A 72,089-nucleotide genomic window follows, 5' to 3' on the forward strand; every position below is an offset into this window, starting at 1 on the left:
TCCCCTTCCCTTTCCCCTTCCCCTTCCCCTTCCCCTTCCCCTTCCCCTTCCCCTTCCCCTTCCCCTTCCCCTTCCCCTTCCCCTTCCCCTTCCCCTTCCCCTTCCCCTTCCCCTTCCCCTTCCCCTTCCCCTTCCCCTTCCCCTTTCCCCTTTCCCCTTTCCCCTTTCCCCTTTCCCCTTTCCCCTTTCCCCCTTTTTTTTCAGCTGGAAGTGAATAATGTGCTTAGAGTTCAAGCCTGTGCCTCAAGGCATGCACACAGTTAAACATCATGGACACTTAACAGTCCAGTGCTCAGAGTAAAACCTTCTCCTCAGACCAACTCCAAATGGCACTTCTAGTGCTCTAAAAGGGTGCCATTTGAGAGGCTAATCTTGGGAAACATCAGCCTCTTCTGGTTCTATTTCTATAATCTTTCCAAAGCATCCACTATTGGCAGGACACTTAGCTGGATGAACTGTGGCCTTGTTGAATGCACCCATTCTTATGTTTGTTAAGTTGCCCCTCATGTAGGAACCCTGCTAGAAAGCCTTGTTCTGACACTGAATGAAAGAACTGACTCCAACTGTGCAGCAGCAATTTCCTACTTTCTAGGACCACACTCGTTGTACTGTTACAAACGAATCTGGCAGCTGGCTGAGGTCTTTTGTTCCTGCCCACATCTTTTCTTTGGTTGAATTTCTAGGGCATCCCTGCATGGCAGGAAAAGAAAAAGCCTTTGGAGAGCACAGCATCAGCATTAATGAAGTATAATTCATAACTATTCATGATCGCAGCCTACTTTGCATCTAAAAAGTGAGCCTTCTACACAGGGCATATTGTGTTTCTATACTTTGCTGGGATATATGAGAAAATGTCATGTTCCTCCAGCCATGACCTTAACACACATGCTTTTTAACTAATGTTGTTTTAATGTTTGACCCTTGTGCTCCATCTTCCCTGGAGGCCTGAATCATTACCAAGCTGAATGCTGCGGCTAAGTGTTTTGAACAGGCTTTGTGCGGGGCTGGTTCAATCTGCTTACAGCAGCCAGCCCGTTCTCTGTAAACAGTGCAGAAGGTAATTATGTCCTGTTACCAAATAGACATTCCTCTTTTCTTCTAAACAGCCTTAATAGGAAATAGGCACAGAAAAGGATGGAGGGGAAGAGGGATGTGGATCCTCCAGGTCACTTTATCTGACTCTACCAGTATCTCTCCATGGCTGTGAATCTCTAGGTACTTTCATTTATATTCTTCATTGGGTTATCCTGTTGACATAAATGATGCCTAGAAAATGCAGCTGTTTCACCATGACAACAAGGTTGCAAACACCTACCTAATGTTTGTAAAGCTCAGGTAAATCTATATAAGAAAGCACAGTACAGAAACATAGTGTGTTGCAGATTTTACTAAGGATGAAAGACCTTACATGCTATGGGATAATTTACCGTGTCTTCCAGGGCTCCAATCCCAGCAGATACATCATAAGTGGCTAGAGCACTAGTAAGAGCTTTGCCACGGCTGCTTGGATCACTATGGAGTTACACCATCAGGAGCTCCCAGTGCACAGAAGTTGTGACTGTGATGATTTTGGAGATGTTGATATTAATGCCCTGGACCATTTCAAGTTTCTCACAAAAAAAAAAAAAAAAAAAAAAAAAAAAGACAAGGGGAGCCTCACTTACTAATTTTCTTTCTCTTCCTCCTTCTATCAGGAAGTGGGCTAGGCTGGCACTGTACCCTGGAAACAGGCACAGTAGAGTTGTGCTAATGGGAAAAAACAAACAAACAAACAAACAAACAACAACAACAACAAAAAACACTTTATTTTTAGTGATGTTTGCCCTCTGAACTGAACCTATGAGAGGAAGTTTTTTTTTGTTTTTTGTTTTTTAGAGCAGATGTTGTAACACAGGCAAATACTGGAAATTCCTGTGAAATCTTCAGAACACTAGCTGCAACCATAGAAGGAAAAACATATATGTGCTCCTCCCCATTCTCCTAAAATTATGTTAGCAGCTTGCATTCACCTTACTGAGTAAAACAGCATTATAGGGCTAAAAATGAGGTGAAAAGATCCACTCTTCTACATCTCTTAGCTGTTACAACATCTGTGGGACCCGCTCCAGGAGGACCTTGCTTATTCACATAGCTTAGAGCTCTCCCACTGGCTTTTCATGCAATGATGTGAGATGGAAAGGATGACATGGGATTCTTATGAGGGTCTTCCCAAAGGACTGTCCCAGGGAATGTCACTTATTGAAAAGGTAAATGTAAGCTGACTACAAGAAATTAACAAATGTTAATATGGTGTTTTACCAAGGTAATTAAAGGCATCTTTTTACTGCCTGTTTTTCTCCTACCTGTTTCAGACCTTTTACTTGAAATGTTTTACAAGCATTTGCAATGCTTTTTTTCTAACAGTGAAAAAAACATACAGCACCTCACTTGTCTCATTACAAAAACTTGTGACTTAGCACCTCCAGGATAGAGCATTGGTTTCACTATGCAGAAACACAATAAAAGAAAAGACTTTCTCACTGAGTCATTACAATGCAGATATCAGTTTATAGGAAAACACTACCCTTGGTGCTGTAGAACAAGAGGTATCTAAAGCCATAGTCATAACTAAGTTACAGACATTTGCTGTTAGAACAGAGCAGTAGAAATATAGCAATGATTAACCCAGACAATTTTTAAAACACACACACAGTTCCTTTGAGATAGCAAAGATTTTCTTCAGGAGAGAAGTTACGTGGGTCTATCTGCTCTTCATGACAGGAAGAAAATATTGTGGCAGCCTTTAAATACTTTCCCTTGATCTCCCCAGCCTTGCTATAGGGAATAGATGGAAAACTTGACATCAAATATTGGAAAAATGTCACCCTGACTGCTTGCTTCAACTTTCATAAGCCTTGGTGTGATAGTTCACACATCCTCCCTCACACAAAACTACAGAAAAGACATAAGTCAGACACCTTTTGGGAAATATTAGCAGCTGATGTTGTGGTTGATATATTTAAACTATGAAATGCTATATTTTTCCTAGATATTGTTTTTGAAGCTATAGTTTTGAGCTCTCGGATATTCAAGATCTCTCAATATCTCTCAAGATATTGTCTTTTGAGAATTCATGATGGATCCATCCAAAGAAATGTATTTTTAAGTACTGAAAATAATGCTGGAATATAATTCATCCACTCTTTAAGTATTTTTATGGACTTACCACCATTTAACATTAAATTAACTTGGCAGTTAATATTGCTACACAATAAGAACATTTAAGTGAACAGACAAATTTACTGTGGGATTAGGGGACCCTTCAAAGACACAGAATAAATTTATGTCAGGTAAAAACAAATCCAGAGTACTGCTCTTTCCTGGTTTTCTGGCCTTAGCCAGCATATAACAGTCTTTCCTTTCAATCTGTATACTTCCAAGGTTATCTTTTTTTCTTTTTTTCCTTTTTTTTTCTTTTTTTCAATATAAGCACCAGTGAAAGAACATTTTATTTCAAATAAGAGAACTATAAAAACAACCATTACCTAGTGTTGATATGTGTTCTTGCTCTCTTCAAAGAGAACTGCCAGTTTTAATAATGGTCTGGAGAAACAGATTACCATCTTTAAGCTAATATCAGGGAATCCATCATGGCCATGATAATGTTGTACATGATTGGACCAAAAAATTTCGTAAGTGGAAGATATTTTCTTCAATTTGGGAAGCTGCTTCCAGCTTATAGTGAATGATAAGTTCATTTATTGTGAATTCTCAAGTCTTCCATGAGTATCACATGGGACTTTGAGGAGAAGAGATTTGTCAAGGATGTTCAGGAGCTCTAGGCTCTAGTAACAGTTGTATTCCCACCAAAACACACTTTCTGTAAATTGTTAAACTTTTATCAATGAATATAAGGATTGCTATGATGATGTAAATTTCTACTGATGTGAGGATAGAATGAGGATTTCTTTCTTCGCTGTGCTGAGCACAGTGACCTATATCTAGAAAAACACTAGAACTTGTAAATGGACTAAGAATTAGTCTGACAATAGCTGAACTATTCATGTACTTACTGTTAAGTTTGTTAAATCAGACTGTTCTATTCAGAATTCAGAACTATCTGAATTTAATCTAGCCTCAGAAATCAGTAAAGTTACACCAGATGCAAACAAGTGGAGCTGAAATCAAAATCTTATTTTTCCCACTGTTTCTGTTGGTGGACATTGGCACACATTATTCTATTGAAATTGGGCTTTGTCTGCAGCAAGGAATAGAAAATTCAAGGGAAGAGCAAGACAATGAGAAAGCAGCATGACTTAAGAATGAGGATAGGGCTGGTGTTTGGACAGGAGTTTGGACATTGTCTTACTGTCCGGCTGCAAATACTCTGTGGATGCTGAGGGCCATGTAGGCACTGCTGCTCCCCTAAAGCTCATGCAGGGGATTCTGGGCCGTGCAGTCTTACAGGCTCTGTGGTCAGAAGACAACATCTTGACCTGGCTCTTCTCCACCCTGCTGCCCTTAGCTACCATGCAAACAACAAACACCCAAAAAAAAAAAATCATAGAAGCCTCAAAAATATGGCATATATTTAAATATATTTTTCAGAGAAGACATTTGATATCTTTATTTCAAAGACTTCACCTTACAACCTTCATTATCTGCCTCTGTAAACTGTTCTACATGCCTAATTAATCCTCAAAGACATGCCAGGAATTTTCCTTTTATTTCAAAGTTGAATTTGTCCAACTTTATTTTTTGGCACTGACTTTTGTTATGATTGTTAGTAAGTCTGAAAATATCCTGATGGACAAACCTCTTCCTTATATAAGTGCCTGCCTGCTCAGGCACAATATCCAAGTCACCTATTTGCCTTTGCTTTGATAAATGATTTTATGATTCTATAGGTTTTTGTTGCTGTTGTTTTGGTTTTTGTTTTGTTTCATTTTGGTTTTGTAAGTTTGGTTGCTTTGTTTGCTTTGTTGTTGTCTGTTTGTTTGTTTTAGTCTCATGTTATAGAGCTTGCTTGCAGCAACAGAAACACAGTTGTAAACACATTTGTGAGTTACTTTATCCTTAACAAGGACATTAAGCTTGGCCCTTCTAAGTCCTAGAAATATTTATTTGAGCTACAAGGACTTCACAGATTTAACAATTTCTCAGTAGAAAACTTTTCTATTTAAAATCATTTCATCTAAGGGAATATCTCTGACAATTCATCTATTATTTTCAGTACCAAAACCTATAAAATAATTTACATTTTCTGCTTAGATATGGACTTAAAATATGATGAGACTTGCAGTTACAAGCTGGGGGAAAATGGGAGGGGTCTGACCATCAATGGGGGGGGATTTTGACCATCTCTCTGACACCCTGCCTTGGTCTCTGGAGTCAATGACATCAGTCTCTGGGTCAGCATTTTAGATTTTGGTCCTTGTTTCACAAATATGCTCACAGCTTCTCTCTGGGAACAGTGACAGGACCCAAGGGAATGGCAGAAAAAACACATTTTTAAGAAGAAAATAAAAGAAAGAAGACAGAATACAGTTTTAAGTCAGGGTGTCCTTTTTTCTCCTGCACCATGTGAAGTCTCTTCAGTTGTGTGGCTGTGCACCTCTCTTCCCCCTCCTCACTTTAGAGCTATGTCTATTCCGGCCACAGTTTGTTCTGTATTTCCCTGGGTACAATGGACATTTGAGATAGCAGCTTGGCTTCCTTATCTATGGATTATAAATATGCACTGCATTAATAAAGTTCATTCCACTGATATAGAATGAGGAAGCAGACACTGAAATGAAAAGATATGAACTATTCATTTGAGCCTTTCCATGTGATTAGTTTTACTATAGCATTCTTCCGAGATGCTAGAACTTGTGACTCATAAGTAATTTCCTGTTCTGTGCCATTACGAATGAGATTTTTAGGTATGTTGACATAAAGGAGCTGATATTGCTACCTTTCATCCCTCTCAAATTTTGTAGCAACAATATAGAATGTTTCTTGCTTCTATTTTCCCCCATCATCAGAATATGCTTACAACAGGTCTGTGAGAAGAAACATTCCATGAGCATCAAGCACCAAATGGAACTGACTGGGAGGAGTTTTGTTCCTAATGCTCTGCTGCTGTATCCCAGGTTTGGCCTCCAATTTACTACCTACTGTAGAACTGGCTTCTCTGGAGAAAAGTGTGTTCTTCATGCCAAATGATATGATCATTTTCTAATGCTAAGAAATGTCCCACGGACTCCTGGGGCCTGAAAAATATTGCATGGTATTAAAGGGGGAATCTCACAGGAGACTTTTGACAGGACCTAGTGAAGCAGACTCCAAATTAATTTAATTTGTGACAAGAAGCAAAGTCTAGCTTCAGTCTCAAAAAGAACAATTCATTAAGCAGCTGAAATGTCTAACTCCTGTGTGGGAATAATTTTAATTCTTTGAAAATATCTTTTATTTTCTTTGACATATTTTCTCCATTATTCTCTATTATTAAGATAATTCTGTGTTCTATATCTACCTCAATAAATTTATGATCAAATATCTCAAAAGTAAATCTATTCATTTGATTGACTAAATAAAAGTGAGATGCCAGACAGCACAAAAATAACTTTAAACAGAACTGACTTTTCATATCATATTAGAAATGTTTGTTGTTTTTTTTTTTTTGTTGTTGTTGTTTTGTTTTCTTACAGATTTGTTAATTGAAGTTTTCTTAACCCTGCAGTCATCTTTATATCTCCCCACAATGCAGATGGATATTTCCATTTACAAAAAGCTAGTCTGAACTTTATTTGCAAGCAATTTCTAAATATTTGAAAAATATAGCCTGATCAGGTTATGTGATTATTAAAACCATGTTTTTATTAGGAATATGTGAGACAGTGAATGATATAAATTAAAATAAACATAACATATGAAACTAGGGATGCAGTATTAGAAAGAACTTGGAAGGAAAATTTCCATAAAACATAATCTATTGGAGGCAGCTTAGGAGACTTCATTTGAACATTTTTATTTTTATTTCATTTGGAGTGATAGTGATACAGAACATGCATTCAATCTAGCTGATTTGACTTAGAGAAGGGAAGAATAATTTTGGAAGAGTGAAGAATAAATGGTGTGTTCAGCCATTAAAAATAATAATAATAAAAAATAATGTTATGCAGACTTTAAGGCTCCTAACAGCAAGATTTATCTCACCTAAACATGGCTGTCTAAAAGAAGAGTCCAGGCTATTTGCCAAAACAAGATTTTGAAATAGGCACTTTCAGATGGAGAATCATTGATTAGCCTCAGTTCCCTTTAGACTTTCTGAAATTTCCCATTTTACATATGCGTGCTCTTGATCAGGCTTTCTGGATGCTTTTTGTACATGAGACCTTCCAAACATCTTGACTGGAAGGGTTATGCAACTTTCTAACAGGTTAAGAAACATTAAAAATAGTGTGGTCACTTTGAATCCAGCAGGAGATGCAAACACAGGGCATGTCAAATGACAGTAGTGTTACTGTGACAGCAACGAAGAGGGACAATGTAGTGGAATCACAGTTTCGTCCTTTAGCACAGTACATTATCAGAAGTTAATGTACTGTCTGCCTTAGTTGCAGAAGCTTTGCAGAATACATTTTTTTCATTTTCTCCTCACTGTTCTTCACCTGTTTAAGAAGCAAGAGATGCAACAGGAATGCTCACACAGAAATCAGTCATAATTAGACAACTGCCATATCTTCATCTCTCAGAAAAGCCACGTGATAGGGAGCAAAACTATAAATAGATAATTAAATAGATAAATAACTAGAATTAGGGGGTTACTAGCATCATACTGGTATCAGAAGTCCTATGAATTGATCTTGAGCTGGTCTGTTCCAGAAGGAGTGGAAACAGAACTTTACATCTTTGTCAGTGATGTAGACAGTGGGATTGAGGGATTGAGTGCATCCCTGGCAAGTTTGCCAATGACACCAAGCTGTGGTGTGGTTGACACACAGGAGGGAAGGGATGCCATCCAGAGGGATCTGGGCAGGGCTCCGAGGTGGGCCTGTGTGGAATGAAGTGGAAACTCATGAGGTTCAACAAGAACAAGCACAAGGTCCTGCACGTGTGCTGAGGCAATCCCAAGCACAAAGACAGGCTGGGAGGAAAACAGATTGAGAGCAGCTCTGAGGAGAAGCACTTGGGGGTACTGGTGAAAGAGAATCTTCACATGAGCCAGAAATGTGCACTTGCAGTCCAGAAAGCAACCATATCCTGGGTTGCATTAAAAGAAGTGTGGCAAGGGAAGTGATTCTACCCCTCTGTTCTGCTCTTGTGAGACCCAACCTGGAGTGCTGCATCCAGCTTTAGGGCCTCCAGCACAATAATGACATGGATCTATTAGAACCTCCTAGGACCTATTAGAACCTATTAGGATTGCCCAGACTAGAGGAGGGCTACAAAGACGATCAAGGAGCACTGAGTGGTTCCAGCAGCTGAATCAAATGCGTGGTAGCCATGCAAATTCATGGGCACTGTGTAATTATATTTTCCCATGCAGGGTGTTCCCTGCACCTTAGTCATTTTACTCCTTAATAGTCCACAGCTCACAGCTCACTTTTACCACTGAGCATAGCTGAGGGCTACAGTGGCTATATGTCACCTTGAGGAAAGTGGGTATCATTCTGCGCCAGGTAAAGTGGTCCAAGCTCATAAATCCTCAGCTCAGGGCAAAATATATCACTTTTTTTTTTTTTTCTATGTGTAAAATGCACTTCGGTCCTTGTGTGCACAACAGGAAGGCAAAACTATTCCTGAGGTTTTGGTCATCACAGACATGACTGATCTCCAGCCACTTCTTGAGGGGGCTATACTCTTACCAAATGAAGGAGTTGTTCCCAGTCACAACATTTATATTCTTCAACCCACATGGGTTTCAAAGACATTTTGAACCCTTTCATTTTTAGATTTTAATAAGGTGAAAATATAAATATATTTGCAATTAAAATATAAAAGTGCTCAAAATTTGAAACTGGACCCTTTTTCATATATATATATATATTTCCTTTAAGATTAAGAAACTGTTATCTTTACAACAAATATTTTATTATTAAAACCTCAACTTAAGTGTCTTTCTATGGAAAATCTGAGTGGGTAAGATGAGGATTTTGCCTATAATAGTACAGACGCCATCCTATGAGAGATCTGATTACATTAAGCAAATCCCTTCTTCATAAATTCTTTGTAACAGGAGAGATAAACAGTACAATTAGTTTCCATTGACTGGAAGTCTGGAGGAAGAAATATCTGTTCATTTTGGGAAGATAAAAGGTGTCTCTCTCTCTGTGCAGGAACACAATCCAATCCAAATGCATAGTTCAAAAATGTAGAACAGGTGAAGGTTTAGCTTTTCTTTTTAGTTAATTCATTCTCTGACATGTGACTTGAGATGAACATTTTGACATAAATTCAATGCAGCTTATCCTATAATTATACTTCCCACTATAACTCGGGGAAAAAAACAGCATGCTTTCTCAAGAGCTGCTGTAGTAGCATTCTTTAATGACAAACCGAGACTGTATCTGAAGGGAAAAGAATGAGTCAGGCTGGAGGCACATTTTCTCCAGTCAGAATCTCTAAAGGTTACTTGAGCAAAGCAAACTAATAATTTCTTTGAATGTAAATCTCCATTTCTTGCTCCTTTAAAAGAAGTCAAAATGACATCTTATAAAGTTAAGGGTGATGGTTCCCTGTCAATATTTTTCATGTATCTTAAGAAAGATTAGCTTTATAGTCTTCTGATGAATAAGCTCAGTGCAAACCTTGAGCAACAATGCTTGTCAAGATGCTAATGGTGGTCCTGGAGCCCACTGTACTAATGAAACACTTTTTCTTTTTCTTTTTTTTTTTTTAAATCACTTGTTTTCCTTGACAGGAGACCTGTTTAAACTGAGGCTTTACCCACAGGTTAACAGATTTAAAAGTCACCAAGGCTTTCTGCATATAACTGGCCAAGTAATTTCACTCTGTTTTCCTGTATGAAAGCAAAACTCTTAAAACCATAATTCAGGGCAGGATGTATCCTTTCCTGTTGATTACCTACTAAGAGGTGGTTTTAATGGTTGTGTATGCAGCAAAGAGACTTTTACTTTTTCAACTTAAGACAAACCATGAAATCTGATATCTGTAGCCACAGTTAAATAGAGATGAAATTACCAGATTTACCTAGGCTTTCCTCCTGGCCAAGGTAATTCACACCATGAAGAGTTTCATTAACAGATTAGACTACATAAGCACTGCACAGTGATCACTGATATCTGCCAGTACTTTTCATGGAAAGTACACTTTTTTTTCTTCTTCTTTTTTTTTTCTTTTTTCTTTTTTTCCCCTCTCCAGATGGGTTTCCACTCTCAGCAACATCCAAGATTTGTTAGGATTGTGAATATCAGTAAGTCTTACTCACATGGACTGTATCACCTCAAGGATCAGGGAACTTGCATAGGTACAATGCAAAAATGTAGCAAAAACGAAACCCAGGATACCACTTCCCAAAGCCTTCCTACAGATACAGTGAATTTAGGATTAGGCTCCAAGCTAAAGCTACAAACCAAGCTCCTTTTACTATTTTTTTATTTCTTTCTTTAGTTTTAGGCTTACCCTAGAGGCTGTACTAACCATTGAGGAAGTAGTTGTGTGGTGCTGTACTCTATGCATTGTCTGTGACAGTTTCCAGCTGACACACGCTGTGTCTTTGCTGGTACAATGTGGCTGGCTCAGTATCTGCCCTCCATGGTGTCACTACTCATGTAATTCCATGCTTTCCTTCTGTAAGGCATGTGGGGAAAGCTGTCTGTTGTGGATTACTGGTCTTGCAAAACTGATTTCCTGGCAGCAGGTCAGCTCATGTGTATTTACTTGCCCTGGCTGCAGCCAAGAGCTACTGCTTTTTATGAGGGCAGAATTTCTTTTTCATGACTCTGCACAAGCTGCTGCCATGAGATGTTGGCAGACATTTGCTTTAAATTCCCTGCTTTGAGGCCAGGGAAAATGGAGGTAAACATTCCCAGTCAGGAGCTATGACTGAGTGGGGGTGGAAGAGGGGAGGTATGGTTCACAAATTATGATCACAAAGTGAGACATGCCAGCACACATTGCTGGAAACCCACTGTACTGAATCACACAGAGAGCACTAATTGTCCTTGTGCACTTTAATAATGGATGGAATATGCAAAATAATAATTGAAATATTATGACTTTCTGAATATTTTTGTGAATATTATATTTATGTGAAACACTGATGACACTACATGAGGATCTTACCTCCCTGTCTTGACAGCAGAGCAGATGAGAGCACATGGATGTGACAACTAGTACCAAGTTGATAGTCTGCTGTTGGTGGAAGTGAGCAACCCCACAGCTTGTGACAATTATCTTGGGATTGGTGAGCCTCTCATTGGTGGGGTCACAACTATGAGGCAATGGATGCTATTCTGTCATCTATGAAAAACAAAGGATTTGCAGAGAACACCTTTCCAAGCTGGTAGGTGTGATCGCTAAGGCAAATTCCCATTCAGCCAGATGCAATTACCATTCAGCCACTTCACTGGAAACCACTATACAAAGCTTTTGGGTTGTTTGGTCTACTAATTCAAGACACTGTCATAATTAATTCTGCAAATTTGCCTTTTTTGGACATGGACAACCTGGTGAACACTGATATCCAATACAACCACTAATGGAATGTATCTTCCAATTTTTACTTAGCATTCTGCTGCAGTTGCTTTATCCTCATAGGCACCAGAAACATGAGAATCAGTTTAATATTTTTCAAACAGAACAGCTTACTGGTGAGTTGGGTTTACAATGTCTAAGATAAGTCACATCAAAGCACCACCTGTATGTGAGGTGAGAAGGCAATATACTGTTATGTATGTAAGGCAGTTTCCTTATATTTATATGCAATGTAAATAATGTTTAATACGTTTGTGCATGCAGCTAACAGTATTTTCCCCTCAGCTTTACTGAAGTTTGCTGATGCTGAAAAAGCAGTCAGCTGCTGAGTTAAAGTGACAAGTTCAAAGATTAAAGTTTTTTATCAGCCTTAACAATGATAACTATCCCTAGCTTTTTTTTTTTTTTTTTCTGATATATTTACTCAGGATTAGGATGATAGTGATGTTCTAACAGTCCACAGATCTCTTACTTTTCACCTTATCTCAGATATATGAAAATATGGGAATCATTCCACAGGACTCTATCTTATAGTCCAAGAACTGTATCTATCTGTCAGATGGATCTCTTTGATTTGCTTGGTCCACATCATCAGCCACATCTTCCCTATTCCCCAGTCTGATGAAGAAGATTCTGTCTCACTTATTCTATACGGATATAGTTGTGGCAGAGGAAACTGGTGTCTTTGTTTTGAGGTAATTTCTTCACATTTGATGTAGCTGTGTGAGCAGATAGACTATTTTTATTTAAACATGATTCCCTTTGCTTCTTCATTCAGGCACTAAAACTTCTGCCTGTTTACATTTTTTTTTTTTTCCTGCAGAATTCTTCTGAGGAAGAAAAGATCAGCCAAATATATTTGAAAATTTTGCAGGAGCAGGAATGGATGGGATATCAGTTATTAACTGTCAGGACAAAAATGATGTTATGTATCAGACTGCTGCAACTTTCAAAGACATAGTATTCCTATATATTCCAGAGCAACAGGAAAGATCACTGGCTACAAACAGTGGGAGAGACAACTCCTCTTAGTGTCGTGTGCACTGTGCGATTTTTTCAGACAAACATTATGGGGTGCTGTGGAGACAGCAGAAGGAAGCTAGCCCCTGAAGGGTATCTTGGACTTTGTCGCTGTTTCTAGATGTTAGATGCTACCACACCTGATGTACTTGTCATATTTGTCTGCCACTTTGAACATTAAGAAAACCTGAATAAGGTGTTAGAAAGAGATGAATATAATGATATTATATCCAAGGTCATACTTACAATTGCTTGAAGGAATCTATGCAAGTATTTAGTAATACCCTTTGTAATAACAGTAGCCATAATGAGTCATGCTCTGCTTCTTCCTCCTTGGCTACATGGAGAAGATTTTGTGGCTCACACATAGTTCTAAACATAAGCTCATACTTGATCCACAGATAAATTCAGCCTTTAATGGAGCTCACAGTAACTTAAATTAAAGTTTCATTAATTCATCAGAAGAACAGCAGCTGAGGAGAAGGAAACTCTGTCCCCAGCTTCACCCTTGCTTCTCTCTGCAGTGTTGTACAGCTTGTTTGACAATGCATTCTTTGCACAGCTGGTCAGAGTTCCCAGATGCGGTGCTCTGCTTTATATATATATATAATATATATGTATATGTGTATATACATGTGATAATGTATACTCTCCTTCCAGAGCTCAAACTTCTTTCCCTTTGGTTCGAAACTACCCCAAAGATCTGAGATGTTTGCACCACCAAACAGATTTACTTTGAAGCATATGTATCCATGGTGTTACTACACCATATAAAATGCTGAAAATACATGAAACATGCTAAAAACAGAGTAAGACCAGGTCTGCTAAGAAGCAGGATGTGAAATTATCAAGAATAGCTGGGATTTCCGTACTCAGGAGTGTGGTCTCAGGCAGTTGTGAGAAGGATAACAGAAAATGGAAAGTACCTCTTGGCCTCCTTAGGGCTCCCATGGGTACCTGTTTTGTCACATAATGTGCAAGTGCCCTGCCTTAAGAAGATAATGGGATTTTAACCTACAGTCAATATGAAGCAAAGAGAAGTCCTTGCACTATGAGAGCAGAAGTACTATGAGGGCTCTCTTTTGGGGATATAAACTGTTAACTTGAAACTTGTCTCACAGCTATGGCTTGAGCTACAAATGCATGGGGATTGACTTAATGAAGCAGGCTGCCTCATCAAAGGAAGCTGCTGAATAAATCTCAGGGTGTTAGCAACACTTCAAGGTCACATACCCCCAAGAAAAGATACTGCATGAAAAATAAATGGGAAAGTGCTTGGGCTCCGATTATTCTGCAGCAGGGGATAAAATGTTTAGGCAGCAGCATGCTGAGCTCTGTAAAGATATCTAACCATGGTACTCACTGAATGCATTTCTTTATAGACTGTCAAAAATTTTAAACAAATCCTGCAGATGGGACATGATGGACTTTTCTGAGAATTACTTTTGTACTTTCAATATTTACAATGCTTTTTGATATGCATGAAAGAAAACTTACATTTGTTAGGTTAATAATACACAGCAAGAATCGGAACGAAAGACACATCAAGCGGTCATACCTGGTGAGACAGATAATTTCAGCTTTAAAGAAGAAGAAGGATATCTCAGTAACAAACTAAAAGTGGGGGGGAATATAGTTAATTGCTCAGAAAAAAAAAATAAAAATTTACTGGGCCAAGTTTAGAGACGTTCATTGGAACACAGACCTGGCCAGGATGTGGAATGACTTTCTGTTTGACATCAGAAAATAAATAAGTAAATAAATAAATCTATCTCCATGTCAAGAATCCAGGCTACAGAAGTTGTGGGAAAAAAAAAAAAAAAAAAAAAAAAAAAAAAAAAAAAAAGGACATTTGGGAGCAAATAGGATACTTTTCTGGGCATAAATGATTGGAAAGAATAAAATTGTCTGAAAAAGCACCCCAAAAATCTGGATCTGCCTCACTGCTATGTAGTTCTGATTTGCCTGTGAATGAGAGGCTGCAGTTGCAAAAATCCGGCAGATATTATTTGATAAATGAAAGGATAAGAATGGGTTGTACTCATAAAAGACAACATTGTGGTGCTGATCTTTGTGTTTTCCATTTTCCCATCCATATTGGATGGAAGCAACTCTCTTGTCCAAGGAGCGTTTCTCACCAGCCACTTTGCTGAATTTTTATCCATGACACAAACAGATTGATAGATGAAAAATGAGAGAAAATGTGTGAGGAGGACACCTGACTGCAGGCAGTTTCTGGTTCCAGTCCCTGGTCCCAAATTAATTTCTGTTTCTTAAATTCAGCCCAGACCTGGGACCAACAGCAAGAGTGTTCTCAGCCAGGAAGGTTTAGGAAAATCCTTTGGAGATCCTGGTCCAATGACACTGTGTGCCTGCAGCCTAGCATCCAGTGCCGTATAGAACGGTGACGCATCAGCAGAGTGGAGCGCTGAAACGCTGAGTTTGGACCCATATCAGGCTAACTAATACTGTGGGACAGGGGAATATCACTAAGGCACTGGTTGGCAGTATATCAGACATCTCAAGCTTGTTCTTTGTTACCATTGCTGGCTACAATCAAACTTTTGTTCAACTTTGTCTTACCTGAGGGGAACCAGGATACTAGGAAAGCATTCTGTGAAAACTTTATTATTATTCCAGGAAATTCATGCTGTTTGTAGTATCTGAATAGCCTGAAGGAAACATAAAATTGGCTTCTTGTAATTCACAGGTCAAATCACGTCCTTCCTTTTGCCAAGTGAAACAAACAAGAGCGAAGAAGTTGAAGAGGTGAAGACAAGCTTCTTTTCTTTTCTATCATAAGTGCCCTTTAACCCTAAAGAGATGAAAGCAACTGATGCTTGTTTAGTAGGTATAATTTGGAAACAAACAAACAAACAAACCTACAGGACTTCAGGATTTTCCCCAATGAAATACTGTTCAAACAATTTACACTACATCCTTTTATGTGTCTTCATTGATTCTACTTTTTGCCAGCAACCTATTTTGACTGGTCACTTGCAATTTTATTACATACTGAGTGATTTTTCTGTAATATCTTTAATATAAGAGTTACTAATTCCAGCTTCATTGCAATTTCTTTGTCTGCATTTAGCAGTATTTTATGTCTGTTTTTTTTTTTTTTTTAATATAAACTCATCTCATTTTTAATTGCATCAGTTAGATGCAAAAAACACAGTTAGAATATAAGAATACATACATTGTCTGTCATAATACTTCTTAACTCCCTATAAAAAAATCTGGGAAATTAATTTTGTTCTAACTTTGTAGCCATTTACACAAAAACACAAGTGACTGGCTATAATTCTTTTGGGCATATTTCATCAGTCTGGAAGTATTCTCAACTTCCCTAGTTCCAGAGAGAGAAAATAAAATTGGATCTGAACAATTTCCATTGTGTTTTCCCACAGCAAGTCAATATTTCTAAATAGACTGATTTCAGGACTATTGCAACAAAATCTACTGATTCCAACACAGAGTTCAGTGCTACCTGCTCTAGCATAGAACTACCTGAAGTCCTAAAAGATGAGATGGGTGTAGCAGCAGCTGAAAGTCATGATAATGGCACAGTATTTGTCTGCTTAGCTAAGGTTATTGCATTGATCAGGAAAAAAATATCTCCAAAACAAAACAAACACACAAACAAAACCAGAAAAACAAACAAACAAAGAAAAACTCAGAGTTTCTGTTTTGTCTGTGCCCCTGTTAAGTTGTTTGCAGCATATTCAAGATGCAGACACAGAGGACAAAAACATTAATTGAATTATATAAATGAAGGCACGCTAAGTTTGATTCTTTATGTTGATGTTCAATTGTATCAGCAAACCACAGCAATGCACAGTCTGCTCTACTCAGTCTATTAATTACAATGCCTATATCCAAATCTGAGGCTTCGGGCTTCTACCTCCTATGAGTAAAAACAAAAAAAACAAGCAAACAAAACTCTCAAATGAAAACAAAACAAAACAAAACAAAACCACCACCAACAAGAAAAACAACTGTTCATTTTGGAAGATTTTTTTTTTTTTTTCTCAAGACTTTCTCATGACACTATTTTAATGTAATGCCTTATGTTAGAATTTTAGTAGGAGATAAAAGCTTAAACAATTATTTTACTTTAAAGATAAATATTTTAGTGGGACATCAACTTTTCAGTTCCTGTGTGTTTTTTTTTTTCCAGTGACATTACTATATATAAATCATGTACAATACAGACACAAAACCATATAAATTCAACTTTTTAGCAGAATAGTGAAATATATTTTTATTTTGAGAATTACATGTGCAGGTTTCTATGATAAGAGGGAAAAAGAAAAGATGTTATTTATGAGAATCCTTCACTCACACCATAAGTAAGCATTACATCCACACTACTGCATGATATGTCTGTCTTTCTACATCATGAATAAACCTGTCTTTGGCCAAAGTACGCAATCTGTAAATGCCCTTCTTTTCAGAAACCCTAACTGTGTCACTGTGTGTAGCTGTCACCAATCCATCTCTTCCTCCATTGTACTTTCTTAGTACATCTCCTGTGAAAGCCAGCTAAGGCTAGATACAGAAAGAAACAAGCACATATTTGCCAGGTCAGACCCCTAAGTCGTCAAAGCTTAGAAAATTGTCAAAGTCTTTCCATGATGAATGCTGAATCCTGGAGGTCCAAAGAGGTATGCACCGATATTTCCAGGTGCAGCTCTGTGTACACAGGTACCCAGCAAGGCTGGGATCTGTTGCGGGCAGCATGTCTCTGTACCCTCTACCAGGATGAACTGTCTCCCCACTTGCTGCTGCAAAACCATATCTGGTGTCAGACATGCTGAGGTGGAAGAAGTGTGAGGAGAAAGGAGCAACAGAGAGGAACTGCTGTGGACAGATCCTAGATCCTCGTTTCCCACTCCCCACTGTACAGCTTGGTAGATGAATGAAGGAGTGAAGGGTAGGCTTGGAAAAATAGTAGAGGGGAGTGGGAGGAAGGTACTATATTGATTTTGTCTTTGCTTCTCACCACTCAAATCTATTTGAGTAGTCAATAAATTAAATTAGTTTTCCTCTAGTCAAGCCTGGATTGCTCATGTTTATCAGTATGTAACCTCCCTGTTGACATACCACAAGCTTTTCCATCTTATTTTCTTCCCCCATCCTGTTCAGGAGGGGGAGTGAGAAAATCGTTGTGTGGGCTTCTGACAGCTGAACAAGGCTGAACCACCACAGTGCCATAGTCCTGAGTGTCAGTTCTTCAAAGGCCATGTTCAAAGACCAAGGAGAATCTATTTTCCAGGAAATCTATGAGTTTTACCTTCTCCTGGCCATTTTCTTTCCCCACACAGACTAACTTTAACTTTCAGTTAAGCACCTGAATTGTTCTAATCAATATCTTTAAACACAATGAACTAAAATCAAGCCTATATCTAAAGAAAACCATCTGACTTTGTTTCTTTCTGAAGCAAAAACTCTTTAAGGATTAAACATTTTGCAGCTGCTGTGTCTACCTTTTTATTAATCAAATATATAAAATTTATTAGGTATCTTTGAAAGGCAGAAATGTTTTATTGGGTGAAGCAGCAACAAACACATTTATGGCTTTAATTGTTAGAAGTAGTTTGTGAACTACTATGGCAAAGATTCATTTTCTCATAGTTGGAATGAACATGAGTCATCCTTTTTTGATGTCTAAGAGTAGGCTGTACTGTGCCCATCTACTGGTCTGTCTAGAATAAGGAAGTTACAGTACAGGCTTGACTGTCACTGAATAGCAGCTTTCCCCTCAGAAAAGATGGAAATAAAAAGAAGAAAAAATGTATTTAAAGATGGCTCTTTTTATAGAACATAATTTAACTATCTGCTATCAAAACTGACAGCCTTTGAACAAAGCAACATTGCTGTTTTTCACCACTCACCTAATCCTGATGTTAACTGAACATTTAAAAGCACAACATTGAACATTCGGCTATAGTGAGAGATGAATTATTTGAGGGCAATAATTATGTTAGCAAGTCAGAAAACATTGCTTCTTATTTTGTCTTGCTACAAGCCTCCTGTGTCACTTTAAGCAAGATACCCAGTATTACCATATTATTATTTCCTATAAAATACTTGAATAATGAGTTTGACATGAGATATTTATTTGGGAAGCTTTGTTTGATTTGAAAAGCACTATTATACCCTTAGATAAAAGTACTAAGTGAATATAACTGCAGTTTTCTGTGTAGTAACAATAGATCCTCTGAATTCCAGTATGTTGTTCCACCTGCAGCCCCAGCTGGGGAAGGACAGACAGATGGAGCTGCACGGCCAGCCGGGCAGCTGCCTCTCCTTGCTGGCAGCTCCAGCCTGGCTGACTCCTTGAGGCACATCCAGCGCAACTCAGGTGTAAAACACAATACCTCAACGTCATGCTACAGAGCTGCTTATCACTGTGACCTAAGAGGAAGTCCTGTACAGTGTATTTCATCAGTGAGAAGTAAGCCAGCATGCAGGAAGGCTGCACTTTCCAGCACATGCTGGACTTGTACTTCTGTGAAGAAAATCCTGGAGTCCCAATAGCAAAGAGGCTGTGCCCTAAAGGCAGCTGGGAATATATCAGATTTGTGCCTTTTGTACAGGCTAGTGAGTCTGCCATCAGTTATCCCTATTTGCAAGAATTATATGATATCTCTATCGTAAGCATCAGATAATAATTGGCACACAATTTTAGGAAATACAGAGGACCTCTGTACCTCACTTCCTAGAGGGACTCAGTGTCAATCTCCTGGAGTAATTCACAGTACTAGATCACAGCTTGCTTACAGCACCATATCTCTTAGAGAGCACAAAAAATATAATAATAACAACAGCAACAACAACAGTCACAATAGCATGACACTTCTAGAGACTGAAGAGAAGTTTTGACTTTTAATTATTAGTTTGCAATTGCTGTTATAAAACAAAATGAGGTATGGCAATTCTGTACTAGGACAGACACATTAACCTACCAACATAAAGAGCGTAAATTGAAACTTCGGATTTGGGCCCTACAAAAATTACACTCCCACGTTTCCCCAGCCAGCTATGCAAATCAAGTATTATCAGGCACACAGGGATGGTTAGATGTTTACGTCATGACACGTGTACAAGCACCTGTTTTACAGCCATACTCCAAGTATTTGCATTAGTATTTTAGGCACAGTCTATCAGTCTTCTCCCTTGAGTTTTGACTCTGATAGCTGATCTTAAATTAACCAGGTTAAAAGAAATCATGATTTTAAAAATTATTTTTCTCCTGTTCTGCTAAGAGCCATATTCACAGCACATTGCACTAAGTTCTGTAAAATGAATTTCAGAAAAAAAAAGAAAAATAATAATAAGCTGTTGCCACAAAGCACCTACAATCTATCTACAATGTGAAGGAATGGGAGGGCATATGTGTGAGTTATCAGAAACAATAAGATGACAAAAACCTTTGAGTTTTATTACTTTGAGAACCAAAGTGTTTCATGCCAAATACATTTTTGCATAATACCCTTGATGTTACGATGTTATATGACTGTATAAAAATAGTTGTTTTTTTTTTTAAATAAGAATAATAAGAAGAAAGGGAGGAAGAGGAAGAGGAAGAAGAAGAAGAAGAAGAAGAAGAAGAAGAAGAAGAAGAAGAAGAAGAAGAAGAAGAAGAAGAAGAAGAAGAAGAAGAAGAAGAAAGGATTTGTGAAAGGAAACAAGGAATTTTGCAAAAGAGAATAAAACAGGAAAGCTAAAGCATTGTGAAAACATTTTATAATCTTTATAAAGGCCTTTTTAGTAAGTTAATGGCGGCATTGTCCCTCAAGGTCTGAAATTCTGATATTCCATAATTCAGTATTATTGAATAGTATGTGTATTACTGTCATGGTTTTCAGTTACTTGTTATGGCAGGATTGTTCTAGGCAAAACATTTTATACCACATTTGAAATAAGTGAAGAGAAAATTTCAAGGGCACAAATCAAGGCTATACCCCCAGTTCTCAATTATTTCAATACAGACATAGTCACTTAACAGCCAATATTACTTTTGAGAATCTCTTCCCTACAATCTTAAAATGTGTTTCATTATTTTCAGTCCCCTCATTCACAGGACATGAGCAATGTGCTGCCTGTCTCTTTGTGAGGCTATCAAGGGCATCCATTGGCAAACTAGCATAGCCATGCAAAAATGAGTTCACCAAGGAAAAGAGAAAAATATGAAAATGAGCTGGGATTCTAAATACTAAGAGTCCACCAGAGTTACAGGCAGCAGGAGGCATGCACTTACATACTTGCTGAACAAGAATTGAATGACTCCAAGATCCTCCCTAAACTCAAGCCTGAAACATAGCAAAGGAGATTCAGTATTTTTTTTAATTTTATTTATTTTATTTTTTTTTTGGGGGGGGGGGGGAAGGGGTGGGGATTTCTTCTTTGAATCTTCTTTGTACTAGCAGCTATATGGCTATTACTTTCTAACTTGTTGCAGGATATCCTCCAAATACTATTTGGGTCATGTTTCTTCTCTCTTACCCAATACTATACTCTGCAGCTGAACCTGAAGGTCACATCTTGACAGAGGTATGAGTCAGAGTGCAAAGAAGCACACAAAATTTACTCACACCATGCTGATGTCCTGCTTTTTTACATACATGTGAGACTTCTGCTTATTATTCTGCAAGAATTTTCTCCAAGATTTCTACACTCATAAATGTTGAATATAGATCTAAGGGTAAAATGTGATAGGGACACAGGGATTATCATGATGGGTTGTGTTATACCTAACATAGCATCCAATCACTCACATGCAGCACAGAGAAGCTGGAAGTTCCCGTTAGAGCAATGCAACTGAAAAGGGGCAATACATACTAATTTTTCTACATATGTTTGTTTTGTTATTCCATTATGCTTTATGGAAGGCTACTAATATATTCTTTGATTTGTAGCTAAGACTGAAGTAGATATCTTTGTGAGAGTATGGGTTTCCATGCCTCCGTTTCCCTTATAATTTTTGTTGACTTTAAATAATTTGAACTAGGCTTCTTTCTACTGATACCTAAAAATGGGTTTGGAAACCTGTTGTCAGTTGAATAACACATCAGGAAGTTATTGCCTAGCAAGCACATAGGAAAATGTCATTTAGCTGTGTGTTGTACCTCAGCTCCAGGCAACCAATAGATTCCAATTTCCCACTTTGCCTTTTTGTCTCTTCATTTCCACTTAGGCTTGAGTTTTGCAGCTGTTCTCTCCAGAAAAGCCAAAATTAGAAACTAGTGTTGTCACAGCTGAAAAAGATTTCAATCCATACCTCTAATACTACAGTATGTTAACCTCTGGCTCAAGCAGCTGGGAAGACCTCAGCTGCTTAAATAAGGCCACAACTGAAATACAGAAAAAAAAAAAAAAAAAAGAAAAAGAAAAAAAAAAGAAAAAAAAAAAAGAAGAGTTTATTAAGTAAAATATTTCACCATTACTGTCTGGTAATTTACCAGCTGCCAGGACAATCAACACACCTGGGGAAATTATGTTTTCCTAAAGGATGGTATTGCTGTCAAGTGTATTTTGTGAGAGCAGCAGAGAAGGCAGAGGAAGTTGAAAAAGGATATACACAACTACACAAAAGTACCTCCATGAGGTTTTCTGAGTCTGGCCCCAAAAATGTTTTCTGAAAATACATTGCTGTGCCCAGAAAGAAAGTTCCTAATGCTGTACTCATTCACAGAATGATTTCAAATGCACTGGGATGGAAGAAAACAGCTGAAATTCTGGTGTGGCAAACAAAGTTGTGAAAGTCTCAGGGGAAAACCTCTGCATGATGAATGACTGAAGTACAGCAGCAAAGCTGTTGTTGAAGGGGTAACAAAGGAAAAACCATGCCAACTAATACTTACCACAACATTAAACTTTTACTGAAACACATCACATTCTTTTTAATTGTGGTCAAAGCAGGTCAGTAGGCTTCAGATGAGCCAGGACTCTGACACAATGCTGTAATCTCTCATTATCATGAATGGTAGTATTCACACAGCCTAGTTCACCCAGACCATTAAATTGCCTTTGTCAATGAAGAATCAAAATTTGTTTATGTGGTGTTATTATGTGGCGTTATTTCTCTCTTTGGAGAGAAATTAAATCAAGTCTAAGAGAGTCTGTGTCACTTAACAGTCCAAAAATGCGTTCGGATTTATTTAAAAAATACTGATTACCTATCCTCTGCTCTGTACATTACAAAACACTCTTGAAAAGAAACCATTCCAGAGCATAATCTTGTTAGTTCCCAAGCAGCTCTGAAAAGTCAAGAAATACATAACCAATCAACTGACACGTAGCATCAAGAAAGTACATTTACTGTGTTGCCCTCATAGATTAATATGAACAGGATGGAGATATCAGTATATCCAACCAATATATGAATGGCTTATAGGTAATGTCTCTGTCTGCCAATGTGCAGCCAGATCTAGCAATAGCAAGCATTTCATTCGCTTATGTATAATTTTCAATTACTGTAAGTGAGGGAAGACTAGAAAGGCATGGGGCCATAATATTGTCCTGAATCACTTAAAGCATAATCATAGCTGCATATAATTATACCAAGTAAGTAGCAGTTACTGACACCCTGTAACACTGTATTTAACAGAAGTAGTCAAGACTGCAGGTAACTTTGCTTTTCCAAAACACTGATGATTAGGATGGGTCTCATAAAAGCAGTTTGATTTCAATTCACTTTTCTCAAGACCTGCTGCTAGAGGTCAGGTGCTATTCTAGCTGAAACAAATCTTTACAGAGGTTTAATCCAGCACACAAAAATTCCAAGTGAGGTTTCAGTTCAGCCAAGTCCTAAAGCACAGAAACAGTCCCTCCTAAATCCTGTGGCACCACTCAGATGCTTGAAGTTAAGCAAGTTTAAGTCACCTTTCAGAACTGGGATTTTACATTATATGTGATACATGGTAATGAATTTGCTGCTGGAAAAAAAAAATAATAAATAAAAAAAATTTAAAAAAAGGGAGCTTTGCTGTGTTGTGCTTTATTTATGGATTTATAAGGATGAGCCACATGATCTGCAAAACTGGGGAAAACACCAACCCTGGATTAGTTTAATGGGCTCGGTTGCCTAGTCATGCAACAGAAACAGCATAGCCAAAGGAATGTTAATGTCTCTGACCTAACTATTTTCATTGTTGCAACATCAGCAAGGTGCTACTGAAATAATCTCAAAGGTATTTTCAAAGGAGTGGGGCGATGCTGTTTCAAAATTTCCTTAAGGATGTCCCTGCCTTTAGCCATACCTATGGAGAAACTTCAGTGCTAACTTCTGGAGCCACACCTCTGTATCAAATACCAGAGTACTTATACTTTTGTATAATAATAATAATTAAAATACAGAAATGCCTTTTCAATACTAAGAGTTGCATTACAAGCCTCACAATCTTCTTCTACTTCTTAATAATGATATGTATGATTTTAAAGGAGTCTGAGACCAGATTAAGGTATGTCTTGGCGAGATAGCTCTCACTTATTTTCTGCATGAATGTGTGCACCGTCTGCAGTCTGTGAACAAAGCCTTAAGCCATTTTTGAGATCCTGAAATATGCACTGGGGCAGTGATTTGTTAGGTAACTCCCTCAGCTTGCTTCTGTGGCAGGACTCCAATACAACCTAGCCTTCAATTAAAAGGAAAGAGAGGATCTTTTTTCAGTCAGTGATTGATCATAAACTGGCACAGGTTTTTTGTCAACTTTGAAATCAGTCTACTGAAATTCAGTCTAAATGGTCTACTCCAGAATGTAGCATAAAGGCTGAAGAATGATGAAAAAATGTTAAAAGCACAAAGTGGAAAAGCGCACCAGGAAACAGCATAGTGTCCTTGGGGCAGTAAATGAAGTGCTGGATTCCAATACTGTTTTTTAAAATACTGTTTCTTACATGAGCTGATAAATTCTATAAGGGTGTCCAAAAGAATCACTGGGGTAAACTTGTCATCCAGCATGGAGGCATCCAGTAGAGAACAGAGCCTTTAAAAGACACCTCCATTGCCTGAACACTGTGCCTTATGTATGCTGTAAATTCAGAATCCAAAAGATAATTTCTAGTATTCAACACCTTGTGGTTCAATATAAGCAACAGCAGATAGAAAACTCACTACAGTACAGATAGTGTTTATGAAAAAAAAGCATATTTTTTTTTCCTGTCCATCAGTATAACAGCTCTGAGGACGATCTGTGCAACAGTTAGCCTCATTTTCATAAATTTCCCCTTGAATTCTCTTTTTAACAATGTTTTAATTTAGTTGGCAATTACAATTAAAATGTCACCCAAAGTTGTCATCTGAAGATATTGTAGCACATATGTAAGAGAAGGGAGGAACGTAAAGGAGAAATGAATGAGAGAAAGTGTTTCTCCATTTTCATACCTCTAAAGTAGGGTTTGGAGCTAAAAAGCTTACCAGTTAAGAAGTAGCTCTTTAGAAAGAACAATCAGGTTCTTTTATTTGTTTGTTTGTGGGTTGATTTGTTGTTGTTTGTTTGTTTGTTTGTTTTCATTAAAGTATCAGATGAAGATTTAGGCTTAGGTGAGTGTTTTAGACAGTCTGATCATTCCTCAGCTTTTAGACATTTGCTTCTTAATTCTGTGCAGTTTCTCTATGAATTTGCACTATATGCTAAGAAAACAGATTTTTGGTTTGGTTTGTTTTTTTGTTCTTCATGTATCCCTGCCTAAGGAATTAAAATAATTCTGGACAAGTAATATTAATTAAAGCACTGGAAGTATATGTTATTGTGCACATGGAAGTAGTCTGGGTAAAATTCAGCCCTGTGCTGAGCACAAAGCACTGCATCTGTAAGCCATGTTGACAGAAGATGGAATACACATGCAGATAGTATTAAATATTTAACTGGGGTGTATATGTCCATTATAGATTTCACATCATTCTTTGTAAGGATGTTTAAACAAAGGAATGACTATTCTGACGCAGTACAAGCCAAACAAAGCCATGGAAATCAAAGTCTAAGAATCAGTCTGTAAACACTGGGACAACATCCAAGAGAAGGAATGACTATCTGAATTTCTAACTGTTGTTAATTTGTGCATTTGCATGTCACAATTACCTTCTTTTTCTAAGAGCAGACTTTCACAGCATATATATATTATGTATATAGACGTATAGAATAATATGGATACATATGTATGACTGTATGTATAGAATTTTATACATACATATATATATGTGTATTATTTTGAGCAGCCTTTCTCTCTCTTTTGTTTGTCATCTGCAAGGTATGGTTCCCTTGACTCTAAAATAATAAAACTGCCAAATTGTCTGGAGATGCTGAATTAAGGTGTAATTGTGTTAGGGCTCAGTGTTTCTTTTAATGAACTTAAATATCCCAACACCTGTGGAGAGCATAGAGAATGTTATTACCTTCCTGGCAGAGTCAGCCTCTTTAGAATAATAGGACAAAAGTGGGAAATACAGGACCTGCTGGTCTGTATTTTTCCAAATGAATGTTTATTGCTCTGATGGTGAAAGAGAGAGAGAGGTGCTGAGGAGCAGAGAAGACAAGCACAGAAGAAAAGATAAACCTGCATAATATGTGTTTTCTTTCTTTGAAGCTGTTTTTGTGGAAAAAAAATAGTAATAAAGAAAAACAATATAGAGAGGTGTAAGACTCGTAGTTCAGCAGTTTTGGAATACCTGACTGCACATAAATTATGGTCATCTGTATACTAATTGTTGTCATTTCTGATTATGTAGCAGAAAATTCATGGTTAATAGCTCTAATTAACAACATGAGAAAAATAATTTTCTGACTCTGGCAGTATGTTTAAAATTTACATACCTGAATACAGAGGAAGGTGCATTTCTTGAATGTGCATACAAGGCAACTATGGTTTGCTGATGCATGGGAACTAGTAAACTTTAACCTCCATATGTAGTGAAACTGAGTGGCTTTTCCAGGATGCAATACCCCAACGGATGTTTACAAGGAGAACAATGAATTCATCTAAGAGATATGTTTTGTATTTTCTGCCTAATTGTTTTCAGGCAGCTATTTTTGCAATAAGTAAATTCAGATTTCCAAAAAAAGAAACAGTTTAGAATCTGCAAATTTACATAAAAGAAAAAAATCCAGATGGCTTTTGGATTTTGAGGTCACTCCAACACAGTCAAACTGTTACAGACCTGGTGCCACATTTGCTTATTTATGTGCATTGCTTTTTCTCAGTGAATGAAGTTGCAGACGGTGGGAGACTGGCTGTACCAAGGACTTAGCTGAGTGAGGCACAGGCTAGGAAGGTACTGTGCAAATTACTCAACATTGCTCAAACAATGCAGCTAATTCCCATTCTACCACACCTTTGTTATTCCAATCCCAATTGTCTCTTGAAGAGAGGCTTCAAATTGCACTGTATTTTGCAATCAGATTGCATGCCCAACTGACAAAGATGAGATCAGACTCTGGACATTTGTTCCAGGTGTTATTTGTCTTTCAGCCTCCAGGGATGCCCTCACCTTGTGTGTGAATCAACCATTCACCATAGTTGTTTCACTGGTCAGAAAATGAAGCAAGAAAGACAGCAGCATCTTTAGGCTTTTTAAAGCTTTCTGTCAGGACGAATGCTTTATCTGTGCAATGGGATTCACAACCATTTTGTCTTAGCTTAAGATTTCTAAATTGGCTTAATTGGGTACTACTGCTGGGAGTTGGACTCGATCCTTGTGAGTCCCTTTCAACTCAGGATATTCTCTTCTGTTCTGAGTCAAAAGTCATTAAGATTATGCTAATATTTTTTTCAGATTTGACTCATTGTACCTCAGAAACAAATCAATCCTCTCGTTGTGACTTGTAGACATCAGTATTGTAGAGGAAAATTAGTTCTTCAGATCTTCCTGTCTGGCATGCATACATCCTCCAGGTAAGGAAGGATGGAGCTTTATGGATGGAATTGTATGGATGGAACTTCTTAGTCTTAGTGGTCAGAAAATGTTTCCTACTGCATTACAATAATAATTTATTATATTCTGCCTGCCTAAAACATCCTAGAATGCCTGAGGCTGAGAAATACTCTTGTTCCTATCTCTGTCTTGTACCATCTACAACCTGTCAGACAGTCATGGGTGTGAGAGCCTTATTCAGCTTTCAGTTGATATCCATGGTTATAAAGAGCTGAATAGACAGAAAAAACAAAGAGAAAGCACTGTCTAGACACCACTTTTTGGCATGATTTCAAAGGATCAAGGTTTTTTTTTTTCTGTTTGTTTGTTTGTTTGTTTGTTTTTAAGATTAGGTTACTTCTTCTCAATCATATTTTCCTAGCTTTTGTTTTACAAAATCAGTAAAAACAACTATTTCAGAAAACAATAAGAAACCTGATTTTAATCATATTATCATCTCCAACCTTCCCCTCAAAAGTAGTAATATAATCTTTTACCACTCATGTCATTCCACAGACATGGTAGCAAAATATGCTTCTGCTCTCACCCATCCTGCAGGTCATCACACTTTAATTTCCAGTACTTCAGGTAACATTCCCATTTTCAACTACTGTATACAGGTATCAGAATATGTCAGCAAAAAGATTAATACACTTTAAGTGTTTTAATATATAGGCTATAAGCAATCTTGCAGACAATCCAAGCATGGGATCATACCCATATATCCCTGTAATATTGTATCACCACAGTTAGTAGCTGTTAGGCAATCAACTTCATACTGAATTGTAAGGCCTTAGGACTGAGGCTTGTCAAGCTTGCTCAGTCTGAACTTTTTTTGACCTGCCTGCAGCTTTGTTTTACTTGGTTTAGCTGTGACAATATTTTTTTAATTGACTAGGTGTCTATAGCTAATTTGTTATCTTTGTATGATACAACCACGGTTTTAAATGGCCAACAGTAACAATCAGTTATGCTATGTAGAATGAGATATTTACAACTCTAACAAAATGATGTACTGTAAAGAAATACAAGCCTGGTACAACAGCAGAGGCCTGGAGAAGCAGAGACATGGGATGTAGCATAGAGGAGTATAGGCATGGGATGATAAGAGATGTGGCACAGGCTTAGCATTGGAGACCCTACAGCTTACCCAGTCAGTTAAAGAAACTAAGATCTGGAGCAGGGCAAAACTAATTTTAAAGGTAATGAAGAAAACAAATAATACCTAGTATATATGATATATTTAATAAAAACAAAATAAATAAAATAAAATAATAAAATAAAATAAAATAAAATAAAATAAAATAAAATAAAATAAAATAAAATAAAATAAAATAAAATAAAATAAAATAAAATAAAATAAAAAAGTCTAAAAATATTCTAGCAAACACATAAAAATGACCTCTACTGTATCCTGGAGTGAGGAGAAAAGAAAAATAAAAAATTCTAGTCCTGTTGGCAAAGGTCTCCAGACACTGATAATTGATCTTAACACCCCCCCACCCCAACAACTTTTGATGAAACTACCAACCTTAGGATCAGAAGACCAGTAGAAGGGTGAACACAGTGCCAGAAGAAAGGGCAGAAACTAAGAAATGTGTGTAACAATTTCAATTGTATTATTACTATTAAAGAGATTTTTTTTCCATATGTAAATATTCTAACTTTATTAATAATATTTCTTTTTATATCAATTAGACTCAGACTAGTAATGATTAAACTTTTAACATTTCAGTTATACTAACAATAAACTTTTGACTGTATATGCATATAGTTAGGGTGTGTTTCCTCTTTGCCCCTAAAACAGATTTTGCACATAAGATCATGACTGATAAAAGTTGGACAGCTGCTGCACACAGTGTTGCAATGTTGTTGTACCTGTGATGTTTATCTTGGGGTAGGTACATGTTCATCCCTGACTTTGGAATGCACCAATTTGTTAATTTCAATTTGAGACAAACATACAGAGGAAATCCAACAAGTATGAAATACAAATGAGATGATAACATAGAATCATTCCACTCAGGATGGAGAGATCGTTTGGAAATAGCTGGCTTATGGGGGCTACCTGGCCCTGGATCTGCACTTGTCAAACCCTTGTATCAACAAAGTCCTAGTTATGTGCTCTCTTACATACACTCTTCCCCTTTCCCATTGAGCACTATAATATACACCATGACTTGACAAAGATGATTTGCCATTCAAAGGTGGAATACTTTCATTTGCCTAGGAAAAACATGGCTTGAACGGTTAGGGTGGAGTTTGGAGGTTTTCTCTCCTCAGATGCTGACATTGAGGACACTGGAGGAACACCCATTCCTCTCTCTCCTGCTGGGGAGTAAAACCATTAGACAAATAAAAAACAAACAAACAAACAAAAAGAGCCCCAGAGACTCTTGAGTCCTAGTTACAGCAGCAAAACATCACATTCATGGAGTTAAAATCCCCCAACCCCTACTTTGTAGGTTAGCTTGCCCAAGTGGCAAGGAATGGGTCCTGGCTCACCCTGCAATACCAGACTAGGCTTTGCCTGCAAATATGCTAGCTGACCCAAACTGAAATTATACCATGGACTGTGTTCACAGCATGAATGATTACATGTCTGTGTTAGGTCTATGGCATGACTGCACTTGGTTACTAGTATACAGGCAACAACTGAGACAATTTTTCACTGCATTACACTGCAAGCAAATTCAGTGGGCCAAATTTTACTCTTTCCCTGTAATTTAGCCAAGCCAAGTTAATATCCTGCTGGCTTCTGAGCCTCTCTGACTATGCTGGCTTTGCAATAAAATGGGAAACTGTCTGAAAATTTACAGCATACTTTGCTTCAAGTCTGAACTCCCCGCTGTGTCATAAGAGATAACTAGGCTGCATTTTAGTGCCTGTGGAGTAGTGGATAGCTACTGCTGGTCAGAGTTACTTGTACTTACCTGTCAAATGAAAGGAGTAGGAGAAAAAAGCCTCATATAAAAGTTGTTACTCACATAGATACAACTGTGACCTAAAATTACTTGTGATCTTCCTGGGGCCTTAGCTCAACTGGAAGAAATGTTTCTGACATGTACATAGTTCATGAAGATTAATAAATGGTCCAATCAGGTAGTATAGGTTTCAAATTTATGTTTGTTTTTAACTATTAATCTCAATAGATTTATTTATTTATTTATTACAGTAGTCCTCTTTGAATATTCCGTGATGCTTACAACAGTGTACACAAGCATTGCATATCTTATGAAAATTTCTTTTCTGACGGTGGGACTTGAAAAAAATGTTCTTAAAATTTGAACAATCTGAATCTGAAAAGGCCAGGTTCTGCACCTCAGGTCTGTACAGAGACTGTATTCTCTGTGAGTCCATATATAGAGGGAATGCCGTAATGTATGTCTTAGGTTACAGATTTATCTGTCCAACTCTGGCCATTTTTTAGTTACATGAGCACCATACCTCACATGCCCTGGTGCAAAGGAGATTTTTCTCTTCTCTTGCAGTTCAGGAGAGAAAAGTAAGCCTTCACCCATTTGTCCAGCACTGCTGAAATTGGCAAGCTCTGCCCTACCTCCCTTTATCACACCTCAGGGAAAGGGAAAAGGCAAACATACAGTTGTCCTGGAGCACTCAGGCAGGGGTGGTCTGCACTACAAAAGGCTCCATAGACCCACATAGCATGGTATTGCTATCTACTAATATTCTTGATATTGTTAGCTTCACGTGTGTTATAAGTGTGACAGTATTTCCACAATAACTGCCTCTACTCATATATTTAACCTAATCAACCTGTCTCATCTCCTTTATATTCAGTGCTGAATGCCAACAGCCTTAGGCTTTCTTGTTGTGGCTGCTAAACTGAATTAAAGGTTGTATTAAACTGTACTAACAAATATCTAAATATCTGCCTGACAGTATTCTGCCCTGTAAACAGTGAGTGCAGTTTGCAGAGGGATATCAGGTAGCCACAACAATGGAAGAAAAGCCCAGAAGTCCAATCTGTGAATGTGTGGGGGGACCATCCTGGGGTTTGAGAATAGCTCCATGAGTGAATTAAAATTTATCTCAACTCTATCTCTATTCAAAGACACAGATAAAATGATCTATAACCACCTTCTATGGTTTTCTTGTAAGTGGGAATCATCTAGCTATGTAGATCTGTTAAGTATGGCAGATCCTCTACAGATCTTGTAGAAACCCACATGGAAAATGGTCTTGGCCAGGGAAGGAGAAATGTATAGAAGAACTGTGGAGGTGGAAGAAGGGGGCTGTGGGCAGACAGCTTAAAATTTTGTATTAAGAACACTGATGTGTATTGAAGGACTCAATGCTACAGTGATCCCAGGACCACGGGAACATAATAATAGCTCTGATTCAGATGTTGCATCCCTTTTCTCAGTAAGTTGCTTGAACAATTTCTGAGACTGTCTACATGCTCCAAAACAGGCAAAATACAACACAGAAACAAATAGTAAGTGCGGTGTAAAGTAACTTTCTTACACTTTAGAAAATAAAATTCTAAATCAACTTCGGTACCAAAAGTATGAAAATGTATTTTAAATTAAATTATTATAAAATCAAATTATTTTTAAATCAAAGGTGTCTTCCAAGGATATAAATCTTGTGCATATTTAAAGCACTGAAACTGAGAGCATTATGATTATATATACATAACAGTTTACAGTAAATCTTTTATCATTTCTGACTCAGAGTTACATGGAACAGTGTTTCTTCTTCTACCCATAAATTCCTTCAGATGAGATGCCACTTATCTCCAAAAGCAGGATGTTTTTAATTAAAAAGGGATAAGATAAGTTGAAATGATACCTCATTCCTAGTATCTTTATTACTATAAAAGGCAAATACAATAGCTTTCAGTCCAGCTTATATTCCTAGGAATCAGTCATGTAAACTTTAAAAATAGGTGCTTATGGAGATTGTCATGGCTACATCAGTTGTTATTGAGCTCATATCTTAATTTTATATTATTTTGTGGATGAAACAAATGTAATTTAAATTGGGTAATCTTTCTTATTTAAAGCAAAAATTCCTTTGGTGTATGTGTGCCACATATCAGATAATACAAAAGAAATAAAAAAAATCTATTGAATTTCTGTGAGCATCTAGTATATTTAATAATGTCATTTTTTCAAACCTTCTCCAATCACTCTCCCTCCAAGATACCCTTAAAAAACGAATCATCTCACAAAAAAAAGAGGAAAAAAAAATGAAGTTCTACATTTAATTTCTTTTTGACTCCAAAGGATTTTGTATTTTTGCTATACCAGTCCTATTAAAAACACCATTCAGACATGGGAGTACAATATCTGTTTTCCTTTGTTATCATCACTGGAATAATACTTCAAAGCATACAGGGGAACATGTGCAAGCAAACTACTGAGCCCTGTGTATACAATCTGCTGGAGTTCAGGGAAAGAGAAGAAAATTATTTCCTTATAAGCCTCTACACCAGCACGATGAGCACACAACTCAAGAGACGTAAATATCAAAGAGCACACAGAGCAACACAGTCATATCCCAAACAAAACTCTGTCAGCAGCTTTCCTTTAGCATGGGACCAGAATATAGTCCAAGGGTTACTAATATTTAACAACCTGAGTTCAGTGTTTGACTTGAAAGCAAAACCAGGGAAGATGTTTGTGTTTTCACATCCAAATGCATGCAGATACTAGTTTCCTGAAAGTCTACACAGGCAGAAAAAAATACATCTGTCCCTCTTGACTTTCATATTCTTTCTTTTCCAGCATCAAGCTCCAGTTCTTAAACAGCACTATGATGTGAGAAGCAGATCCATGAACACAAGAATGACCAATTAATTTTAGTTATAAACAAAATTATTGGATTCATATTTGTTATTCTCTTCCAAAGAGTATACATGGTGCATTAATGAAATATAAGGAATAATTGCTTATAAATTGAATTTTATCTCAGCTTTATACTTAGTTTAAAAGTTTTAAGTGGTTAGATCAACAACAACAATTCTTGCAAATAAATCTGCCTTTAATTAATTTGGACTACTCTAAGTAAAAAATATTATAATTGCTTGTATATGCCTGCTGATCTAACTGTATTGCTTAGATTATGAAAAGAATCCAAGAGTTGTTCATCCAGTTTCAGAAAGACTGACATCCTCACTCCCTTGTCCTTTTTGGAAATGTTAGTCTTTATTAATGTACTAAGGATAACATCTAGCTTTATTATTATTATTTTATTATTATTATTGTTACAAATATTTAAAGGAATTGACATACTTCAAACTATCCCAGAAAAGGTACAGTTTTCACATACTGTGAGTGTAAGCCAGCTGGTCAGCTTCCCCAGGGAGATGGTGTGCATTATATTTTATTTTATATGTAAATTTAAAACACTCTGAACAAAGCTTCTGAGCAATGGTTTTCCATTCTGAAAGCATAATAAATTGTATTAATCTTATTGTAATACTTTCATATCAACTTGATTCCTATTTGTAAAACTATCTTTCCACAATTTACTTTGTTCTGAATTTGTTCTTTTTCTATTAAGCTATTTATTTCCATACTGAAAATGTAAAATTACCTACTACATCCCTGGTCGTGTTCTTTGCCTATTTAAAGATTGTAATTCTGAACATCTATCATTTGCAGGAGAAACATTACTAAAGCATAGCAGTGCTTTTGTTTGTTAAGATGTTTTTCTTTCCTTTTTCTCCATTTAATTTCAACATGACAAAGTGTAAAAATTGTATGAACCAAAAAGTGTTGAAATAACCTGTGTGACCAGATAAAACGTAATTTACCAAAATTATATATTAATTTTAATTATAATTAAATAAATTATAATTAATTTATTTAATGTCATTTTACTTATGTCAACTTTATTTATAATTATAAATAAATTATAATTAAATAAAATCAATTAAATTATAATTAAATAAAATTTAATTTATTTATTAAAATTTAATTTAATGTTCATAGACATTGAAGAAGTTCGTAAAGAAGTAGCAGAGAGGATGACTCATAATCAAAAGAAAAAGAAATGGTAGAAAATTTGGCATGTTGAAATAACTGTCCATGTATCTGGCATTAAAAAAGGGGGGAGGGGAGGCAGGAAATAAAAAAAGTGGAAAAGAAGAACTAGAGTAAATATTACATTCAAATAAAAGACCTAAAACAAATTCAATATCATGTATTCACACCCCAGAGAAAGTTTGTGTTCATGAACCAAGTTCAGAACCATGTTCTGAACCATGTTCAGAAGCAAGCTGTAAACATGGCACTACATGACTTCACCTTTTGTATAAACTGTGATATACACAACAGGAAATGGCATCAAAATTCTCAAATGCAAACCCTATTCAACATGCAGAGTAATCTCTCTCATTTAAGTTTACCTTTGGCTCCAGTTTGGCTGACACTTCAAAGACTGCTCTCGTACCAGGGCAGTGAAATATCAGTACTATGATAACATTGGCTATGTTTGTAAAGCAATAAATGGAAGTTTTTGAGGTCTTTTTTAAGGTCTTTGTTGGTATCTTTTTGAACCATAGTTATGCCGAATAAAATTCAGAACACTATGGAAAGCAATTAAACCCAACTAAGTACCTCATGATTTACAAGCTGTGTTGGTGATACACAGGACTCATATTTGTCCTCTGCACAGGGTAAAATGTTGCTTTTGAAAATTACTAAGGACTTTGGTACAGTCATTTTGAGCCATTTGTTTCCCTCCCTTAAATCTGCTGCCCAGTAGCATGCCTGGGACACTTTTCTATACTCTGAACTGTCGGAGAACTTCCATCCAAACACAGCTCTGGAATTTGAAACTTTGAGCCTACTTGCAGCTATGAAAAGCATTCCTCATTTTGTGGGAATGAATCCTCCATTTCTGGACTTTCAAATGCAGCTGCACTGGACCAGTAGACATTGCCATGACTTGCCTAAATTTCTCATAATGAGTTATTACAGCTTCTGTACCATTGTGATGTCTACTGCAGATAATACCATGAAGATTTATTCTTGCCAATGGTTTTCTTCATATTAGGTTGTCAATCCACACAACTGATCTCCTCCTTTTAGCCATGTCAATAACTGTCTTTGTTGAGAAAGGTAAACAAGCAGTGTGTAATTGTCTCAAACCCATAATACCAAGTGTCAACTTAATTCCAAGACATAATTAAGTTTAGGGCTGCAGCCGGATTTATAGGGTGAAATCACACAAACTCATATGAAAGTCCATTCTTTCTGTGATGTGCTCAGGGCCTTCCTATAAACTCTGAAGGGTAACAGAAAAGGAAGCTCCAAGACAATAAAATTGCTTTCTAGGGGAACAGTAAGAGAGTAAAACATACCGAGGCTTGGCTGGGACAAAGGAAAAAAAAAAAAAAAGAGCCTAGGAAAATGTATGCATCATGGAGCACAGCTGAAAATTAAGGAAAAATTATCAGGCCATGCAACAAGTAAGATATGGAAAGAAAGCATACCAAAAGAAAAATATAAAAAGGGACAGCATGTAAAAAATAAACAAACAAAAAAACCCTTCAAATTGGATGAAGGAAAAAGAATCTAAGGACAGGAAGCAAGAACATTTCTCTAGAAAGGAAGAATAAAGAGAAAGACTGAAAGAAACAAACTGAAAGGAGTATCAAAATTGAAACAAATGGCAAATAAGAATCAGGTGTCATTTTTCATGGTTTCTACTCTGAGTAGTTTGTTCCCTTTGCTCAAAAGTGAAAGAATGGAAGGCAATAAGGGAAGGGGTCCTGTTGTCTTCCTTGCAGGTCTGGAAATGGAAAATATCCTATTGGAGCACTTGCCATATTTCCATTCAAAATATTACAATTAATTTCCCTATCTCAGACAGCAAAGTACCTATGCAAATCACATTCTGGCTGTGTTGATACAGCAAGAGTTTAAGTGCAGACCACCAGCAAGCCAAGAGAAGACATTCTATGCCAGGATTTCTAAAGAAGCCTCCAAAGATTAGGCACTGGAATTACGTGTATATCTAAGTCTACAAGGCTTAAAATTCCTACCTATCACTGTTTTAGGAAATGCAAAATATGAGATACTTGATGTATTGTTACATGCAAAAAGGGAATAAGAATGGTTGGTCCTCTACTATTATGATTAAAAGAGGTTCATTTGGTCAGATGCTATTGCTTATTCTCTGAACAAGTGCAGCAAATCTGAGTGGACTTATACCTTAGGGTCATAGCCAAAATCCCAAAAATGTACAGATAGAGCTGTTTGTTATCTGTTATCAGTAATCTTTTATCTTCCTTTTGAAGGTAACCTATTCATCAACTCCTGCAAAGTTTCATAGGGCTTTCCTTTTCTTCTTTTTTTTTTTTGTCCTCCCTGATTTCCTTTGCAGAAATGAAAGAAAAGGGTTTTGTTTGTTTGTTTGTTTGTTTGTTGGTTGTCTGGTTAGTTTTATTATTATTTTTTTTCAGTATAAAGTTTAATTATTGGAGGCTTTTCTTATTTTCTTACTGATCATACATTTTTGAAATGGTGAGTTGGAGGGGCTCATGGAAAGAGAAATGACAAACACTCCAGGTGAAAAAATAAAAGTAAAAAAATGGCTTCTCTGTTAGTGACATTCTTCCTAACCCTTTAAAATATTCAATAGAAAACAATGAATTTAATTTCCTTGTTCTTTTTCTGGGTTGTAAATTTGTTGCAGAGATTTTCTGAGCAAGCCTGAACCCACTTACTTTTTTGGTACTTAGGTTCAATATATTAGTTTGAATAGTTTTTGGGAAACAGCATATTTTCTAATGAAAATTTTATGGCAATTTTATTTACTAAATACTTTCTTAATGCAATTAATTTTTAAATGGTTAGAAGTAGTGGATTAGCCAAAGAACAATGATACTGAAATCAGAAAAGTACGGGAAAAGTACAAGGAAAACAAGTCAATCAAACCATTTCTGGATGTCATCTGAGAAATATCAGATGAGAAAAAGGAACACTTTGCCATATTCTCTTTCTTAATTTATTTCAATTTTCAAATTTCAGATAGTTTGATGCTACTAAGATGAAGCTTGCTTGCTTATAATTAATTTAGGATTAATGGGCTTTCTGCTCACTGGGTGAAAGAAGAGAATTTTGTTTTAGAAATTGCAAGAGAATTTCCAGTTGTTTTAGCGTAACTTATATGAGCTTCTAATGAAAAAATTAATCTTCACTGTGAGGACACAGCTTCCCAAATAGTCACTCTTGACCAACTTAACTGTAGCGGCAAAAAGTGTTTAACATCATTTTTATTCTGACACAATAGACAACCACTGGAAAGATCAAAGAGCTAATTAAAGTTGCATTCATCAACATTCATCCTTAAATAAAGTTGAGGCAGACTGAAAAGCTAGGCATACAAATATACAAGGTTTAGCAAGCAGTAATGTGAAAAAGGCTTCCTACTGTATGGATCATTTCAAGATACAGTACTTTACCTCCATTTCTATATTGCCTCCTAAAGGTAGTGTTTCTAAAGCAGCAAAATCAATGGTCAAAACATTTTTTATTTTAAGGTATGCTTTGTTCTATAGGAGAGACTGCACAGTGTTGAAGATACAAGTAGAAGCTTGGGAAAATAGAAAATAAAATCCTTAGATAATTTACAGAATGGAATTCACAATAAGAAGTACTTTTACAACCCATTGTAATACTTGTAAGAAGCTTGCTCACAGTTCACAAATCATTTAATATCATGGGCCACATTAAAAGTAGGAACCCTGTGATTATCCAGTGTTTGTAAATGTGAGTATTGAAACGAAAAGCAATTGCTGCCTTATGCAGTTATTTGTTCTGGATACTACTTTATGTGTTCTGGATACTGTGTCTAGTATTCAACTGAAAACTGATATAGTTATAAAAAAGAATAATAATGAGACTTTTTTTTCCCCTAAGTAAAGCTTGATCTCATCAGTAAAACAAAAATTTCTGACCATCTTGCTCCAATTGCTTCACTTGAAAAAATGGATGCATTCTGGAAGAGCATTTTCACACACATAAAGTGCAAGGCCTCGTGCTGGTATTTCTCTGACCTATCAAGAAAAAAGTTTGCCTGAGTCAGTAAATAAAAAGAAAAATCCTCAAAGTTGAAGTTAATAATCAAAATTTTTCTCTAATGCAAGAGATTTCTTCTATGGATTAATGGTATTTCTGACTAGTATGTCTAGATTGGAACAAAAATAAACATGTTGAATGATTGTGCATACTGAGCACTAATTTGACAGCACCCATAATCAGCAATTGAGGCTACTGAACCTGAAACCAGAGGAAAACTTTGATCTGAACAGTTACTGTTTGCTTTGGGTTGCAGATGCCATTACAAAGCCCTGACGCAGATTGGTCTCCTCTGAACTGGAAGTTAAATGAGTAAGAGCAAATGTTGCAGATGCAGCAGTTGTACACATTGGGAGCCTTGTGATCAGCCCAAGCTGCTTTTCTAGACTAAATCTAACTCAGTCACAAAGACGGCTTGCCCTTTTGTTCCTGAGCGGCAAGTGACCTCACTGAAATGTTCACAATCTGATGCCACCCTTCTAGGACAGATTTCCAAAACCCAGCTCAAGCCTAGAAAACCCTGGGGCTCCCTTTAGCACTCAGTCTTCTTCTAAGGTGCACTTTAAAAAGACTATGAATAAATTGTCTTGTAATTCAGCTGCTTTCTATATATACGCTTAACTTCATCCCTTTCCCTCCCCACTCCTCCAACGAGATTTGAAACCAAATTTTCAATAAGTCACCTAACATAACATGACAAAAGGCTCCAGCTTGCTTTTTAACTAATGAAATTTTCAGCCATCTATTACCCAGGTACAAAGTCACCATTTACTCAGAAATGGTCAGTTCTGTGGTCCTGTACCCCTTACAGCATATAAATAAAGAATTTAGTGAAATCACCATCTATCTATCTATCTATCTATCTATCTATCTATCTATCTACTTACTGCACAGGAAGAGGAATTTCTTTTCTGTGCCATAGATAGACAATCTTCAGTATCCCAGCTGTCAATGTTGCATGGCCACAAGGACACACAGCAACTATGCCTGCCTACAATGGAAAATGCTGCATGACCTGCACTAGCTGGTCTGTTTGACTGTGAGTGCTGTGAAAAACAGCAGCAACAACAACAACAACAACTGTTTGAAAAAAAAAAAAAAGTTTATGTAAAGGCTTCACTTTAGAAATATTTTGCGTTTACTCAGATATTTCTGTCTTTATTAAGAGTCAGCCTTCTCAGAAAGAATGTTTCACCTCTTAGGAAAATACATATTTCTTTTATTTGCTTTCCCTATACGGAAGTACATGAAGAGAGTTTCCTCTTTCTAGCTTGATGTCATTCACAGTAGCAACTGCAATTAATGAAACAGTCATGTACTAAAAATAACCTCATTGTCCCTCAAGCAGAATTAAAATGTAAGCACGTTGTTTTCCTTTGCTTTGTTTTCCTTTAGAGTAGTCTACTATGTGATACAGATTTATTCCTTTATGATGGAAATTACTGGAGGAGGTTATTTCACCAGAACAACCTACATTTCTCTGGATTTTTCCTGATTCCCACCAACATGGATCTAAACCTTTGGGTCTAACACGGAAACAGACATTGGGACAAAGAGGAAGGTGGTGGTCAAATCTATTATCCCAGCATCAGCTGGGATTGTCTAAGAACATTAGTCCTGCATAACACACTGCTGCTGACTCCTGCAGGAATGGAGCAGGTGGTTCCATGTCTGAGGTCTCAGAGACAGTGTCCTGAGTTAGGTGAGACAGGAAGGTGTTTTGTTTTATTTCTAAATGGAAGAGAAAAAGATCGAATCCATCAGTGGCAATTACTCCTATGGGGTTGGGATTTCTGGTAAGAAAGAGAAAAAGAAGGTACATCTTGACAGACAAGGCACATAGGTATTACACAAAACCTGGGAAAAAGTACAAGTGGAGAAAGCTTTGATTGGCTGTTGGGAAGACCTAATGAGAGGGAGAAGCATTAAGTGGTAGAATTGAGTCCTTTGCATACTTTCTCTACTTGAAGTAAATGAAGGAACCTTGTACGTCCAAGAAGGTGGAAGTCATACCCATAGAAACACAAAAAATACATACTGTTGTGAGCAATGCTGCATGGGAGGGGTATAGGTCAGATGAGCCAGTAAATCTTTTCCATAGCTAACTTTAGCTTTAGACATTTTACATAACCACACCTAAAACTCTGAGGCAGCCATCACTAATCACAGCATCAACAAAGTTGTCATGACTAATTGTGGAAACCCAGCTGCTGGTGGTGGAAAAGTCCTATGAGGTCATCAATCCATTCCTCGGACAATGCTGGACTGAAAATGTTGTCACAGGATGGAACATTTTCTATTTAAAGCATGGGGTTGGGTGCCAGAAAACAAATGCTCTGTTCCTGGTTTGAATTTGACTTCCTGAATAAGTTTCTGCAACCGCATTTGGACTTTCTGTACTCAAGTTCCACTCATACAGCTAAATAAAAACATCATACGATGGGTGAGCAATTGGCTAACGGGCAGGGCCCAAAGGGTTATGGTAAATGGGGCTGCGTCAGGCTGGCGGGCGGCCACCAGTGGGGTCCCTCAAGGCTCCATTTTAGGGCCGGTACTTTTCAATATTTTTATAAACGATCTGGATGTAGGAATAGAAGGTATTTTGAGCAAGTTTGCTGATGACACCAAACTTGGAGGAGTTGTGGACTCGAATGAGGGTGGAAAGGCCTTGCAGAGGGATCTGGATAGGTTGGAGAGCTGGGCGATCGCCAACTGCATGAAGTTCAATAAGAGCAAGTGCCGGGTCCTGCACCTGGGACGGGGAAACCCTGGCTGCACATACAGACTGGGCGATGAGACGCTGGAGAGCAGCCTAGAAGAGAGGGATCTGGGGGTCGTGGTAGACAGCAAGTTGAATATGAGCCGGCAGTGTGCCCTGGCAGCCAGGAGGGCCAACCGTGTCCTGGGGTGCACCAAGCACGGCATCGCTAGTAGGTCGAGGGAGGTGATTGTCCCGCTCTACTCTGCGCTGGTGAGGCCTCACCTCGAGTACTGTGTGCAGTTCTGGGCACCACAGTATAAAAAGGACATGAAACTGTTGGAGAGTGTCCAGAGGAGGGCTACGAAGATGGTGAAAGGCCTGGAGGGGAAGACGTATGAGGAACGGCTGAGGGCACTGGGCCTGTTCAGCCTGGAGAAGAGGAGGCTGAGGGGAGACCTCATCGCAGTCTACAACTTCCTCGTAAGGGGGTGTCGAGAGGCAGGAGACCTTTTCTCCATTAACACCAGCGACAGGACCCGCGGGAACGGGGTTAAGCTGAGGCAGGGGAAGTTTAGGCTTGACATCAGGAGGGGGTTCTTCACAGAGAGGGTGGTTGCACACTGGAACAGGCTCCCCAGGGAAGTGGTCACTGCACCGAGCCTGTCTGAATTTAAGAAGAGATTGGACTGTGCACTTAGTCACATGGTCTGAACTTTTGGGTAGACCTGTGCGGTGTCAAGAGTTGGACTTGATGATCCTTAAGGGTCCCTTCCAACTCAGGATATTCTATGATTCTATGATTCTATGATTCTTTATTTTTCTCCCCATTCCCTTTCCCTTTAATGAAATAATTCTCATCTCAAACCTTGAGCTCTTTGTGTTGTATTTTCTCCCCCTTCCTCTTTGAGGAGGGGGGAGTGAGAGAGCAGTTGTGGTGGAGCTCAGCTGCCCATTCGAGTAAAACTACCACCGTCTTTTTTGGTGCCCAACATGGGGCTCAAGGGTTGAGATAACAGTAGAATTGATGAAAGTACTTACAACTAACATACTTGCTAGTCACAATGTTCGCTTTGCTGTTAATGTTTTTCTGTGTGATTATGTTGTATGTAATCAATTCTCTGTTTTCTTTTTTCCTCTGTATCTGATCAGAGAACACGTTGAAATCTGTGTTTGGTTTCTTTATCATACTGTGCTGTAACATACTGGCCTTCAGTTTCATCTAGTGCTCAGGCCTTGCATTGTTATCAGTCTGGTCTCCTGGAGATTATCTTTTTGGAAATATTAAGAATTACACCACCTTCTTTTTCTCCCCTAGCAGTCAATTTGTGAATAATATCAGGAGTGGTGCCTCCTTCGTCTCTCCCTGTGGGCTAATTGCAGCAGCCTTTGAGTATTTTGGATACCCTTGGTCATATGTCATCCTCCTCCTACTAGTTCTAGTGTTTTTCTTCCTCCCTAAGGTGAGACAATTTATTGAGAATACTGTCTAAGGACTTGCCCTGAGACAAAGTAGTTGTGGGTGGCAAGGTGTGTATGGGGATATGGGCAGGTACCTGTCATGGTTTTCTCCTCTGATGTTTTTTAACTTCACCCCTGAACAAGTGCAAAATCCAAAAAAAAATGGTAGAATGTTTGAAAGACTTATGCCCTGACCCTGTCAACACCAGAGAACTCCACCAGCTTGCTGCACTCTGCTGGGGTCTGGCTTACACCTATCAAATGTCAATTAACACTGCCAAGCACCCTCAAGGGGATAGGGAAGTTTCTGAATTCGATGATGAGATAACACACACTGTGACCACCCCAGAGGACCAACCACCTATGGTATCAGTCGCCCCTATAGTCAAGACAATGGAAACAATGGAAATGGAAGTCAGCTCATTTAGTAAGGGAAGAAGCTCCTCATAAGGAGGAGGGAGAAGAGGAAAAGGCAGACAGCTCTAAGGCAGCGTCATCACAACAACATCAGGGAGGAGAGACTGAAATCATAAATGAATCAGAAACCACTCGATCTCTATCCTTCAGTGAGTAGAGAGAAATACGAAAAGGATTTCAGTTGTCATCTAGGCGAGCACATCTTCACCTGGCTGCTTCAGTGCTGGGACACAGGGGCTAATAGCCGACAACTAGAAGGCAATGAAACCAAGCAGCTCAGATCCCTCTCTAGAGAAAGGCTCATTGACAGAGTAATTGGGAGAGAGACACAGATTCTCAGCCTCTGAAAGCGACTCCTGGCAGCTGTGAAAGAAAGGTATCCCCACAAGGAAGATATTGTATATCGAGTAGGCAAGTGGACCACCATGGAGAAAGGTCTCCAGAAAATGACAGATTTAGATGTGCTGAAGATGATTTATAGTGATTTGTACCATGAACAGACACATAAAGACTCTGATGAAGTCCAGTGCACAGCATCCATGTGGTGGAAGTTTGTACGGGCTGCACCCTTATCACATGTCAGCACACTGACAGCAATAGATTGGGACGAGGGGATGGGGCCAACAGTGGATACTGTGTCCAACCAGCTTCATAAATATGAAGAAAATCTCTCTGCCCTGGTACAGGCCTGCATTTCAGCCATGGAGAAACTGTCCCAATGGTTAGAAGAACACATAGCTTCCTCCTCACCTAGATGGAAGAATCTTTCAGCCATTAAGTACCAGCACTCTCCAGCTCAAGCAAGGGAGAATCCGGGATGCACAAGACGGGGTGCCTTGTGGTTTTATTTATGTGAGCATGGGGAAGATATGAGGAAGTGGGACGATGAACCAACCTCAGCCCCAGCTGCTTGGGTACATGAACTGTGGAAAGATACAGCAGCAAGAAAAGGGGCCCCTAAGAAGATTGCTGCCCCAGTTTCTGTTGGGCAGTCCCCCAGAGGCAGTAGAAAGGCTAGTATTACTCCTGACACTGATGAAGAGACTTCTGCTTCACATTTTCAAGAATTTATTGACAGATGCTCCAGCCAGGACTAGTGGGGCTCTGCCCCTGGCTAGGTAGAGGAGAGGGACAACCGGATTTACTAGACTGTGTGGATTCAATGGCCTGGCACACTGGAACTGCAGAAATATAAAGCTCTAGAGGACATAGGCGCACAGTGTACCCTAATGCCATCAGGCCACCAAGGGGTAGAACTCCTCTCTATCTCTGGAGTGACATGGAGATACCAATAGCTAACTGTATTGAAAACTGAAGTGAGTCTAACTGGGAATGAGTGGTAAAAGTACTCCATTGTGACTGGCTCAGAGGCTTCAAGCATCCTCAGCATAGACTACCTCAAGAGAGGGTACTTCAAGGATCCAAAAGGGTGGGATTTTGGCACAGGTTCCTTGAGCACAGAGAAGATTAAGCAGCTTTCTCCCCTGCCTGGTCTCCCAGAAGACCCTTCTGCTGTAGGATTGCTGAGGATTGAAGTGCCAATTGCGACTATAATCGTGCACCAGTGGCAATATCACACCAACCAAGACTCCCTGATCCCTATCCATGAGTTAGTTCATCACCTGGAGAGCTAAAGAGTGATCAGCAAGACTCACTTACCCTTTAATAGTCCTATATGGCCAGTGCGAAAGTCTAATGGCAAGTGGATGCTAATGGTGGACTATCAGGGCCTGAATGAAATCACACGACCTCTGAGTGCTGCAGTGCTGGACATGCTAGAACTCCAGTATGAACTAGAGTCAAAGGCAGCTAAGTGGTATGCTACAATCGATATTGCTAATGCATTTTTCTTCATCCCTCTGGCAGCAGCATGCAGGACATAGTTTGCTTTCACTTGAAGGGGAGTCCAATACACTTGGAATCGGCTGCCCCAGGGGTGGAAACAGCTCTACCATTTGCCATGGACTGATCCAGATGACACTGGAACAGGGGAACACTCCTGAACACCTGCAGTATATCTATGATATCATCGTACGGGGTAACACAGCAGAAAAAGTTTTTGAGAAAGGGAAGAAAATAATTCAAATTCTCCTGAAAGCTGTTTTTTCTATTAAACAGAATAAGGTCAAGGGACCCGCACAGGAAATCCAGTTCTTGGGGGCAAAATGGGTGGATGGATGTCACCACGTTCCGACAGATGTGATCAACAAAATAATGATTATGTCTCCACCAACTAGCAAAAAAGAAATGCAAGCTTTCCTAGGCCTTGTGGTATTTTGGAGAATGCATGTTCCAGGCTATAATCAGCTTGTGAGTCCTCTATAGCGAGTGATTAAAAAACAAAAACAACAACAACAACAACAACAACAAAAAACAAAAACAAACAAAAAAAAAAACACTACCTGACCTTGAAATTGTAGCATAGGCATACAAAGGCCTTAATTGTAGAAATTACTGTACGTGTACACAGAATAATTTCTTATGGTGCATGCTTCTAGCCATATTGATGTCCAGAACTGTAACTTCATCAAATTCGCTTTTGCTGCAAGTAGTAGCTTCTCACCTACTTTTAAATGATACAATGGATAGTACCAGAAATGGAACATTCTTCTAGGAGCTTTCAAACAAACAAACAAACAAAAAAAAAACACTCTTAATTTTTGCCTGCGTTTTCTTACTGTTTCCATCATTCTTTTTCTTTGTTTTTGTTTTTAATTCACAGTAATCAGTTAATGAGAAAATGAGGATTTAAAATTATCAGGGAAAAATGCATACCTATTTTTGACAATAGTTTAAATAAATTGACTGAATTATTTGCCATAACATAGGCATCTGGCATTAATAAATATGCTGATTTTCAGCAACAGCAGCTGCTCTTCTCAGTGTTAGCTATAACATTTTGCTAATAAGTCATGGTGGCTGCATTCAAAAGAAACCATCAACCATCAGTCCATAAGTATCAGTACTTATGGACTCTTGATTGTTATCAAGTTTCGGGTTATCCAGTATAAAGAAGATAATCACATACTCAGTGCTTATCACATACAAGTCCAACTGAGGGACAGGTTGATTAGTAGATTGGAACAGATGACATACAGAAAAAGGTTGAAAGAACTGTGTAAATTAAGCATTAAGAAAAGAAGTTTAATGGGAGACCTGTAGCCTGTAGCTACTGAAAAGGATAGTGTTGAGGAGATGTAATCAGACTTTTCTCAGATGTGCAACAGGACAGGATGAGAGACAACAAACCCAAGGTGGAACAAGGGTAATTCCAACTTGATGTGACAAACAAATACTTAGAATTTTTGGAAGAGGTTGTCCAGAAAGGCTGTGGAGTCTCCATGCTTGAAGACAGTTAAAACCCCTTAAAAAAGCAGGATTGCATCCAATGGCCTCGAGAAGTCTCTTCCAATATCAGGAGTCACGTTTTACTGTCAAGGGTCATTCACCAGTAAAAAAAAAAAGGGCTTAACTTGAAAGACCCTGACCTTCTTACAATATATACATATTGTATATATAAAAGGCTTTAACTTCATTGATTTATATACAGATGGAAGAGTTCTGCCTCCATCAATCCTACTCCATTCAATACAGTAAATTCTATTCAATTGTCTGTGAAATATCAAAGCACTCATAATCACTGCGGAGTGTGTTCCAGTAAGAAAAAATAATCCAATAAATAACACAACTGGATGTACAACAATTTGATGTTTTATGTTTGAAAGAGAACCTGTATTAGTTGTCATCATTACATTTTTATATGCATATTAGCATCCAGGTGAAGGCTAAGTGATTCTCTAAAAGATTACCAGGATCATAGCTTTTTATGTAATTGCTATAGATGTATATTTTATGGTATAGAAATGAATTTTGAAAAGAAATTTTAATGATGTAGTTACCTTTGTAATTTGATGTAGCAATTAGAATCCCTTATACTATGTCATAGCTTTCTTTTGAAATTATTCTGTCTTTCTTTCACTTATGAGTTGAGGGAAGGGGATTTCTTTTTTAATTATTTTTACTAATTCCTTGATGTAGACTTCATTTATCAATGGCTTCATAAATCCTGTATCTAGCAGTGATGGTTTTGATCTTTTGTACCAACATTTGTCTTTAAGAAACTTAAGACCTTCAAGCTGACTATAGCATACATCAGAAAATGAAAGACTGCATGCTTTTATTTGACGGCTTAATTACATGTACTAATAAATCTTCACTTTGGAGCAGTAAGATATCCATTGTGAAATCTCAGGTTCTTACCCTAAACACTTAACAGTGGTTATTACATTTTTTAACTAAACTAATATTTTACAATAAAATACTCATATTTACTATAAAATATCGTATGAGTTACCAACATACCTATAAGTTACATATTCTGTGGTCTGATTGATGGACAAATTTTCATACTAAAATGAGAAAAACAGATCTACATTACTTAACAAAATATGTTCATTACAATGACATCTTATACATTCATAAGAAATACAAAATAAACAGATTTTATATAGAAGGAATACTGCTGGAAAGAAGTCACCCTAAATAAATTATCTTAAGGTAATCAGTTTGAGTCTTCTATTTCATATCTATACTGAGTTTATAGCCTACAGCATTTAATTTGGGGTTAATCCTACCATTTATGATTACAAGTAGATGTGTAATTTTATTTTATATATATATATATATATTTCATAAAGCTTAGTCCTAAAATCCTAGAGGTCATTCCATTTCCTGCTGTATGATATAGTAGAAAAGGCTATGACCATGCTTCTGTCTCCTCTACCCTGTATTTGAAGGAGTTTACAGTTTGAACAACTTTAAAATCTCAAAGTTCATTTGAGACCATTTCCACAGCACATTAGCACATTGAATCTGATCTTTGATTTTACAGCAGTATTTTGGGCATTACAATAGTTTCATATGATTTCACTGTGGCTATTTCATATAGTTCTTGATTTCACATACTCTGAAATCCCATTTAGTATAATCCCCTTCAAATGAAGAAAATTATCATGCAATCAGGTTACATTGCTTTTTCCTTTTTTCTTTTTATCCTTTTTTCTTTTTATCATTTTTTCTTTCTTCTTTCTTCTTTCTTCTTTTTTCTTTCTTTTTTTTTTCTTTTTTCTTCTTTCATCGTTTTCTTTTTATTATTATTTTTTCTTCTTTCTTTTTTTCTAGTGCAACAGTTGATGCTACATCAGAGTGAGCTAAATCCGGCAGTCCTGATATAATCTGAAACTGATATTTTATTTTTCATTCTATTCCAAACTATGAAAAGGCTCCTAATATAACATTACCTGTACAGAGAAAAACAAACGATTCAATTGGTGAGTCATATTACAGGTTATTCTTATTGAAAGATAACTTTAAATGAAAGGCATTATATTCATGAGAACATACCATATCTAGAGCTTCTCAATAAAGATGTACACTAAAGATGGGGAGAAGATACAAAAAGAGTTCATATCTGGGCTCAGAAGCCAAAGTCTGATTTGTATTATTTAGGGACTGCCTGGAAAGGAAAATATTTTCCAGTAACAGTCCAGTTCTCCTTCTTCAGAGGCCCCAAAAAGACAAACTATTTCTAACAGTACATTGCCCCTTACTTTCTTTCAGCCTTCATTCTGTCCAATAATGTACTCCAAAGCATCTCAAGGTAATGACAGGACAAAATAGGAGAAATGGTATAGGAGAAATCCAAAGGTCAGTGATGTTTCTGAAGAAAATAAAATGAGATATTTTATGGAAGAGGAATATATGCTTATGCATTTAAATGATTTTAAATACATAAGTAGTATATAAAGTGGTGTTTGTCCACTTCTACCCAGATGATGCCTCAGTGGGAATACACCTAGGCTCCTGTAAGTCTGGTGAAACTGCACATACTTCTGAGGAAAACAGGGATTAGAGAGAAAGAGGCATGGAGAAGAGTTGGATGGTGTCTTGGCGTTGCCACTACACAGGGTTGGTATGCAGTTGCAACACACATCCAAGTGCCAGGAACATGTTGCTCTTCAGCAGTCTACACCTGACTGCTGTGCAACAGTCCCACAACACCCAGTCACAAAGAAAATCCTGTTTTTTCTAGACTGTGCAGGGTTTAGGGACATTATCAAATGTCAAGAGTTGACACTTTCACAAGCTGAGTAAACGTGAAAAAAATTCCAAATGCAATTTGCAATTCAAATGCTTGCAGATTTCCATTCTTCCCATTTTATTTAAATAAAATATTTAAATTCTAATGTTTAATTTTCTCCCTGTTCATTGCAGTTCTGTACTTTCCACACCTAATTGGGGGAATTAAAAAGTATTGTGTGTCTCTACAGCTTCCCAAAACACAGCCACATGTATGTATAAAAAAAATTGCTTAAATATAACGATGTTTTACTTATTGCTGAATCAATTTCTCTTTTTATTTGTTAAGCACATTATGAAAGAGGCACAGTGCTGTGAGAAGCAAGCACATAAAAAAGAGAATTGTATTAATAATAATAATAAAACAAAAATCATAGAAATGTCATGTCGGAGCAGATTAGTGATCTGGAGTCTCTGGGAGTCTCTGCAATGCAATGGGATTTCCCAGCAACCTGTCCCAACTCAAGGTGAGCACAGGGTTCTGGGGAATGAAAGAACAAAATAATTCAATTGATTTATTTGTGCTTTCAGTTTGAGGATTTTCACATTGTTCATGGTATGAGGTTCATATGCCACACAACTCTGATGATGCAAAATATTGACCATGAAGGAAAAGAAAAAAAAAAAGAAAAAAAAAAGGAAAAAAAAAAGGAAAAAGAAAATGAAAATGAAACTTCTGTGATCTGCTTAGATCAGACTACAGCTGAACAAGCTCATCAAGGCCCACACATCTGGGTGGGTGAAGAATGAAGGATGAAGGATGTGAAGGGTGAAGGATATAGTGCAAAAATATGGCACTCTGTGTGGTGAAGTGCAGGTGTCAGTGAGAAGACCTGGGAGTATAAGTGTCTCTGAAGGTGACAGCATGTCTGAGAGTATCTTTTTTGGAGGGGAGGGGTGATGAGTAGCAATCAGAGTTTCTGTGTGCAGGTGTCAGGCAGTAGTAGAACAGGAATCTGCGTGGGGGTGGGGGTGAGTGCTAATGTTGGGAGTGGAAAGTGGAGGAAGGAGGTTTATGAGGAGAAATGGTTTTCATTCTAGAAGGCAAATTGAGAAAATGGAGGGATGCAAAAGAAGGCAATCAGAATATCAGAAACAGGAAATTAGGACAAAGAGTTTGGATGGGCAGCCTGCTCTAAGGAACTTGTTTTGGCGGGGGGGTTGGGCCCAATGATCTCTTGAGGTCCTTTCCAACCCCTACAATTCTGTGATTCTGTGATGGGGGAAAAAGTCTACAAAAGTGCTGAGAATGGCAAATACTAACACTAAAGAAATGAAATGGAAAGATAAATCACAAACCAAAAGATGAAACAGCAAACCAAGATACCTCTGCAGAGGAGAAAAGGACTGCTCAATGAGCAGATACAAGGATGCATAAACAGGAATAAGAATATTAAGAGGTAGCAGCAGCCTTCAGAAATTCCTCCTGGGATTCTGCAAATGTGGGTCTCAGTCTGCATAGATATGTCATGTTATCTGGGTTACAAGCCACGTGCCTTTATCCCATTTATCTTTTATGTTTGCATTGTGTAAACACAGTATGTAACAACAAGAAAAAAACAAAAATCTTTCCCTCACAGTATTTACCCCAAAATATCTGTAGCTATTATACATTGAATTTCGCAAGCAAGGGTACCTTCTTCCTCAGGCTATGTATGGTTTACTTGTCTGTTTAAGGAAGACAAAGTACCGTCATATCATAAAGGGTGTCTGGGGTGATAAGGACAAATTACCAGGAAATATTAGATCCTTTTATTATCTGAAGATATTATTTCTGTGTGATGATTTCTCCGTGATGAAGCAAATGGTTTCATTTGTACAAACTATGCCATGCCAGGCAATTTCAACAGGTACCAAGCAGCTCTTTAGGCTCTTCTTTCCAAACTGCTCACCTGGAGAGCTCATAACACAGCTTCCTCCTGCAAGCAGCACTGGCAACAGACAAAAGAATGCCGCTTCTCTCCTGTGCACAGATCCTGCCTTTCTCATCTTCCTCTCTTAGCCCAGAGAAACTGCTGGTAAGTACATTACACCATTAAGGCCATGTGGATCCCCTGCCTGCTCCTTGTCTCCTTGTACCTACCTGTGGTGGGTGCTGATCCTTGTGCTGGAGCTAAAGCTGGGGATCCCATGGCACAAGAACGGGTACCACGCATGCAGCTGCCCCAGACTGATGCTTGGAGTAGTGCAGCAGGACACAGTCAGCTCTTTCCAACAGATGTATAGGAAGAACCTGGTAAACAGCATGACTTTAAAAATTAAATAACTTTTGCTATTTGCTGGAAAGAGGTTTAATTTCTTCTCTCTCTCTCTCTTTTTTATTTTATTTTATTTTATTTTATTTTATTTTGTTTTGTTTTGTTTTGTTTTGTTTTGTTTTGTTTTGTTTTTTGTTTCGTTTTGTTTCGTTTTGTTTTGTTTTACTCCAGAAAGTAAGAAGCTAAATCAGTTGAATTTGGGATAAATTTCTGGAAATGCAGGCCTATAGTCATTCCTGTCAGTTTAAGAATTCACAATGTAGACAAAGTCCAGTTATGTGATAGCTTTCACTGTAAATATGAAAACTTACAATAAATTTTATGCTACTGTTTGAACTGAAGCACATTTTGCAGCCCTGTGTACTTGGACCCCTCACTGAGGCAGACTCAAACAACAAAACAGACGATGTCCCAGGAAGCTTGCACTGAAGATACAGGACTACCTAGTGACCTTTGTTAGTTGGAAAATGCATTATGTTCATAAAATTATACTAGATTATGGTAAATGAAATGTATTGTTACCGAGAAAGGGCTAAACACATGATTCAAAATACTAATAAACACAAAGATACAAATTATAATCGTACCATGTAACAACACATATTTCCAGAGCTGTACGAGTACCCTTGTCTAAAGAGTTTCCAGCTCATCTTTTTAAAATCAACAATAAATTACAATGTTTTAATTATTCTCCAGTTATCTGTATATACACCTTAGGTATTCAACCCTTCCACACTTGTTTGGCTTATAATACTAAGAAATCAGATGATGGGATTAAAGCACCACTGGACTGGCTGAGCATCTTCAGGAGAATGACGTGGAAGTTAATTCTGTGGGATGGTAGGGAAGAAATTATTGAGACAAATCTTTCACTACACAGGAAAATGTGACCCTGTAGTAGTTCGCACTGCTTATCAGGAGTTTGTTGGCATCCCAAACCTTTCCAAGATGTCTGGTAGGTACACTTGGACATGGAAGAATGTATAGCCACAGAAGAGGTAGTACTTTCCCCTTTGAAAACAGAATTAGGGGAGACATTGTATTGCTTTCAACAGTCTCCTGCTGATCTCACCTGTGTTGCACATAGACCTGTGTGAATTAGCTACAGAGGTGTAGGCAGTCCCCTTTGCAGTACAGCAATGTGGAGTATGGCTCAGAATCTCCTCCTCTGACAAGTGATTCAGATCAGTAAGAGTCAAAGTCTTTAATATTTTTTTAAATCAAATTGATCTTTCTCCACAGCCACTTCATCACTATATCTAAGCAAGTGTTGCAGCAGGACCATTACCTCTTTTCTTACCACTACATGCCCTTGTACAAAGTCCCTCTCCAGTCTTGTTGTGGGCACCCTTTAGGTACTGGAAGGTTGCTATAAAGTTTCCCCGGAGCCTTCTCTTCTCTTGAGAAGAGAAACCCTTGGTAAAGGACTTCCTTTAGAAGTCCTCTTCCAGAGAAAATAGTCTTTGGTAAAATAATTTAAGGAAAATTCATATAATTACATATAATCTTTAAGAGAAAAAGAAGAGCAACAAACAGCTTGCTTTCTTCTCTGGTAACCTGCAAATCTATCTGTGAATTGTTATCAGCCAAGCTAAATTTTCTAGTGCTTGGCAGGCACCCTGATGGACCTTTGTGCCCAGAGGTGGAGCAGGGCTAGCTGTGCAAGCACGTGAAGTCTTGGCAGGAGGACCAGGATATTTTCTCTATCACCTGCGAGAAAGGCTGGAGGCTGACCTTGAGCAAACGTACTTCTCTCATGCTTGCCCTGCCTTAGTGAAATACAGAAATAGATGACTATCTCTAAGACAAGTCCATGTCATCAGGGAAATTCATGAGACTACACAAAGTATGTTTCATACTCAGAGACCTACATGGCATCACATATCTCATGCAAGGACTGCAATACAGCAATGACATCTATTTCAGATTTTCAGTAATACTAAATTTGATATGTTCTCTCAAGGGTCACATTATGCTTTGCTCTTTAATATTATCAGAACTAGATAAATTACATTTAGTTCCCCAAATGTGAACAGTGCTTTTAAAACCTATTTGATGCTAATCCTCTTCCTTAACTCCGTTCTGCCCTGGATATCAGTCTCTGACCTCTATGTCACCGTGCTTTTAAAATGTACAACTGCTGAAATTATTACACTGCAGACTGAAGCATGAATGTGTATTAGCTGTTTTCATTAGCATCTAATGCTCAGAGGTCCTCTCTGAAGGGTAAGTTACATCTCCCACAGTGGCTGAGATAGAAAATACAACTGCAACATTATATTTTAAAGCTATTTTAGGCCTGGGGAGAGTGTTCCCTGGTTGGCTATAGTTTGGAGGTACTGTAGAAAATATACCAGAAGCAGCTGGAGCTGCATTCAGCCTCATGAGGAGCTGAAAACAAAACAAAACCAAAAACCAAAACAAAACCAAAACTACTTGATCTTGTTGGGATTTTTGTCAAATTCCATTTCCATCTCTTTACAGATGGAAGTTCTTTGTGTGAATCCCATCTTGTAGCATGGGTTTTCTACGCCCTTGTGCAAAAACAAAAGCCAAGTTGTTCTTCATATAGATTTGCAATTGAAAAAGCATTAAAAATTATGAGGCTGATGATGCAAAGTGAACTATTAGAGACCAAAGGCAAATGAACCATAAGCAGTCAGGCCCGCTTCCACAGGCAGTTATAACAGAACTGTTTCATATGGAACCTCACATCACAACAAATCAAGTCAATCTGGAGATCTATGCTGTCTTATCATATATTATGTATAAAGGACAGATAAAGATTGAGACAGTGAAAAAGGAGACAAAGAAAACAGTGCTAGGAAAAGGGAGTGTTTCCTGAGACCTACCACTTGCCACAAGTTAAGTGCCAGTTCCAGTCAAATATTTCATTCTCAGGCCCACCACTGTCTGAACTCCAGTAGGTAAACTGAAGGTGCAGCACACTTGAAAGACCATAGAAGTGGGGAAAAGAGAGGGAACAGCAAAGAAAGCAATTCACAAGAAATACTCATCTACCTCTGAAGAGGGAGAGCTGTCTGTCCGTAGGCCACTGTGCCGTGCACACTACTAACAACACCTGCCTGCCTGCAGGGCTGTCTGCACAGCTAAGCACAGACGGTTGCAAGGTGATTCTGCCCATTCTCTGAGCTGGCAGATAACCGCAAGAGGTAATAGCCAGGAGATGAGCAAGTTCCTTGCAGACTGGAGGAATGGATTTACAAGCAAGATGCTATTGGAATGCCAGAATGAGCTGAGAAACAAACACAGTTTCCTTGTGAAACTGTCCAGATCCTCAAGTGGCTGCAAAATCCGCTTCTGGGATTCATAAAGTAAATGTTACAAACACAAACATTTAACAGAGATGTGATTAATTTTCTTCACTCTCACAATAATCTCTGAAGCTTTAACTGTGTCTTTAATATAGGCTAAAAGATCACAGGAGCTGAATGATCTTGTCAGCAATGTAGCTTAAGCTGTGAGTTTTCTTCCAAACTTCTCAAGCACAGTGGCTGTTTCCTACAACTCTGTGGAAATACCTTCACGAGAAAGTACTAGGGTGGAAAAGAAAGAGGAAGGAAAAAAGTTTCAACAACTTTTCTTTACAGATGACTCTCAAAATAGCAGAATTTGATTAATAAATAAAACACAGAAACCTGAAAAAAGCTACCACAAGAAGATCAGAGGGATCAGATGGATATCATAGAAAAATTTATACTTCCTTCTCTTTAGCACCTCCAGGAAAGAGTGGGTAGCTGATTCCTGATCTATATCTAAAATTTTCCAGACCTACAACTGTTTAGGTATCAGTTCTTACTTCTGTGAGTAATTTCACACAACTAAATATACACAGACATTTCCAGTAACGAGCATACATACATCATCTTCCATTGTACTGTATGCTTTAACCAAGTTTTGCTACCAGAATAACATTCATTTATACAGTCCAACACAGAAGCATGACAGCAGGTTTCCATCATCAGTGTGCCTCAGGCTTTCTCAAAGAATTGAAAAGAACAGTCTTCTCAGCAAAACTCTCCTTTGCTTGGTTCTGCTCATTTTTAAAAAACAAGAAGAAGCAAAGCAATTTTTCATTCAAAGTACAGTGCCTCACGTTGCCTTGTTTTTCAGATGATATTTCCACTGGGTCATTGTTGCCTGTACTTCAGTACACCTCGGTGAATTTTCATAGCACTAATGTTTTACAGAAAGTATGCAGCAAATTGAAGAACAGTAATTCTGTTTCTGGATAACCTCAGATGTTAGGGAAAGACAGTTTTTATTTCAATGTCTTCTCAGCCTGGATCTCTCTGCTGTGAACTAAAATATAACTGGGCACAATTAGGCAGTATTTAATAGAGAAAGCTTTTGTGGCTTACCCACAGAAAGCACAAAGGGGGCAGTGGTGATTAGAAAATTACAGTAGAGTAGGAGAAGAGGATTTTTTGTTGTTTCAAGTGCATGTCCATGCGTGTCTCCAGAATTTATAGAATTTATATAATAAACATTCAAAATTTTAATTTAAAGATACATTTTCCTACATTTTTTTTTCTCTCTCTCTCAATTTTAAAGATAACCAGTGCTTTCAAAATCAGAGACTTAGCAAAAGCACGGTGAACAAAAGCAATGTCAAAACAGGATTGAGACTGCTCTCATAGAATCATAGAATCATAGAATATCCTGAGTTGGAAGGGACCCTTAAGGATCATCAAGTCCAACTCTTGACACCGCACAGGTCTACCCAAGTTCAGACCATGTGACTAAGTGCACAGTCCAATCTCTTCTTAAATTCAGTCAGGCTCGGTGCAGTGACCACTTCCCTGGGGAGCCTGTTCCAGTGTGCAACCACTCTCTCTGTGAAGAACCCCTTCCTGATGTCCAGCCTAAACTTCCCCTGCCTCAGCTTAACCCCGTTCCCGCGGGTCCTGTCGCTGGTGTTAATGGAGAAAAGGTCTCCTGCCTCTCGACACCCCCTTACGAGGAAGTTGTAGACTGCGATGAGGTCTCCCCTCAGCCTCCTCTTCTCCAGGCTGAACAGGCCCAGTGCCCTCAGCCGTTCCTCATACGTCTTCCCCTCCAGGCCTTTCACCATCTTCGTAGCCCTCCTCTGGACACTCTCCAACAGTTTCATGTCCTTTTTATACTGTGGTGCCCAGAACTGCACACAGTACTCGAGGTGAGGCCGCACCAGCGCAGAGTAGAGCGGGACAATCACCTCCCTTGACCTACTAGCGATGCCGTGCTTGATGCACCCCAGGACACGGTTGGCCCTCCTGGCTGCCAGGGCACACTGCCGGCTCATATTCAACTTGTTGTCTACCACGACCCCCAGATCCCTCTCTTCTAGGCTGCTCTCCAGCGTCTCATCGCCCAGTCTGTACGTGCAGCCAGGGTTTCCCCGTCCCAGGTGCAGGACCCGGCACTTGCTCTTATTGAACTTCATGCAGTTGGCGATCGCCCAGCTCTCCAACCTATCCAGATCCCTCTGCAAGGCCTTTCCACCCTCATTCGAGTCCACAACTCCTCCAAGTTTGGTGTCATCAGCAAACTTGCTCAAAATGCCTTCTATTCCTACATCCAGATCGTTTATAAAAATATTGAAAAGTACCGGCCCTAAAATGGAGCCTTGAGGGACCCCACTGGTGACCGCCCGCCAGCCTGACGCAGCCCCATTCACCATAACCCTTTGGGCCCTGCCCGTTAGCCAATTGCTCACCCATCGTATGATGTTTTTATTTAGCTGTATGCTGGACATTTTGTCCAGTAGGATCCTATGGGAAACCGTATCAAAAGCCTTGCTGAAGTCCAAAAAAATCACATCAGCTGGTTTCCCTCTCATACTTAAAGTTAGGACTATATTTAAAAATATGGAATAACTGGAGTGTAAGCTTATTCAGCATTATTTTTTTAGCATAAATATTCTATAAATAGGACATTTTAGTATATCTTTTGAAATATAATTTTCTATCAGGTACATATAGGAAGGATATAGTTTATTCAAAACTAAAAACATTAACTTGAATATTAAAATTGTAAAGAATTAGGATAATGAAATGTCTCACTAAGATTTAGTCTTATGCAACAGGAAAAGGCTTTTTGCATCCAATATATAATCACTCAGCTGACATTTACAACAGCCCCAAGCTGAGACAGACAGAGCTCTCATATCACAGAACACTGTGATACTCCATTATCACAGAGCAACACAGATAATGTAATAAAGACAATTTTAACTGCAGAAAAAGTTAAACAAAGCATGACAATAAGGTTATATGAAAGAAACAGTGATTTACTCATCACTTGAGTAAATAATTGCAAAGAGTAGGACAGATGATGGAAAAGATTACAGCAGCAAAATGGGACTGACATTGCATGCTATGAGGGGCAAAAGAAATGCACAAAATGTACAAACTATATCTGGGGATGTCTTCCGTATGAGTTCTGCTCTGTAAAATTTGAGAGGATACTGTGGGGAGGGCAAAGGTATGCTAAGGCCTGATAGAAAATTGTAACTTGTCAACAACTGCTGAGAGAAATACATAAGAACAGAAAGACCTTCAACATTTTGTCTCCGCTAGACAGAATATTGAGAATTAGTCTAATCAAAGAAAGCACTATTTTCTGGAAAAAAATTGTGTAATTCATTTTTTTTACATGAGACATCCTAGTCATAGGCCTGGCTAAGAAATCCCTGAGCTAAATCCACCCTTATAACTTCAGAAACATACTGCAGGCACTAATAAAATAGTTTTACTCCAAGGTAGAACATGCTTCACTGACTTGAGGTCAGGGTTGTCAGGGCTTTGTTGAAGTCAACAGGATTGTATAAAAGATAAATGAGAAAAATTATAATTTTGTTTTGATACTTGGATAGATATTGATACTTGCAGGTAATGGTTTGGATTTTGGTTTAGTTTGTGTGTATTTTTTCCACCCCAAGAATTAGTTCCAAACACCTGCCATGGGTACTTGCAAAGAACATGGCTGTCAGACACCTATTCTCACTGAGTGTTGTCTGAGTATTGCACATAAGGAAACAGCAGAAGAATCCTTACCTGAACTTCACTTTGGTTTTCTTTTTTTAAAAGATACCTTGAAAAAACAAATTCTTTTTCCTGGTAATGTCCATAGGCTTTCCTCCTGCATGGAGAAATGTGCTGTGCCTCACTTTCTAATGAGCTTCAGTTTGCTTCTGGGACTACAGCTAAGATTAAGTAACCTGGTCTGGTTAGTTAAGGCACACAGATATCCTATATTCCTTCAGTTCTATGTGCAATTCAGAAACAAAACAAAACAAAGCAAAAACACAAACAAACAAACAAACAAAAAACAACAACAACAACAAAAACAACCAAATACTTTACATATATGCACAGGCAGAATGCAAGCAAGGTACTAGCCTGTACAGCTGCAGAATGCAAGGCAGACTCTACCATCAACTTTCACTGTTGAGTCAGGAGCCAGTTCCAGCTGAGCGACTAGAAGTGCTCATTTTATCTTTGCTGGGGAAGTGTACAGATACCTGATGCTATGTTAACACCAAATAAGTGGGACAAGATTAAACCATCTGGTTCTTCTGTAAGTGTCTTATGCTACCTCTTGTTGTCAAGAAACTAGATTGTTTTGGGAAATAAGAGAGAAAGATAAATGCCTGCTATTAAACTAAAAGATAAACCAGAATGTCACGCCTAACCCTCATTTCTGCCTGGTTATCCATAATACCTTAATTTATCTCTAGAATTTCATATAGGCAACAGCTGACCTATAAACATTTTCATCAGAAATGTGATTAACGTTGCTTAAGACTGAGTTGGCCTTAACCTCCATCTTTTCTTTGCCAGATCCATATAGTTCAGGATATTCTTCTACCAGGCCTAAGTCCTCTACGCTCCTCAGCCAATCACTCCAATTGCCCTTAAGCCCAGTTTTTACCTATGTGGACACAGTGCTTACCTCAGGAAAGACTGCACTTATCTCAGCTACCACCTATCCCTGGAGACACAAAAAATCCGTAATCACATAACCTTTTAATTGCAAAGCTCTTTAGCTGCCTACATCTCTCTTTCTGCTCAGAAATGTTTCAGCCTTGATGGTTTGGGGCAGTTCAGCAACTGTTTCAAGCTTAAGCTTTAACAGGATTCACAGGGTAGCTTTTCTACTTGTCTTTCCTCCAGGCTTCACCTGTCAGATGCCTTCTTATCAGGTGAAATATACAGAGCTCTACATAGATCATGGTTTTGTTTCTTTTCTGTCTAGTATCTTAATGGCTAGAGCACTCACCTATGACAATTAGAATTCAATTACTTTCTAACTTGCTGAAAGAGACTGCTTGAGATGCTAGGCAGCAAGGTACTCTAGAATGAGGACATTCGTGCTTCTTCCTGGAGCAGCTGTCAAATTTATAAGGAATACTGATGACAGAGGCAGAGAAACAGTGTGATTATGACTGTGGAAGCTTATAACAGAAAAGACTGGGGCCTAGAGTCTTTTTCACCGAAGAATTTCCTGATTTATGCTAAATATGCAGTGGAACAGGAACTAGACCCCACCATTATTTACCATGCTGGTTTAAAAAAAAAAAAAAAAAAAAAAAAAAAAACATGTATAAACATGTATCCTTACTTAACTTTCTTGAATGAAGAGAGTTGGTGGTCATGCTTCAGGAACATGCTCACAGTTGTGAATACTCAACAAATACTCAACAGACAGAATTGTCCCATGCCAAAGTCCAAGCAGTCAATCTATAAGACTCCTTTCCTTCCTTAGCCTCTCTGCTACAGGCAAACAGCGTGGCTCCCCTCATGGAGGGATGCCTTTTGCAGACCTCATTCCTGAGCACTTAAGGCCATATCAATAACTTTCAGACAGATACACTCATGTTGTTACCACCTATGTTAACACAGTTCTGTTGAAGAACAGCTTACAGACATACCATAATTGCTGCATGAATGTGGGACCAGTTAACTTTGCCACAGCATCACACAGATCCAGTGGCATTGCTTCTAGACCTTAGCCACCAAAGTCATGCCACTTATGAGATCAGGAAATTGTTGCACTGGATTTCATTGCACTGCAAGTAGACATGTCCTAACTTGCACTATATGTTTCATAACAAGCCAAAGAACCCCACTTGGACTTTGTAAATTCCGTTAAATACTTGGCAACAAGGTGCCATAAAAAAAATAGATACTGATTGACATGCAGCAACAGAAGAAATGCAGATGTCTGGAAGGATTATGACCCTCGCCTCAGAACCTATGATGCCTTGTTCCTGAAAGGGGCAGTGAGTGGGGCATACTTCTATGTACAATGCCACAGTTCTCTGTGTTTACATAAACACCCTAACTGTGGTGTTTAATGTGAACTAAATTTTCCAGTAGTTTCAGTAACTATGACAAGTGTTTTATAGTTCTTGTTTGCACACTTCATTGTCCATCTCTAGTAAGAAGACATTAGCCTTTAGGTATTGGTAGTGGCCAGGCTCATTGGTAACTACTTTAGCTGTCCCATCTAGATGGCTGCTACATGTAACCCAAAACTTCCTGTAGTCAATGCCTACTTTGTCCTGCCAAGTCCAGCCCTTAGATATCGATCGAGCTAATGAATGACTTTTCAAAGCTGAACTCAGACACTTGAGAGCTAGAGGAAGGTCTGGAAAGCAGAATGATGAGTAAAGCCTTAAAGGCTTGATAAGACATAAAGTTTATCTTAGAGGAACTTCCTCATTCCTTTTTCCTAATTGCTATGCTGTTGGTCTGCTTACAGACGATAAGGTATTAACACCGCCAAGAGCCTTACACAATCCCAATGGAATTCAGATTGAGAGTGGTAAAGCAAATCATTTGCAATCACACTGCATGATGTAGTGTATATGCAGATGTCATCTTCCAACACAAAGTACAGTCAGAAAAGTCATAATATTATTATTTGAAGAAAAGTTTCTAAGCTGACTGTCTCATTGCACCTTCTGTGAAATGAGGTTTAAACAGCACCTTTGAGCTTAAACTAACACTTCTAAGTGCAAACAAGAAAATCTACAAACAGAACAAGTCTTAGCCGTGCAGCCACAGTTTTTGGTACAAAGGCAGCACAAATTTCAGCAGCTCTGTTCAAAAGCTTTGGTGAAAATTATGTAACAAATTTGGAAAAGTTGCCTTTGAAAACAACTGAGAGTGAGGACTATTGTTTGGATGAATTCTAAAGCAGTTACAAAAGCAAATTATTTATTATTATTATTATTAGGCTTTTTTGTGGGCTTTGATTTTTGCTTTATTAATTTAAGACACTTCATATTTATTTGTGGAAAAATAAAACTACTTTTTCAATAATGATGACAAATCAACACTGCATATGCAACTGTTTTCAGAAAATTGTAAATGACTATTTACAGCTGAAAACCAGTTCTTAATTAGCAGTACTATAACTATCTCATTATAAATTATCTCTATACTATTGATAATTTGGAATCCTGAAATAGGTAGTCAGTTCTAACTCAAAATAGTTTAATCCTTTAGTGTGATGTTAATAGTTTTGCAAATCATAAATATTTCAGTGTGAAAGCAGGATGATGCTTATATGGTTTTGCAGTTAAAATATGCTCCTGCAATATGTGACAATCATTTCAACAGAAAACCCCTCTGTAGTATTACTACAGTCCCACAATGAATAACATCTGCAATAAAGTCTATCACAGTAGCATGCAGCACTGTAATATCCTTAAACTGAAGAACAACTTGTGCAGATAAGATCCTCTGGAAGATGTTTTATATCAATTAAAGCTCAACAAAGCCACATAATAGCATGGGAATAACATGGGAATTGGTTGGTGGTTCTGCCTTTGAGCTTATAAAACATAACCCTGAAAGAAAGGACCGTCCTGACATGCCCTGACATGCCCTGACATGAACCGAGCACAACATCACAACACAGAAATAGGAAACTGGCAAGTTGGAGAATTTCCTTTTTTTTTTTTTTTTTTTTTTTTTTTTTTTTCTTCCAAGAAGAATCAGGCCATTTGTCTTCCTGGCTTTGCTAAAATTGTCTTTGTAAATTGGGGTATGATAAAACCTTCTTTGATTTATCCACAAAGGAAAAAAGCATCCAAAAAAACCTCCCTAACCAAAAGAATAAGTCATTCTATTTCTTGTTTCAAGCATGTCCAACTGCAGATCCTGGAGATGCTTAAGGATTACAAAGCAGAGAACAAACACACTTAGTGCTTTCTTCTGCCCTGTGCACAAACACTGCCTCTGTGTTGTGGCGAGCACTTCTTATTTTTACACCAGCCTTGTATGGTTGTGTGAGGCTGAAGTGCAGTCCTGGCACAGATCTGCCAGTTCCTATTACAGTCGTTTTCCTCTCTGACAAAGGAAGATCTGTGGCATGCATCCCTGTGACAGCTCTGTGATACTCAGCTGTCCCACTGGCAGAAAGCAGCTGCATCACTACTGAGGTCTGATGAGTCTGCTCTGCTTTCTGCATTAATAAAATCAAACATGGCAGGGCTGAGATTAATGTCCCTTAGGTGCTATTCCTTTCATATTGGAGGCTAAATGTTACAGTGGTGACAAACCCTTGTTCCTCTCCTCACAAGGACCAGTTTAAGGCCTTAGTCACTCCCATTCTCCTCTCTGTAAAAGTTTCCACCATCAGTGTGGATAAGAAACAACATAATGAGAATGAGAATGATGATAAGTCTCAATCCTCAGCATGACAAGAAGAGCTTGATAAAGACAATGCCATACAGCAATTCTCTTATAATTATTTTATTGTACTTTAGCTGCTTTTGAACTATGTACCTACTGCACAGAAACTGAAAGATTGTTATGAGCACATGCCAGTGATGTATAGGGACAACTTTGTTTTAGTACTGCTATTTTTACTGTAAATGCTATTAAAACAAACAAACAAAGAAAACCTCATAGTATCCCATCCCAAAGCTACACCTGGTGCAGTAACTATAACCGCAGCTAGGGCTCTGCAAATCCCAAACCACAACACAATAAGCTAACATACAGCAATTCTCTGCAAGCAAAGCTTGATGTTTTTGGATTTAGCTTGTTTTTCTCTTGGGTATCAAGTTCAACAAAACATGTATTTGGGGAGGTACTGAAAATCTTTAAAACATTTCAGGTAAAATTTGGTTAATAATTTCAGATGAAATGTTAAAAAATATTTTCAAAATGAGTTATACATCTCTAATTGAAAGCAAAAAAATGTAACTAAAATAACTTGTTTAAAAGCAATAATAATAATAATAATAATAATAATTCACTAATAGTTAGTTTAGGTTGTCCACCTGTCTACAGTAACTGGATCAAAATGTCACCATTCAAATATTTCTGTTAATAATGGAGGTTAAGTCTACTGAAGAATAGCTAGCTTCTATGAGAAACAGAAATATGCATACACAGTACTTCATGGTACAAGACAAAAAGTAAGATTTTAAAGTCTTGTTTCACTTCTTTCTTTTTGGTATGTTTTTCAGGGCAGGCTCCTACAAATCCATAAAAACAATTTTCCTTCAAATTCATAGATTTTTATTTTTATTTATTTTTATTTATTTTTATTTTTATTTTTATTTTTATTTTTATTTTTATTTTTATTTTTATTTTTATTTTTATTTTTATTTTTATTTTTATTTTTATTTTTAGTGAGATTTGATCAGTTTGACTTCCCTAAATTATAGAATGTCTTGGGTTGGAAGGGACCTTAAAGATAATCTAATTCCAACCCCACTGCCACAGGCACGGATATCACCCACTAGATCAGGTTGGCCAAGGCCCTATCCATCATAGCCTTGAACACTTCCAGGGATGGGGCATCCACAGCTTCTCTGGGCAGTCTGGCCAATGCCTCACCACCCTCTCAATAAATATCTTCCTAATGTCTCATCTAAACCTATCCTCTTTTAGTTTAAGACCACTCCCTTTGTTCTATTCTTACCTACACAAGTAAAGAGTCCCTCTCCATCCTTTTTATAAAAGCCCTTTAAGTACTGAAAGGCCTCAATGTCTCCCTGGAGCCTTCTCTTCTTTAGGCTGAACATCTCCAGCTTTCTCAGCCTTTCTTCATAGGAGAGGTGCTCCAGCCATCTGATCATCTTTGTAGCCCTCCTCTGGACCCACTCTGATAGGTCCACATCCTTCTTGTGCTGGGGTCCCCAGACTTGAACACAGCACTCGAAGTGGGGACTAACAAGAAAGATTGAAGAGCGAAATGCTTCATCAATTCAATACAAACATGCCTCTGGCAAACCATCTCACTTCCAAAGAAAAACAAAGGGTGGTCTTTATCTATCTATGTGTTGTGGTGGATACCCATGCCCCCTGCTACAGACTTCACCGTACAGAAGCATATATCAATGAAGACAGTGGGCATTCTAAGGCAGGAAGTGGTGTTTTGGGGTAACACCTCTTCCTGACTGACTGCAAAGTGGTGAGCAATCTGGGAACTTCGTCTAGAAGAACAATTTTAGCCAAGTCAAATAAATGTTGCCTCAAGGCTGTTCTAAATTCTGCCAGGAACTGATTCATACATGGTAGGCTCCTGAATCTGGATGATGGAATTGTGATGAAAAGGGTGAAGCTTCAGTGTTTTTCACAAAACAAGATTTTTTTCCAGGCTTGACCTTCACTCATTCCCTTTTGCAAAAGTGCTTCAAGCCATAGAACAGCTATAAGTTATAATAAGCTATAATAAATTCTTAATAGCATTGGATAGATATCCTTGGACAGGACTATATTTTTTTCTTTTTTTTTTTTTTTTTTTGTATGAGGAAGTTTTGTGATTTTTTTTTCCAAATGAAAGACATCATGGAAATATGTACAGAATTACAGGTAAAAGCTAAAACAAGAAGATAACACACTTACCAGCTTAGCAGCACTTAAAACAGTTTTCAGAACTTCAAAACTTTTCACAAAATGAAAATTTATATAGGCCTAGCTATGCTTCCATAAAATAAACATTACCAAGATTTACAGTTGTCTCTTCTGGAGTCTTTCCATCAGTAACATTAAGAAAACATGTACTTGAAGTGGTAGCTTTTCCAAAATAAAGCTAAAGACACATTTTATCAAATTAAAGAATGCAGCATTTTCACATCTGTTTTTGTTTGCTGCGATAATACTACTACTACTCATATCAGGCTGGCCTCTTTCCCTAGAACAAAACATATTAATTAAAAAATGCAAATAGAGGCTCATAAGATTGAAAGATGCATAAATTCTTAAGGACAGAATTGAATTACTAATTTATATTTAAATTCCTCAGATCTCAAAGAATTATCTGTATAAGAATACATGCATATATAGCTACAAGCAGGTGAATGCTTGTGTTACAGAGATATGGTAAACATCTAGAATTTAATAAATCAATTACTTAATTTTTATAATAGAAATCATTATCTAGAAGAGTCTCAAAGCATATACTAAGACAAATGGTAATTATTTAAAGAAACGTATCTATATTCTGTCTAAATAATTTTGTGTTGCTTCTTCTGTAAAAATATTCTTACTCTTAATGCCAAGGAAACAGAATAAACAGAATAAAGCTTGTAAACAGTATACAATACTCATGTCTTTCGTCATCATGAGGGCAATGATTCATTAGAAACACAAATTAATTTTTGACTCATAGAAAACCAATATGCTTTGCTTTTAATGTTGTAAATTACATGACCCCAAAGCAATAATCATATTTTACATTTTGATAGAGCTTCTCATCCAGATTTTTTTTTTTTTTTAATTGTAGGGTGTGTAATTAGTTGGTAGTTACCTAACTATGTGCATATTGAAATTGTAAGGTCTATGAGGGAAGAACCTTCTTATCCTTTCTAATAACTGCCACAGTGGGATTCCTTCTCATTATGAGAACATTTTAAGTCATCTCCAGCATTCAAGCACATCAAAATAATTAATCAAGATCAGTCATTATTATATATTCATTGCTTTTAAGAGAATTCAAGCCTGAAATCAAGAAATCATTTTTCTGAAGATTTCAGGCATTTATTCTGCTTGAAGAGACTCAGTTCAGAGCATGTTCATATATGGATCTGTTCAGGCAGATTCAGCACATGCACATGCCAAACAATGTTCTGCATTCCACAGGGTAAGTTTGTGGAAATAACCATTCTGGAAACATCCTATTTCCACAGCCCAGTGGGATTGCCACAAGCACGCTTGGGCAAGTATTGGCTGGTGCTAAAGCAAATATTAGGTAGCAAGGTGAACATAAGCTGCCAGTCACAGCAATTTCTGAACGTCTTTTAGACCTTTGCACACTACAAGAGCAGCAGCTGCTGAGCGGAAAGGTACTAGAGGAACAAGCTCGTGGCCTCCTATGGAATTAATCAGCTTTTCACGAAATGCTTCATCACTTACCTTATCCAAGGTTTGTAGATTCCAGAAATGCAGTGTGGTGGTTTTACTTTGCTGGGCAGCTAAACTCCACCACAACTGCTAAGAAATTGCAGGCAATATAATAAAGAATGCAAAACAAGAAAGTTACTTAAACCATCAATGTCCAGGGAGGATGTATTGACACAGAATGTGTTGCTCTGCTTACCAAAAAAGCAGATACCTAGACCTGGCATACACAGCCTGCTGGAAGTAATGACTGACTGCACAACCCAGACAAGGTGTTGCATCTGAAAAAAAAATAAAAAGCATATGCATATATACAAGTACCTTCAGTGCCCTGATATACACCTGTCATTTAGAAAAGAGACAGGGGACCTTGTTCAGCCATTCTCCAGGGTCTGGGAAAGCAAAAGTGCAATCAAACCTCTGCTGATGACTAATGGAAAGAGTGGCTGGCAGAGCTTGGCACAGGTGGATAGGATATCTTAATTGTTCATAAGTACTACCATTACTGACCTCTAAAATTTAGGTCACCCGAAGAGTTGCAGCAGTCTCAACATACTGGTGTTACCATTTTTTGTTCATCTTCCATAGCTAAGATTAGACTCCTGTACTGAAACACCTGAAGATCTGATATTCAAAGTGTAGAGTCCATAAATTAAGATGTATAAAATCTTTTCTTCAGCAGGAAATATTTACTGAAAAAAATATATATATATTTTTTTTCAGTTTCTGGGTTTGCAGAAATGTTTCTTTATTTGAAAGAAACAAAGAAAGAAACAATTTGTCTGAATGCTGAAAATTAGCTTTGCTCTTGACACATTATGTATATTTTCTATTCTCTTATATTTGAAGAGTACAAAGCAAGAGGATGTTTGTCATTACAACACTGTGATGTTTCAAAATAGTGGTATAAATGCTTTACCACATACATACACCTTATTAATAGTTTTGATTAAAATTTTCCTTTTTTTTTCAAGAGCTGTAATTGTCAAAAATGAATTGTCAAAATATTGCTGAATGTTAACCTGGAGAGAGTATATTTGCACTAGATTTTCTCTGTCATGCAATGGAACTGAATATTTAAAGTAATGATGACAAAAGGTCATTTCCATTTAACGCAGCTGGAATTCTACATGTTTGAAACTAATATTTAAAATGCATACAGCATAACACTAGGAAATTACTGCTTCCCCATTAGAATGAAATCGTGGTAACGGCTTCAGCAATGGATATTTTGCATTTACTCTTGCTTACCTACATGTGTCATAAAAAGTCTGAGCAACCAACACATAGATTTAGTTCAAAATATAAAGTAACTTGCATCTTTTCAACATGTAGGGCATGAACTCTGACTGTTATATTATTTTTAATAAGTGTCTAATTTTTTCTCTTTACAGCTTAGGTAGACTCTTGGGACTAATAACACGAGTTGCAAAACTCCCACTAGATTTCAATGAATCTAAGAATATTAATTGCCAATCTGTGCATTACCCTTATAGATATATATGTATATAAATATGTATATAATACATAACATATATATACATATATATAAATATATGTTATATTTATGTTTAAATCCATCCCTGTGTCATTGCTATGATCATCCAAATTTCATCCCATCAGGATTTCTCAACCCACCAGTTGGCAATCACATCTTTGACAGGAATAATATCCTAGGCAATACAGCTACTGCAAAATTATTGATTGTTGTAAAATTACACTGCTGCTCAGTAGTGTTTTAGACCTATAGACAGTCCAGAGCAACCCTGAGGTGGTACAAAACAGGTCACCCTTGGTGAAAGTGAAGATGAGACACCTCGTACAGAGCCATGGAAGAAAAACTATGCTGAGGATTTGAGAACTGGACTAACTGACATTATCCTAGACAAAATAATAGAAGCAAGGTCAGTGAATTCACCATGCTGATTGTTAGCAGAGACAAGGAGTGCTACTGGGGTCTTCTGTCATTTTTTTCTTGTAGAAAATTCACATGAGCTAAGAAAGGGAAATGGGTCATATGGTACTATTGCTATTTACAGTCAGAGGTGTCTGCACACAGAATGCCCCAACTACAGTGTTTCTAAGGGAAACAAACAAACAAACAAACAAACAAACAAAAAAAAAAACAGTATATTTCTGGCCATATAAGACAGCTGTAATGATATGAGTCTACATCAGACAAAGCAATTTTATAAACTGTTGTAAGTAGACATATTTATCTTTTGCAATCTTAAAATAACAACACTGTAAAACAAAAGTGTTCTTTTTCCTTCCACCTATGGAAGCTGAAGGACACCTGGTAACATGGCCAGAGATTAAATACTGGTTTACATGCACCATTTCCCTGCTTCTGTTTAGCTAGGGAAGTGTTGCATTTTCTTTAGTATTGCTGTGGGGAAATAAAAGATGTTTGTGATGCTAGGACATTATGTGCCAGTTATTCAGTCTATAAATGGCAATGTTCATGCAAGTGTGTTTTGAAAGTTACAGGCTACGGATGCTGCAGAAATGGTGCAGTCATCTAGCTAAACTGTGAAAACAGACTGATCACAACAGCAGCAGAATAAGCATTTTTGAAATGCTCTCAATTTATATTTTGACCATGGACTGACAGCTCTGCAATGATCACTGAAAGAAAGAGTAGTTTCCAAACTTTTATGGAACAAATATCTTGAGCTAACACATACTAACTATCAGACACTGCTATGGAATTTTTAAAACTACATTGTCTCTAGTTTCTCATTTGATAATAGTGTCTTTGTTGTCTTAGACAAAGCATCTTATGATGCCAGTTTGCATACATTTACTTCATGAGGTAGCACTTCCTCTACTGTCTCTTTCACACCCCTGTGTGTTAATGCACAGCATGTATAGCATTCACAACACAATTACTATGACAAAGAACTTCCCAAACTTTTGGCAGGGAGCTACACGAACAAGAAAATAGCTCTAAACTCTGTACAAAAAGGAAATACTTTTAAGAGGTGTCTGAAAATCAGCTTATCATTTTCCATGTAAGAAGGAAAGAAAGTGTGAGTATCAGATATTTGTGAGTGAAGATGATGTCTTTTATATAGCTGCAATCTGTTGCGCCAAGTCAGCAAGGTAATTAAATGTGTAAATGACATCATGTCTACCTCAGCACATTTTCACTCCAAAAATTGCAGACAAAATCAGGAGGAAGCTTTTCAAAACTGAGCTGACAGTCTTAAGTAAAAATATGTGTAAACAAACATGGCCCATTTTTTTACATAGTAAGTAACCATCTTGATCTTTCTTCCTAAACTGCTCTAATAAATAATCAATACCTATGCAAATTTAGCAAATCACGTTGCAAGATAAGAGCTTTCCCAAAGCAACTGACCTTTCCAGATAGCCCATCAACTAGAAAATGAGGCGCGATGCTGCTTCTCCACTTCTGCACAGTTAATGTGATTTTCATACCCAAGTCCATATTAGAAAATAACACAAAACACCAAAGCATCTTACCAATTGGAATTTGAGCCCGAGTAATTATATATCAGTTCTCAGTTTTACAGCTGCACAGCAATCCCTCTGATTTTAATATTGGGCTTTATTAAAATAGTCAGCAAATTTGGGCTGTTTTTTTTTTTTTTTGTTTGTTTGTTTTGTTTTGTTTTGTTTGTTATTTTTGCTAGACAGCACCAACTGTTTAAGACATATAAATACATAGCAAACACACACATGTATATGTTTTATCCTTTGCACAATATTTAGAGACTGAAAACAATCACAAAATGCTTAGTTGTATCTTTTTTTTTTTTTTTTTGACACAGCCTTCCTGTTCCTATGACTAGTTTCCTCTAAGGAAAATGTGACGTGTTGGATGATTTCCCATTTTCTAAAGAGGAAGTATACAGGCCAACCAAAATTTGACTTCTCTGATAATATTTAGTCACTGAAGAACACCTGAAGCCTAGCTTGTTCTGCTGCCCAAGGTCTGTAACTATCAAAATACATTGTTCAACAAGGGAAAAAATTGACACTACACCACCTGGGAATAAAATAATTTCTAATTTATATGAAGCAGCACAAAAGAGACACATAGTGCAGACTCATTCAAAAGAAAGATAAACATAACCACCCTACTTCTTCCTAACCCAGGAAAACGGAAAGGGTGAAAAAATTAGGGGACTCTTTATTCCACTTTCATTGCAATTACAGCAGCTGTAATGTTACTGCTGCAACGTCTGTGAGATAAGCAGGATGGAATGCTTATCCTCCCTTTCTGTATTTCACCACTTGGTTGTGTAGTGTTACATGCTAAAGCAACATATCTAGCTAGCTTTCTCATATCTTTCTCGTGAGATGGCTTTCACACGATCAAATTGCAAATAAATACAGGGAACAGACCCAGTTACCTAGGAATTCTCAAAATACCATCACAAACAATTCCAGACCACAGAGGAAGAAGCATTCCCAAGCATTCTGGCAGATGTAGGGTCATGGAGATACCTGTAATATAAAACAGTACATGTTGATATTATGCATTTCACTGCAGCTGACCATACTGCACAATCAAAATGTGCCTGGACCATATATTTATATTATTTCATCTCAGTTTCACATATGTTGAGATCATGTTTATTTTTCATGGATTATCTATAATATCTAACACCAGCCATTGATGGGTTTTCTGCCATTCTTCATAAATGTCAGACAGGCAACCTCCATGACTTTTTTTTTTTTCTTATGCTATAAATTTATTTCATCACTGTTAGATTTTTGTTACAGTCTGAACCATATATACGATGCAGTACATAATTTTAGAATATCAGCATCTGAACAAAATTCTCAGAAAATCAATTTTCCTGTTCAAATATCAAGCATGATCAGAATTAGACTAAAACCAGAGGAAGCAAAAGATAACCAATGTCTCCAAAGAATCCAAAATGTTTTTAAGTGCTGAAAGTTTAGAGTACATCCTAATCATGAGGGAGTTTGGCTAAGAGCAGAACAATTGCTTTTTTATATTCCTGTTCAAATTGCTTTCCTTTCTCATTTTACAGTTTTAATACACTGATCTGTTGTACAAACACCTCTTCTGCTATT

At 37.7% G+C, this 72,089-nt stretch overlaps 1 long non-coding RNA gene across 4 annotated transcripts; it reads right to left on the reverse strand.

The window, feature by feature from the left end:
- Nucleotides 1-208: 208 nt before the first annotated feature.
- LOC137848169 (uncharacterized) lies at nucleotides 209-54,805 on the reverse strand. Of its 4 annotated transcripts, none has more exons than XR_011091200.1 (6): nucleotides 54,670-54,805; nucleotides 51,474-51,623; nucleotides 47,615-47,661; nucleotides 20,973-21,020; nucleotides 15,286-15,374; nucleotides 209-7,634 (listed from the first exon to the last, which is right to left on the reverse strand). It is a non-coding gene; the product is annotated as an uncharacterized lncRNA (long non-coding RNA). The 4 variants fall into 4 exon arrangements; XR_011091199.1 differs by having other exon boundaries at nucleotides 20,969-21,020; XR_011091201.1 differs by lacking the exon at nucleotides 20,973-21,020.
- Nucleotides 54,806-72,089: the final 17,284 nt, after the last annotated feature.

Source organism: Anas acuta, chromosome Z, assembly GCF_963932015.1.
Source record: "Anas acuta chromosome Z, bAnaAcu1.1, whole genome shotgun sequence".
NCBI lineage: Eukaryota > Metazoa > Chordata > Aves > Anseriformes > Anatidae > Anas > Anas acuta.